Source organism: Salmo trutta, chromosome 12 (genome assembly GCF_901001165.1).
Source record: "Salmo trutta chromosome 12, fSalTru1.1, whole genome shotgun sequence".
Classification (NCBI taxonomy): Eukaryota; Metazoa; Chordata; class Actinopteri; order Salmoniformes; family Salmonidae; genus Salmo; species Salmo trutta.
Window position 1 is genome coordinate 11,090,830 of NC_042968.1, and position 72,089 is coordinate 11,162,918.

Consider the following 72,089-nt stretch of genomic DNA (forward strand, 5'->3'; position numbering starts at 1 on the left):
AATGGATCCGCTCACAGCTTTACATTGATTAATTCAAAGGTGTCAAAAGGAAGGTCTTCCCGAATGTACATTACGACAATTTAAGAGTCATGAAATTCTGCAGTGTGGCCTTGGAGCAGGAGAGGGAAGGCAATGCCAGAGAGAGAGAAAACTAGTGAAGGAGAGAGTGAGAGAGAGAGAGAGAGAGAGAGAGAGAGAGAGAGAGAGAGAGAGAGAGAGAGAGAGGGAGAGAGAGAGAGAGAGGGGAGAAAGAGAGAGGGACCAAATCCTTTGCTTCTACTTTGCTGCCGTTTCCTCTGCTCAAGGTCAGAGAGTGCTCTGCTAGGCTCGGTGGCCGCAGCTGGTGTCTACAGGGATGTGGATTGTAATCAATTCGAACATTTCAAGGGGGAAATGATGAGAACGAGTCGCTCAAAGGAAGATAGATGAGAGAGGGCCGCCACAAACATACAGATCAATAATATGCATAGCCCAAAGGACAAAATACAATAAATAACAATTTTAATCGATGAGCTTGAATGGGATTGGAGTGGGAAAAAAATGACAGTACACTGAGAAATGTGCAGCGGGTGGACACAAACATAAAGGCATAGACACATCTGGCTTTCATGTTGATATCAAATGTCTGTTAGAAATAAAATATCACTGATCTTGAGAAGGATTCACTACGAATTCAGATAATTAAACCAGGATAATAACATTACATTTACATAATTTTTTTTGGTCATTTAGCAGACGCTCCAGAGCCACTTATTGTCTCCTCCAAGTTACAGTAGTTGTTTATGCTGTTAGGACACTCTATTGCATAGTCACTGTTTAGGATATTAATGCACATTCAGCCTGGAGTTTGTAAATCTACTATAGGCAATGGCTTGGTTAATTGCCCTTTGAGAAATGATTGGTTCAACCTTGTGCTCAGATGTTCATTGGGATATTATAGAGTATGCTCGTAATCCAAAGTCCTACACAGGCAAGGCCACAAATGTGTAATGTAATATGCTCCCATTGTGTTTTGTAACCATGGCCCTAGAACCAATTGAATTGATACAAGACTACGCCATAAATTACAAACCAAGTCACATTGACACATTAATCTTATTACCTCATGTCATCTCACTATGACAACCATGAGAAACATAGTGTATCGGCTGTATAGAAGTGTACACTCCATGTGGACAGATCACCTCTTGGATCCACTCCCATCTGCCAGTCCTGACTGACTAACACTACATGGGGTGGCTCTATGGTTTCCGCTGCTCTCTCATAGCCCTGTCTTTCTGTGCTCAATGCGGCGAGACGCTCTAATACCACTGGATCCCTCTATGAGAGCACTAAAGCATAGGTGTCACTCCACAAACCAAGTAGTGTTTCAGACAGGGGGGGTTAATGCTGCGAGTCAACCTCTACAAAGTTGTGAAGGTTTAGGAGTCAGGGCTCAGGTCTGGATTTGGAGGGTACTAGGGAGGGTGGGGGTGAAAAGCGAGAGGGGTGTTGGGGGGGGGGGCTGTGCTGGCTTCTGATTCAGTTGATGTGATGGCAGCATAGAGGCGGGTGAGAAGCTGTCAGTTCCTTTAAGACGATAATCCGAGAAATCTTTGCCAGTGACAAATGGAGCGATGGAACCTGCCATCTTTAAATTATAGAAGAAAAAAATGGGCAACTTCACCTGACAGCAACAAATGAGGCTTGTGCCTGGGCTCCTGCACAATCACACAGATCTAAACCCATCTGATGCCCTAATCCCCCTGAAATAACCCCACTGGGAATATCAGACAATCTCCACACACCCTGTCTGAGAATGTGTGTATAAGAGAAGAATGTGTGTGTGTGTGTGTGTGTGTGTGTGTGTGTGTGTATGTGCGTACATGTGCACACACAAGTACGTGCTCAGTGAACTCTGTCAGACATTGTAGTGGGGATGGGAGAGGTGGCATTGAAATATGACAGTTCTCACTTCAATTGAAGTCTGCCCGCAGCCTGAGCGCTGGGAGACACAGAGAGATCACTCTCACACAGAAAAGGAGACGCTTACGGACAGAGCTCTGTTGAAATGTGATTAGAGTGACTGTCAGAAGTACGCAGCTCTCCAAAGCTTCACCTCACAGGGAGCTCGGAGGTGACTGCCTGAGTGAGGCTGAAGGATCGTGGAGTGTGGGGGGTTACCACCAAGTTGCCACTTAGCTGGAGTTGGTCAGATGGCAACTTGTGCTTCACTGCCTTGAAAAACACCCACGACAACTAACTCAATGAAGACTGTCGTCTTTCAGCTTAAAATCAAAACACAGAAACAATGACATACCCATTTGGATGCTGACAGAGTATATAAAGCGATACAGTACCACATTCTTTGGAATGAATCATCTCTACAGTGTATTTCAAAATAAATGAACTGAAGTACGTAATGAGGAGAAATAACCAAAGGCTGCACTGTAACGCAGTGACAGGTCTGTATGTGAGTGTTGTTGTGAGTGTTGTTGTGAGTGTTGTTGTGAGTGTTGTTGTGAGTGTTTGGGGAGGATGGAGATGACAGAGAGCGGGCTGGTGATCATGGATGAAACAGACGGGGACTGTTATGCACAGGACCATGACAAGGCATACATCCTCCCATGAACTGAACATCCTCCCATGAACTGAGTGAAGAATATAGCTGAAAAACCTCCAACTCCCAGCACCATCACTGCCCCTGAAAATCGACAAAATGGCTGCACTGATCCGCTAGGTGTTTATAATTCACCCCGCCGTGCCTGCCTCTCAGTAGGACTGTAAGCGTGCAGTGGAAATGATGGGGGAATCATGCCGTCATGATTCAGGTTGGATTGAGAGAAACGTGTTGATTATACCCAATCATCCCTCCCGCTGAGTGTGGCACAAAAGTATTAGGAGCATCGGAGAGGTAGGGGGAATAAATCTTGTCATAGTTTTATTATAAAACTTTGAGAAAAAGTATTAAATATTACACTGATCATGCTCTATATTACAAGCAGCTCCCCTCTCAACCAATAGTGTTCAGTTTCTCAGATCCAATGAAATCGGTAATAAATTACACACTTTTCCTGTTTTTACAGGTGAAAAGACAATAGAGCATACAACAACTGTACAGGACATGGAAAATAACAAGGACACATTTAGAAATATGAATTATGCAAGGCTGATGAAAAACACACGTAAAATCAAATATCCTCCTGCAGTCCAAAGTGATATTTGAACGTCTATTTTGAGAGCATTCGTTCAACACCATAAACCAGGGATAATTCACACAGACAACTCACAGGGAACAGCGACTAATTGAGTGGTTTTATAATACAGAGTACCATTCCTGGTGGAAACCAGTTCATAAACATGACCGTGCGAGTATAGCAAGAAAGGCAGAGGGAGCAGTCAACAGTCCATCTTTGACCCTTTGTGAGCAGTAGGTTGCAGGGATGCTGTTGAGGCCTGGTGAAGGCAGAGGAGGAAGCTGTGGTATTGGAAGGAATGGTAACCTCCCGTGATAATGACAGTGTTAGCTGTGAGCAGGCCAGACCAGAGACAGAGAGAGCCCTGCCCAGCACTGCCACCGTTCAGGAATGTCCTTCACAATCATATCAGTCTTGCTCTTTTTGTCCCTCTACACTCTTCATCCCAAGCCACTGATGGAGAGCAGGCTGAGGAGGAGGAAAAACAACTCCCTGGTCATGAGTGCCCCTAACCAGACAAGACCTCTCTCTCTGTATGGGGCCATCCCTCTCTGGGGAGCAGGGGGAGATGTAGAATCTTTATGATCTATAGCAAACAACATCCTATACTCTAGCCATGCTCTTCCTGTTTCTCTCCCTGCTGGCTGGAAGTAAGTTGCCTTTGCTGTCTGTACAATTGGCTATCCCATTGCCTTCCACAGGGCCACTAGTGCAAATGGGATTTACCATCATGTAGCTGCGATCTACAGTATTTCATAGCACTAACTGATGCTAAAAATGAAGGTGGGGGTCACGAGAGAGGGAGCGGGGGAGTGGAGGGATGCTGACATTTTCTCAAACAAACCAAACAGAGCTGGTCTGGATGGTGAGAGAAGGGGCAGAGTAAACAGAGTGAAGTATGCAGCAGTCCTTTTCAGAGGCATTTGTTGGTCTGCTCTGCTCCCCCCCTAAAGTCTGTCTGCTCCCACCACGCCAGGCTCTGTGACTAACTAGCATTCTGAAAAAGTATGACGAGAGAAAGTCGACAACCTCAACCCCTGGCTACCCCCCCGCCTCCCTCCCAACTATTCCGCCAACTCTCGCCGACCACTTCTCTCCACATCTCCCACCTGGCCAGGCAGAGGAAATAAAGCATCTTCTCTGACCCGGCCCCATCCACAGCTCCCTTTACTAGCCTGCAGACATTGATTTTCATTAATGAGTGCTGGAAGTCTGGGGGATCCTCTGTGGCCATACCCAGCGCTAGTTAATGATTTGGCATCATATCTACCCGGTGTGAAGGGACCTAGGTTCAGTGCTGCTGGCCCAATAGACAGAGGATGTTTACTTATCATTATGACGGATGGGGAAAGAACATACGGTTTCCCCCGGCAGCTGTCAGAATTGCACCAATATTTTCACAAGACACTTGGAGGATACATTACAATATGGGTAAGCAAATGTTATTTTCTCATATACAAATAGGCATGTATTCACAACATGACGATGTATGGAATGTACACATGTACAGTAAGTACTGTATCTCGTTACACAATAAAGCACCAATTATGAACCATGACAGATAGAGGGACCAGGCCTGATAAGTGCATATGAGAGTTGTGATCAAGTTTGAAGGTTTTACATGTATAATGTACAGTCTAATGATTGAATCTGCAGAGTTTTTGTGGTAGGCATACCCCTACATGTAAAGAGCTTGAATCATGGCGCACATGCAGCACACAAAGCCCATGGTACACCTGACAAATGCTAAATAACATGTGGGCCATAATAACTTAAAATGTTGTCTGAAACCAGATGCCTTTAAATATAAAAAACATTAGTGAGCTAAAATTCATATATTCTTAGAGCTCTTTTGATGTTGACAATGTCTGGACATACAACACATGAATTTACACAGAGAGTGTCCTGGAATAATTTGTTGCATTGTATTTCCAGTTCTGAGAAGATGCTGCTTAACATGAATGTCTTTGCCCACACTGCCATCATTAGCACAACGTGTCCACAAACATGGAGATGATTCTCTTTTATTTTGCTAATCACTGTTAGTCAAGTACTCCAGGAACAAAGACTGCGCCTCAGTTCTCTTGTGCATTATGGCCCAAAATGTATTTTTGAACCACAGTGTCCTTTAGAGTTGTAGCGCATATTATGCAATTTCCCTACAATTTGCAGCTAGAGGCTCATGGGAAAAAGGAGTCCTCCAATCTTATAGCTTTTTGCCATTGCAGGACTTGCAGCACTGCTGTCCGTAGAACTTGTGATTGCACACACTGTGCTGAGGAACCAGGTGACACCAGCTGAAGAAGTCAACACAAGACTGTTCGTCTGATGGAGAGAGGATCAGGGGGATAGTGTTAATAAACGCGCACCAACAAAAATGTCAGACAGAACTTTACAATTGTTTCTATGAGTGGTTGAATTAGTTCACCTTTGAGTGTTGGCGCAGGAGCAGGAACGTGGGCAGGTACGTGAATAGGAGGAGCAGGACAGAAGTGTGTGTTGCAGGCCCGGGATGTTACGGGTCTCTGGTGGTTCAGGCATCCAGCTGCAGGACGTCCCTGTCTCAGACACTGGATAGAACGGGACTGTACCCCTCCCCCACAGGATACAGAACACTGAGAAAGAGAGAGAGAGAGAGAGAGAGAGAGAGAGAGAGAGAGAGAGAGAGAGAGTGTTGAAGACTGCACATAGAATATATTACGAATGCATACACCATGTCCTTTACCTCCAAGCTATGTCTAGGGAGAGGAGAGAGAGCCTACATGCATACAGACATCACAGGCCCCCTGATCAAGGGAAAGTCAGATGTCAGACTGTAAGAGGTTGCCTTGGTAGATACTACATACATATACATGAATATCACCCCCTTTGGGCCTGACAACAGAGAGGGAGAGAGCAAGAGGATGCTTCACTAAATCCACATCCATTCAACATGAATCCCCATCATGTCTGGGAGAACAGGCAGGGTGGATGGAGAGTGAATATGCGTACCTGCTGCCAAGGAGAAGAGTACCAGCCCAGGACCACTGCACTGGCTGTCCTTCCTTGGGTGACAAGTCGAGGCTCTGGGCACGGCCCCCTGCTGCAGGTCTGCTGGAGATCCCCAGAGGGTTTGGGAAGGTTCCTGCACCTTCTCATAGGGAAGTCTGTGTAGTCCCCCTGTGAATCCCTCTCCCCACAACGCAGCTCTCTCCTTCTGACCCCTGGACCACAGGATGTGGGGCACTGAGGAGTGAACGGCCAGAGGAGGCACCATTAGCAAAAAGAGAACGGAGAGAATAAGACAACGTGAGAACCCTCAGAGAGAAATACAGCTGGTCCCCCAGTGGAGCGAACAAGACAAGGTCACCCCGCATCGCCATGGCAACGGTGCACAACTTATAAAGTGAATGTCTGAATGTCTGTAACGTTTATATTTGGTATTGAGGCTATTTGCTTTGTTTCCGACGAGGGGACACAGCATCAGCACTCTGGATGTGTATGTTTGTCGCAAATGCATTTCTGTCTAGACCTTCTCAATGCATGTATTGGTTTCATTGTGCGTCGGCGTGTACAAGGTTATACAAAGTATGTGTGGGTGTTTTTTTACAGCATGTGCATCTGTCTGTCTGTCTCCGTGAGTCACTACCTCGCCCCAGGGTGTTGTGAACCACTGCAGCCGGTCATTCTTGGGGCAGCGGCGCAGAACGCAGGTCTCTTGGGCCTTGGGTTTGAGGTGTGGCTTACACATACTGTCCGGCACCACCACAGCCTTTGCTCCGGGGTCAGTGCTTCTGCAGAACACGCCACGCTTCCTCATCCCACGCCCACACGACTTGGAACACTGAGAGGAGAGCAGAGGAACAGAGGGTCTGGTAAACTCAGCCTGAACTCATACTGGGAGGCGTGCTCAGAATGAGTTGCGTCTGAACCCTGTGAAGGACGCAGTCAATAAGGGGGATGTAGTCAGTAAGGGAGGTAGTCAGTGCACTGTAAAGTGCACTCTGTCTACAGTCCGAATGACCTGTGTCTAAATCACTCTGGGCTCTCTCTACAAAGAGACACACTCATCTTGAGATGGCCTGAGAACTCTGAAAAACAGTGGAACATAACAGCGTAGGTCAGGTATGTTGCAGTGAAGAGAAAACGTCCCTCCAGGTATGTGCAGTATTGCTGACAGACAGGCGTTTACAGAAACAACAGGTGGAGATCCCAGTCACCACTGACTCAGACGGAGAACACTGTCGCTGATCATGACTAGGTATCATAGCCTCTATAAATCCGGCCATGTCAGTTTTGCCTAGCCAACTCTAAACTGAGGGACTCACAATAATGGTGTGTGATTAATGATGATAATATGATTGAAATAGTTCTGTTATATAGTACTGTTCTCAGGCCAGTGAGTACGCAATTAACCATGTGTCCAGCAGAGGGCAGTGAAGTGTTTTCTCCATGCAATAGGCCACAGCAGACATTTGCTTATTAATTGCAGCGTTACCTGACATATCTCAAAGTCCTATATTATCAAATTAAGAGATTTCCCCCCCAAACATTTTTTTCATAATGTAATGGCAGTATATGGGCATGTCGTGCAGTGTGGCCTACCTGTGACCAGGCCCCAGAGCTCCACTCAGGTGGGCAAGCCTGGGTGTGGCAAGGCTGCACCTGGGCTGGGGCGATGACGGGGCACAGGGAGTGAGCCACCACCTCCTCCCGCTGGTACGTCACCTTACGCAAGCACTGGATGTGACGTGTCTGTTGGCCACCTCCACAGGACTGACTGCAGGGCCCCCAGTTCCCTGTTGTCCAGCTGAGGAGAGAAACGGAGAGAGATGTGTCAGCCCATGTAGCAAACCAACAAATGCTCCTCAAAAAAGAGTGACTGAATTATGAGAAACAGAATGGCGGTAAACCCCTTAGAGTGACTCATAAACCTGCACATAATCTCACTGTCACAAACACACACTCTGCAGAATAACTGCTGTACTCAGCAGTCAGCAGGGAACCTATCCAAACAGATGATTCGGCTGTATACTTTCCCCTCCTAACCTCTGTCATAAGCGTGTCAACCACATGACGCAGATCCCTAATCACGGCAAGGAACCACAGATTTCCTACATTTATTTTGGGTCTAAACACACCCATCACTCTCTACTCTGTGCCCACAGGAAGGACAGAGACACACGCACACACATACAGGCATATACACACGCACCCACACTCACACAAACATACTGCACATGTGCTGTAACAGCACCAGTGCCCACCTCTGCACGCAGCACACACACGAGAATCTAAACATAAACATTACATCCCTGGGGCAGACCTCCCAGCCACCCAGGTCCTCTTTACCAGGCGGTGTCAGAGGAAGGCCCTAAAAATGGTCAAAGCCTCCAGCCACCCAAGTCATAGACTGTTCTTTCTGCTACCGCAATGCAAACGGTACCGATGCAGTCTGGAACCAACAGGACCCTGAATAGCTTCTATCCCCCAAGACATAATTATCTGCATTGACAATTTCTGCACTCACTTTTTTTTGGACTCATCACATACGCTGCTGCTACTGTTTAGTATCTGTCACTTTATTCCTAGTTATATGCACATATCTACCTCAAGTTACCTAGCACCCCTGCACATCGACTCGGTACTGGTACCCCGTGTATATAGCCAAGTCATTGTTACTAATTGTGTAACTATTGTTACTTTTATTATTACATGTTTTACTTTTCTATTATTTCTCTGTTTTTCTCTCTCTCTCTCTGCATTTTTAGGACGGGCTCATAAGTAGCATTTGACTGTCAGTCATCGCCTGTTGTTTACGAAGTATGTGATTAATAAAATGTGGTTTTATACAACATACTTAAACACTGCAAGGTTTCCACCATACAATATAAGGCTAACCTTATACAGCCAACTCTCACCTTCAGTTAACCCCTTAGCCCAACTCTCCTCTCCCCTGGCCTGGTCTGGTCTGGCTGTAGGGAGGGACAGGATGCTACACTCAGTGTTTCCACTAGTTGTGGCCTTCTGGTATCTCTGGATCATTCTCAGCCTCTGATGAAAGCAGCCTGCCTCGAAAATAGACTGTGTCTTGGCATTTTGGGGCGAAGGGAGATTAGCGCAAATGACTGCTCTGACGACCACATGACCAGGGGCAAGGAGGATGGACAGCTGACTCAGTCGAGTTCTGAAGCGCCGGTGCCGACCAGCCACTCCTACTGCCCTTCTGTCAGACCTTTCATTTCCCTTCAAACCCAGCTCTGATAAATAAGAGAGAAGGCTAAACTGCAATTTTGAGGGGAGAAACACAACCCGTCTAGCGAAGCACCGGTTCAGATTTCTATTCTCTTTTTTTTCCACTGCAATATAAATAAAAATATGTGCTTCAATGTTGGCTTAGCTGTAATTTGTATTTCTGGAATCTTTCACTAACTCGCATATATCCAGCCATACAATTTAACTTGAAAAATGTAGGGAATATTGAGAAATACTGGATGGCTTTACATTCATGCAGTGGTAACATTTTACTGTCATGGTACGGGGTGCATTTCGCTGGCATACGTTGACTTTTCATCGGATGCATAATCTGACTGATAAATTACTACACCAACAATCTGTTCAAGTGTAACGTAGCAGTGAAAGATCTTGCACAGCAACCAAAAGCACCTCAGGTTAGAACTTCAAGCACCATTCTAAACAGCAGTCTCTCTGAGCACCTCCTCCTCCTCCCTGCTCTGGGCCTGCCTGCTGCTGTCTCCCTGTTTCTCCCATTGTTTACTGCACGTGCCACAACTACCCAGGAAGAGCCAGGTAAGTAAACTCTACAGCTGCAGCCTGCCTACAGGGATCTTCTCCAGAGCATTAAATAAACTATAAACTAAATAAATAATCAAGTCAAATAAATAAAAAGGGAAACAAAAGTAACATTGAGAGAGACAGACAGAAGAAAGGAGAGAGAGAGAGAGAGAGAGTAGAAACGGATGCACCAGGGGAACTGCAAAACTCTTTAAGGCATTAACATTTATCTTTCCGGTGACATCCTGGGCTGGCTGCTAGCGGGCCTCGTGGTGTTTGATCTCGCCATGCCCCATACTGCACAGAAGCCGGTGGCCCTTGCAGGCAAGCCTGCATTGTCTGGTTGAGGCTGGGGCTGGGGCCCCGAGACCAGTGCTCAGGCTGGAGTTGCTGGATTCCTGGCTGGCTAGACTGATCTGGCCCTGTGGGGATCCAGACTCTCTCTCTATAATAAAACATGGACAGACCTGTCAGCACTGCAGATAGTCGCTGGAAAGAGGCCTCTTTTACGTTCCTCCTTTTCTGTTTTGATAGCATGCCCATACAGTTTGGAAGTATTTGTAAAAGGTATCCCATAAATCCTGACACTTCATCAGCGGGAAACAGGGTCCACTGATTCAGAAGTCTGGTACTGATGAACAGGACTCTGCTCTTGGATTTATGTTGATGATATCATTCACCTGGACGGCACACTTCCTCTCCAGCTCACACGGGGGCAGGTCATTAGTGGTCTGGTCCATTTAAACTGTTCCCCTGATAACAGATATAGTCTGACCCAGATTACAGGGAAGAAACCCCCCTCTCAAATGGTGGGAGCCTCACAGAAAAACAGTGGCAGCATGTTTTAGTTGTAACTGATAGCGCCCTGGCTGGTTGTTAACCCTCTCAGGCGGGCAGCACAGACTCGGGTCTTAGCTATACAGCGACGGAGCCGCCTGTGGAAATGTGACGTGGCAAAAAATGTGACAGCAGCACATACCACAGAAGAAGAGAAGGTGATCTCTGTGGTATGTGCTGCTGTCAAATTTTGATGACGATAGTCCCCTGAGCACAGAAGAAAGTGAGTGGTTTAAGTGGTCTAGCACCAGGCCCTACAACATGTCTGAGCGATAATGATGTAGAATAGAATGATGTACCAACGCACTCCCCAAGATGCAACAGTACCGTACTCACACAACAACACACACAGCAAAGGCACTCACTGACTCCCAGCAGGCTTAGAGTTGTTTCAATTACCCACTGTTATTGAACGATTTGTCAAGATTTGGACAGGGAAAGCTGCACTGGTTACTATTGTTTCTTTAAGGAAGTCATATGGTCCTGATTTCCACCTCACCCACCATCACTCATATACGCTGTACTGTAACGTGAGTGTAGGGGTGGGACTTCAGACAACACAGGCAGACAACAACGAGGAGAGGATGACAGGCGGGTGGAGAGAGAGAAGACGTTTGTCATCTCTTTGTTAGTGTGTCGGGCTCAAAGAGTCTCTCTACTGACGGGTTCATGGCTGTTCCTTTTGATGCAGGAGCATCGTAAATCGAGCCAGTCCCATAGGAACTGAATGGATTGTCACTGGAGCAGAGCTCAAAGTGAAGTCCATTCAATATGCCAACTTTTTATTTGCAAAGTTGAGAATAATATCCAGTGACTGAAGAAAATGGTTGGTGTCTGAAATAAATTCCTCGAAGGATGAGACCAACCAAAATGTCTGAAAGGGTTGCTGGTGCCCAGTAAGTGTCTGGAAATTACTTTTACTGGTCTGTCGTGGTTGCAGAAAATTGTTGACTATCCCAATTTAGTAGACAGTCGTTAATAATTGCCAAATAAATTCATCTGTAATCTCTGTCTGGCTTTTTCTAGAATCTTCATTTTTCTCTCCTGCGGTGAAGACTGGTCATTGAGGAGAAACGAGATGCTGTGGTGGTCTTCTTCAGAGCTGCCTCTGTGCTGAACCTTATCAGTGCGAGCAGTACTCAGACGGCCAGGCAGAGTAAAACTGAGCATGAGTGGGGCTGGGGCGGCTCTCTCTGGCCTAGAAGCTGTGGCTTTGAGCGGGGGCCAGCGCTGGGAATACTAGGCCGGCCTGCCCCTGTCTGGAGGGTATGTTAATCCTGTTTGGTTTGGGAGCCGGAGCCTTGGGTAGGGAACGTACGGGGCTCTCCAGCAGGACGCGACAGGGAGAGAAGGCTGAGTAGTCCCTGCCCACAGCAAAGAGACCACACCAGCATCCCAGACCAAGCCACAGCAGCTCGCCAATGGAACTACTGCACAGAAAGTAGGCTGAGGTTGTGGTATGTGTCTGTCAGAAAGAGAGAGAGAAGGAGAAAAAGCGAGAGAGAGAGACAGCGAGAGAGCGAGAAACAGAGAGAGAGAGAGAGAGACAGAGACAGAGAGAGAGAGAGAGAGGGAGAGAAAGAGAGAGAGACAGAAAGAGAGAGAGAGAAACAGAGAGACAGAGCGAGAGAGACCGAGAAAGAGAGAGTTAATTACTAGGCAGGGCAGGGCTGCGTGTTGCACAGGTGAGAGCTGAGCACTGGTCTGGTCTGAGGGTTGCACTGTGTCGAGTTGACTTGGGTCCGCTGATCTTGCAAACAGATGGCCTTTGTCGAGATCTGACCTGAAAGAGAGAAAAAGAGAGAGAGAAAGAGAGCAAGGCAGACAGACATCATTCTTATCAGTTTTCCTTGTGTTTTACAACCACTGAAAAGGTCACACAAAGCCCACTCTCTTCTCCCGTCTGAGCAACATGGGAGGGCTTGACAACTAAAGTAAAGTATGAACGAAATAGTGACAGGGTGCAGATAGCGATCTCTGCTCTAAGCTTGTCTAGAGCTCTCTGTCTGCTCGGTCTGCTGTCACCCTCCCTACTGGGATAAAGTGAATGGAGTAAGGGAGCCACTGATCCAGGCTCACATATAACAACACACACACATTCGCTGACATACATTGATGAGTGAATAGGACAGAGTACTCAGGGAGGTCTGTAAAGGACCAAGGGGAGACTGTGCAACCTTTTCACTGTCGCTTACAAAGATGCTTTTGATAAGCCAGAATGCACTTCCTGCCACCCCAATGCACCACACACACACACACACACACACACACACACACACACACACACACACACACACACACACACACACACACACACACACACACACACACACACACACACACACACACTCATGGACTTCTCTCATCCAAGGCTCACCTCCAGCACACGGGGCAGAGCAGTCGGAGCGAACCACTCCCCATGTGTAGTTGGGTTTCCTCTCACTGCGAGGCAAGGTGTACTCCCACACCACACCCGGGTTCTTACCCTGCAGCAGGATCTGAGGGAGAGGGAGAGAGGGGGGATATGACAGTGATGTAATGGATCCGTCTTAGCACCTCGACAAGTGTGGTTAGCAGTCATTCTCCTCCCCTGCCAAAATAGACAAGTCTAAGCATACCCTGAAGTGGTTCCAAGCAATGGACCATAGAGAATGACAATGAAAAACTAAGACAAGTGAAGTGGCAGGAAACCGGTGACTTGGTGACAATGCGTTGTGGAACTGTGTGTGTGTGTGTGTGTGTGTGTGTGTGTGTGTGTGTGTGTGTGTGTGTGTGTGTGTGTGTGTGTGTGCGTGCGTGCGTGCGTGCGTGCGTGCGTGCGTGCGTGCGTGCGTGCGTGCATGTCTTTGTATGTGTGTGTCTGTGTGTGGCCCTTTAAGGGTCCGATAGACAAAGCTCTGTGACTGAAACGAAAAGTGACCGCTTGGCAGACCTAGATGTTGGGTCATGGAGCACAGGCTGGGGTTGCTTCTAATGGAGTGGAAAGCTCTCAAAATGAAGGGCTGCTTTGTTCCCCATAGACTTGGCCAAAACTTTTTGGGGACGATATTCAAACCAAACTCAGGGATTTGTTGACAATGACCAGCAGCAGTGACACTGACTTAATAGATTTAGGCATGTAAGCAAATAGCAAATTCTTTACCTATGACAAGTAATTGTTTCTCATATCAAACGCTAACATTTGTCTCAAATGTTGTTGTGTACGTGACCCAGTAAGACATACACACACACATGCTTTAAGAGTTTTACCAGCTAAATGTGCTAACAGCCTCAGCCCTCACCGTATATTATCCCTATTGTAGTCCAACTAGAGTAAAGACCGGGGGTTTACACATAAATACATCTGTACTGGGATCAGATAAAATTACTGTAAATCTGTACATCTGTCCCGTGGGCACAGTCAGCGATATGAACTTTATGTGCATCCGGATAGATGTTGAAAGGCGCTCTCCAAAGCTCAGTGAAGCAGGACATGAGAACGAGAGACTCCTCTGTACTGAGTTGTACGGGCTCCAAAGGCACTCTCCAGTGAGTCCACAACAGGTAGCAGAAACCAAGAACCTCGGCAGTAGGCATGGGGAGAACCAAATTGGATTGAAAGCGTTATCAGAGGACTCGTTGCAGAGAGGGTCTGCTCGTGACGGCGCACACCTGTCACCATCGTTACGCGCATCAGACTCACCTGGACTCCATTACTTCCCTAATTACCTTCCCTATATATGTCACTCCCTTTGGTTCCTTCCACAGGCGTTATTGTTTCTGTGTCATGTCCGTGTGCTGTTAGTGTTTCTTGTTTTTGTATTACATTGTGTTTATTTATTAAAACACTCACTCACTGAACTTGCTTCCCGACTCTCGGCGCACATCGTTACAGTTAAGCTGACCCCCAGAGATTCCAGGCTAACTATGTTGCCCTGGAGTTGTGCCATTGGACCCTTCACGCTAGCCTGTCCACGACCGGTCCAAATTTACAGCAGGCACGGCAAACACAAGTTCCAGAACGTGGCCCCAGGGGCTCCCCTGTCCATCTGGAGCACATAAAGCCACCTGACATCAGACACAACACGAGACAGCCCTCCCTGACCCTGCCTGCCTGTGAAAGTCCACAGCCCTAACTGCCCTCTCCCCACCTCCACCTACATCCAAGCCTCAACCTAATTCACAGTTTTGTTTTTATTATTATTTTTCATTTCACTTTTATTTAGCCAGGTAGGCCAGTTGGGAACAAGTTCTCATTTACAACTGCGACCAGGCCAAGATAAAGCAAAGCAGTGCAACACAGAGTTACACATGGGATAAACAAACGTACAGTCAATAACACAATAGAAAAATCTATATACAGTGTGTGCAAATGTAGTATGATTAGGGAGGTAAGGCAATAAATAGGCCATAGTGGTGAAATAATTACAATTTAGCATTAACACTGGAGTGATAGATGGGCAGAAGATGATGTGCAAGTAGAGATACTGGGGTGCAAAGGAGCAAAAAAATAAATAACAATATGGGGATGAGGTAGTTGGGTGGGCTATTTACAGATGGGCTGTGTACAGGTGCAATGCTCGGTAAGCTGCTCTGACAGCTGATGCTTAAAGCTAGTGAGGGAGATATAAGTCTCCAGCTTCAGTGATTTTTGCAATTCATTCCAGTCATTGGCAGCAGAGAACTGGAAGGAGAGGCGGCCAAAAGAGGAGTTGGCTTTGGGGATGACCAGTGAAATATACCTGCTGGAGCGCGTGCTACGGTTGGGTGTTGCTGTGGTGACCAGTGAGCTGAGATAAGGCGGGGCTTTACCTAGCAAAGACTTATAGATGACCTGGAGCCAGTGAGTTTGGCGATGAATATGAAGCGTGGGCCAGCCAACGAGAGCATACAGGTCGCAGTGGTGGGTAATATATGGGGCTTTGGTGACAAAATGGATGGCACTGTGATAGACTGCATCCAATTTGCTGAGTAGAGTGTTGGAGGCTATTTTGTAAATGACATCGCCGAAGTCAAGGATTGGTAAGATAGTTTTACGAGGGTATGTTTAGCAGCATAAGTGAAGGAGGCTTTGTTGTGGAATAGGAAGCCAATTCTAGATTTAATTTTGCTTAATGTGAGTCTGGAAGGAGAGTTTACAGTCTAACCACACACCTAGGTATTTGTAGTTGTCCAAATATTCTAAGTCAGAACCATCCAGAGTAGTGATACTAGATGGGCAGGTGGGTGTGGGCAGCGATCAGTTGAAGAGCATGCATTAAGTTTTACTTCCATTTAATAGCAGTTGGAGGCCACGGAAGGAGTGTTGTATGGCATTGAAGCTCATTTGGAGATTTGTTAACACAGTGTCCAAAGAAGGGCCAGATGTATACAGAATGGTGTTGTCTGTGTAGAGGTGGATCAGAGAATCACCAGCAGCAAGAGCAACATCATTGATATATACAGAGAAAAGAGTCGGCCCAAGAATTTAACCCTGTGGCACCCCCATAGAGACTTCCAGATGTCCGAACAACAGGCGCTCCGATTTGACACACTGAACTCTATCTGAGAAGTAGTTGGTGAACCAGGTGAGGCAGTCATTTGAGAAACCAAAGCTGTTGAGTCTGCCGATAAGAGTGTGGTGATTGACAGAGTCGAAAGCCTTGGCCAGGTCGATGAAGACGGCTGCACAGTACTGTCTTTTATCGATAGCGGTTATGATATCCTTTAAGACCTTGAGCGTGGCTGAGGTGCATCCATGACCAGCTCGGAAACCAGATTGCATAGTGGAGAAGATACGGTGGGATTCAAAATGGTCGGTGATCTGTTTGTTAACTTGGCTTTCGAAGACTTTAGAAAGGCAGGGTAGGATAGATGGAGGTCTGTAACAGTTTGGGTCTAGAGTGTCACCCCCTTTGAAGAGGGGGGTGACCGTGGCAGCTTTCCTATCTTTAGGGATCTCAGACGATACGAAAGAGAGGTTGAACAGGCTAGTAATAGGGGTTGCAACGATTGCGGCGGATAATTTTAGAAAGAGAGGGTCCAGATTGTCTAGCCCAGCTGATTTTTAGGGGGCCCAGATTTTGCAGCTCTTTCAGAACATCAGCTATCTGGATCTGGGTGAAGTAGAAGTGGGGAGGCTTGGGAAAGTTGCTGTGCAGAGCTGTTGGCCGGGGTAGGGGTAGCCAGGTGGAAAGCATGGCCAGGCGTAGAGAAATGCGGTGCTTGACTGCTCTCTGATATGCCACAGTGGTTTCAAACAGACAAAAACCAACAATCTAACAACATCTCAACTTGCTATTCTCACATAATTAGAGTAGATTAATGCCTATGAAAATAATCATTAATACTTTGTCCCAGGGTATATTATTCATTTCACTGTAGCTCTCATTAGGCTAAGGGGAAAATGATGATGAATTACAGTGTGGCAGACATGGCTACAACTCCCCAGCATCACCTGCTGCCTGCCTGCTGCCCAGGTCCACAATCCTCTGCTCTGGACTGGCGTGACCCCACCGAACACTTTGCCACAAGAATGTGAATACAGAGAATAAGGCCTATTCTATTTCAAATAACATCCCTAGAGCTCACCATATGTTATGTCTAGTTTCTCTCCGCCTTTCTCCTTCCATTCTCCTGTCTGATTAGGCTATATATATGAACACGGTCAGAGTTTACCCTCACCACTCTTCAACATTTGTTTTCATAAATTGTTTCTCGTCGAGTCAGTTTCTCAGAACATTCAATAATGTTCTAGTTTTCCACGACAGCATAAAATATCTGCCAGGCTCAGTGGAAATCAGTTTCCTTCCTCTTCTGTTGCATTTCTAATTTGGAACGTATTTAAGTCTCTCTCTCTGTGCCCTGACCCAAGCTTTTCAGATCTATACAGTTCAATTGCAGAATTATTTTAATCTTTTAATCTGAGTCCCTCTCTCTTCTTTTTGTAATTACGGAACATACTTAGAGAGATTAATGTCCTCTCGTTTGCAGATCAGCGACCTGCTACTGCTAACCCTGCTAGTGGACACATGACTCTTAGGCTACATGGGAGAAAACCATGTCAGTGCAGCAAGCAGCATGCTGTTACCCCACTGAGAATGGAGCACTAAGCACTTTAAAGTCGATCAAATCAGGTCAGTTCAACTGTGTGTGGTGATGTAAAGCTAACAAAAACACATGTCTACATTGGAACTACACGGTCAAATCCCCCCTTTCTGCAAAATGACAAAAATTACTAAAAGGCATTCCAGGGATTTCACTATGGCATTTCTCGTATATTTATAGGCGCCGTTTAAACTTCAGCTCTCAGTTCACAGGTAGCCCGAGGCCAAGGGCTTTGTCCAAACTAGCTTTTACATGACTTTCACCTTGCCTTTGGTGGATAGATAACAAACCAAACTTTCTAAACTCACCTGGTTTTCCCCCTCTGTTTCTAAGTTCAAAGGGCATGTGAAAAAAGCTTGCCACCGTTTACATAGCTATCTGGGGAATATATCCTCTACCTCTCAACACCCTAACTCTTAAATATACAAACTAAAGCATGACCAACCTTGAGAGTCACTTATTCGCCAAGGACAATCAATAACATTCAACTGTCAGGAGCTTAATTTCTATTCGTTTCGACCATCAGTTGCAGCAATGTGTGACGACAAGTAATGGCTTGCTTTTACCTCAGAGCTTAGGCCTCTGCTCTGACAGACAAAGATAATACATAAGAATGTGCTGAGCGTGTGCAAACTGTGCAGTGTCTGTGTCCAACCAGCTGCTATGTCTACATCTTTATTAACAGCACGTTTTAAAAGGAAAATACTACATCACAGGATCACATACTAGGGCCTGTGACACATAAGGTGAGGGGTCCGCTTTGACCTGGATGGTGAATATGGAAGCACGATGGCCCGTTTAGCCTAACGGACACCTTTTTCTCCCTTCTCTCTCTTCCTCTCTCTCGCTCTGTCGGTCTCTACACCCCCCCCCACCCCCCCCCCTCTCTGAGATGCCTGACACCTCTCCCCGCTACTCTATTGAAGTTAAAGCCGCCGGCCCGGTTTCAGATCAATTTTGCGGAATGTGCAGATTTTCTTTCTTCTTTTGCATGACGTGCACGATTCTGTAAGTTCAAAGCGCATGGCGAGCTGTTTGAACCCCAGACCTCTTGATTTTAGAGATGAAAGCCCCGACGACATCAGAATCAGGACACAATTAATCCTGAACAGTAGCGTTACTCCCCTGTACCACTCGTTGTTGTTGGGAGTTTTCAATTTTTTTCCCGCCCACCCTGCACTACAGCCCGGCCTTGTTTTCATCCGAGTGAGCGTCCGAGCGCTGTGCCAAGGCCCTGTCACCGCTAATTCGCTAACGGACGTCAGGGCAGACGGGGACGGAGGGGCAGCTTACTTCAAAGACCAGGGTCTCATTAGTGGGTCCAGCCGCGTACAGGCTCTCTGGGCGGTTGAAAGAGCGCTGATAGTCAAACACCGTCCCACCGAACTGGAACTTTCCGGGCCAGTCCACCGTCCAGTCCCCTGTCAGATAGTACTTCCTCTTCAGGGTGCGTACAGCCAGGTAGCTGGTAGAGATCTCCATCTCCTGAACATGGATGCTCCGAGCTCCAGGTGGGATGGTCACCATGGCGTAGTATTCTGAACAGGGAGAGAAAGAGCTCATTTACCTTCTGAGAGTCAGGAAATTGATTTATTAGAGATTCATCTTTTTTTTCAACTTGGCAACACTCATTACAGTGGATACACAGAGCACAATTTGTATAATAATCCCATACAAGCAACAGACTGTCATGGGTATTTTCAAGTATTTTATTGGGATGAATTCTCATCAAGACCAAACCAAAAAAGTAGATTACCAGTGCAAAAAACACCTTCAAACGAAAAACTTTCCCTGGTTTTAATCTTACCTTTGTGCATTGAATTACAAAGTGTTTTATATAACATGATCATATGGTGCCATGTTTTCAGTAAAGAGGTGAGACAGTAAGCTTAATTCACTGGGACAGCATAAACCATTATAACTCTCTGCAGTACACAGCTGCCCTGGTGTAACGACGCATGCAAGCTGCCACATAAATAACTTTCCACTATATTAGAAGCAACCCCAGCCTGTGCTCCATGACCCAACATCTAGGTCTGCCAAGCGGTCACTTTTCGGTTCAGTCACAAAGCTTTGTCTATTGGACCCTTAAAGGGCCACACACACAGTGATCTGGTAAGGTTGCTATTAGCCAGTTGTGAGAGTATAGTATGAGGTCTGGAAGAAGGGACTGTCTCCCCAGCAGTGGCATCTGCTAGAGAATTCACCCTGTCATGTTCAGATAACTCTGCCCCAATAACACTGTGCCAGAACTGTCCTACAACAGAGCTCCCCCTCTCACCCACCGAAACAAATGACCCTGTCAGTCTTCTTGTTTGACATACCGTTAGCTCTGTGCTGGAGGATATAATGGCCTTTGAAGAACTTGCAGGTGGAGTTGTCCCCTCTACAAACTCCACAGGCATCCAGAGTTGCCTTAGAGCCCAGGACCTGGTCACAACCCACCGGCTGCAGGATGGAAGTAAACAGAAGGAACTTAGATAACACAGAAAGCATCCTGTGTTCTATATCACATTCAGTTGACTTAGATGTAGTTTTATTTTTTGAATTTGATTTTACCTTTATTTAACTAGGCAAGTCAGTTTAAGAACAAATTCCTATTTTCAATGACGGCCTAGGAACCGTAGTTAATGTGTTGCTGTACAGTACATCACGTTCCTCAAATCTGCAGTTTACCTCACAGACGCCTTCGATGCACACGTCACCTCTGTGGTCTGAGCAGGACGTCCCATCCTTGACTTTGCTGGCCATGGCAAAGAAGAAGGCAAAGTCCTCAGCGATGCAGTACAGCTTGCAGATATCCTCAGCTACAGAGGACATAGAGAAGATTTATGTTATGTAACATTTGTGTTATAAACAAGATCATGGAGGTAATTCTGCACCTGTGCATTAACCAATTCCTCCTTCCCAAGTGTGAGTCTCCAGGACTGTATAGAGAGCACAAACCTCCTTATGGCCTCTCTCTTTGTCACTGGTACACTCCATATTACAATGTGGGGATTAGGATAGGGCTATGGTAATAAAGGAGCCGTACTCGGCAATTGATGAGGCAAGATAGGAGCCAATCGATGGAGTACTGGTGAAGAGTGTATACAGGGTACTATTGTGTTAACGGTGCATGTCCACTGCAGCGCAATGTACAGAACCTCTGGGGACTGACGGAGTAGCAGAACCTCTGGGGACTGAAGGAGTAGCAGACCCTCTGGGGACTGAAGGAGCAGCAGACATCTGGCACAATTCACATACGTCAGACCTGAAAGGCTGTTACAAATGAGCCATGAAACAGGGAATGCAGAAAGGGCAGCTTCTCCACAAACCTCACACAGAGCTCCAGACATGGGCTCCCGGGTTCTACTGTACAACACACAGTAACAGTCTAATGACAGGGGTGTTACCAGCAGCATGACAGCCTGGGGACACAAGGGCATCATTATCTGACCAGCTTCAGTTTTGAGACTGTCTCTGGCTGTTCAGATTCCTTCCATCTTTTCTTAATGCCAATCTCTTACATTACCGAGGATGTGAACCACTGAACGCATTCCAGAAGCATCTTACGGATTTCTATTTGACATTTCATGTTAGTAATTCACATCCGTAGGCCAAGGCACTTGATTTCATAAAGCGTATTGGATCTGGTGCTTAGAGCCCAGTTAGACCAGGGTAAGACTGCCTTTACCTCCTGGTACCTCGGCTTGTCCGCTGAAAAGATGCCAAGGTCAGACACCATAGGGAGTGTCTCTCCACAGGGAGAGAGCGAGAGGAGGGAGACCGGTGTGGAAGCACTCTACAATCAGCCTTTAATTAACGGAGGCGACCGTTCACCTCAGGCCCCAGGAGGCTTTTCAGGATCTGCTGCTTGCATCTTCATAAGTCAGCGTCTCGCAAAGGGAATGGGGTGACAGCCAAACTCTCTATCTCGTTCTCTCTCTATCTCTCTCACTCTCCCTCCCTTATCTCTCACTCATACAGTATGTATGTTGTAGACACAGGTAAAACCTGCCTTAAGGGCTTCCTTTATAATATATTCTTTCTCCCTGAGAGAGAGCGGGTGGCTACATGTTTCCCATGTAGATTAGACTGAAAGGTTATCCACAGCACTCCCATGCATGAGTAGACTGACACATTGATATGGTGCACATGAGGCACATTTTTGGCTTCATTATTCAAATTAGTAAACAAGGTTTGTCACAAAAGTTTTAAAAAGAGATTTGCAAAGTCATCCAACATATAGCCTAATTTGAGAGTTTTACAAGTATAAACAGGACATAAAGTTCTGATCAATCTGCAATGTTAATTAAATGCACTTTTAACAAGCACTGTATTTAACTCGACTGTGTTTTCTTACATCTCTTGATTTATAAAGTTGCTCTCATACTTTTGGATTTCCTATAAATTTCCCTCTTGGGGGTACGGCGAATCTATAAAATCTGGCTGAATGAGGTGCATTCTTGGTGTACTCTGCTGGCTCATTCAACATTTACCCTGTTCCTAATTACAGGGGGAATTGAACAAATAGTTGCCATACCTTCCACCTTGGTGTAGGGCTTCCATTTGTAGTACCAGCCCCTGAAGGGTTTGCTGTTGTACTCAGCACACTGCTGGGCACGGAAGTCCACTCCGCTTGGCTGGCACGGCGTTGTGTTACACAGCTGGTTGAGACGAGCGGAGCCCTGGCAAAACTTCCCGTTGTGTTGTGGCCTAAAGAAACACACAATTAACACATGTAGACCCGACACAGATGTGACATAGGTTAGGGCAGGCGTTCTCTTCTTCTCATGTTCAACACATGGGGAGAAGGGACTCAAGCCAACATTTCTAGGGCCCTGTTTTGACAGTTTCAAAGCAGAAAGAAATAAATCACATTTAAGACTCAGCAAGATCAAGTCAAGACCAAGTATACACTGCGTGCACAATTATTAGGCAAATTGTATTCCTCGGGATTAATTTTATTGTTGAACAAACACAATGCTCTCAGTCAATCCAAAATGTTATTGAACCTCAAACCTGAATGTTTAACAAAGGAAAAGTGAGTTTTGTCTTTCTCAGGGAAATATATAAGTGTGCACAATTATTAGGCAACTATTAGTGTGCAGAATTATTAGGCAACTAAATTACAAAAATAATTTCTCTCAACTCACTTGTTTATTCTCAATTTTTAGAGTGGAGTCTGTCCATGAAGTCTGTCAGTTTCTTGATCTGTTCACGGTCAATTTTCGCTGAAGCAGCAACCACAGCCTCCCAAATGCTGTTCAAAAAGGTGTATTGTCTTCCATCACTGTAAATCTCACGTTTGAGAAGGGCCCACAAGTTCTCAATAGGATTTAAGTCAGGTGAGGAAGGGGGCCAGGTCATTATTCAGGCATCTTTGAGGCCCTTGCTGGCTAGCCAAGCAGTGGAGTACTTGGATGCATGTGATGGAGCATTGTCCTGCATAAAGATCATGGCCTTCTAGAATGCTGAGGACTTCTTCCTGTACCACTGTTTGACGAAAGAATCTTCCAGAAACTGGCAGTAGGTTTGGGAGTTGAGTTTCAGTCCATCTTCAACCTGAAAAGGTCCAACTACCTCATCCTCAATGATAGCAGCCCATACCAGTACCCCTCCTTCACCTTGCTGGCACCTGACTCAAAGTGGTGCCCAGTGCCCATTACTGATCCAGCCACGGGCCCATCCATTTGGTCCATCAAGAGTCACTTTCATTTCTTCTGTCCATAAAACCTTTGAAAAATCTGTCTTCAGGTATTTCTTTGCCCAATCTTGACGCTTCAACTTGTGAATCTTATTCAGTGATGGTCTTGTTTCAGTCTTCTTGACCTTGGCCATGTCTCTGAGCACTTGATACCTTGTACTTCTGAACACTCCAGGTAGGTTGCAGTTCTGGAATACGGTGGTACTGGAGGATAATGGGTTCCTGGTAGTTTGACGTATAATTCTTCCCAAGTCTTTTGCAGTTAATTTGCGCCTTTTCTTCCCCATGTGTTTTTTGCGCCCCAGTTGACTATTCGCAACAAAACGTTTGAATGTCCGGTGGTCACACCTCAATAGTTTAGCTATTTAAAGAGTGTCGCATCCGTCTGAAAGGCATTTTACATTTTTGGCTTTTCAGTGTCAGTTAAATTTCTTTTTTGGCCCATTTTACCTGAGGTAATGAGGCTGCATAATAATTATGCACACCTTGATATAAGGTGTTATTCACTTTCGCCACACCCTCCCTCATTACACAAATACATATCACCTGAAAATGAGTAAATCCAATAAGCATTCAAGTTTATATGGTTTGGAGTTTGAAAATGTGAATAGAAACAATGATAAGATCAGAATACTCACTTGCCTAATAATTGTGCACGCAGTGTACAATGACAGCCTCAAAACAACACTACAACTCAGCTTATTGGGTTTTCATCCAGGTTCCCAACCACTCCTGTGAAGACAGCAGCCACAAGTATCTCCACTCAGCCACATGAATAGAAAAGGCCTCTGTTCTTAGAAACAACCTAACAGTGGAGGCTGCTGAGGGGAGGACGGCTCATAATAATGGCTGGAATGGAGCGAATTGAATGGCATCATGCATTTGATACCATTCCACTCATTCCCCTCCAACCATTACCACGAGCCTGTCCTCCCCAATTAAGGTGCCACCAACCTCCTGTGGAACCTACTCACACCGTTTCCCTGTTGTGAGCCTGACAGGCTGTTTTAAAGTGGAGCAGTGCACATCTTGGGCAGGCTTCCACTGCCTAACCTCAAAACAAATGAATCTCCGTTAGGCTCTTCCTGCTGGAGCAGAGCCAGCATTAACTTCCAGCTAAGTGAATGTGTGGGTGTTGGTGTTTGTGTTTGTGTGTGTGCTTGTGTTTTTACACATGGGGAACAGTGTGTTGTTCAATGAGAATGAAAGTCTTCCATGATTCATTCAAGTAAGTGAGTGATATGTCTTTATTTCAAAAGCCCTGGGAAGACAAACAGTTGAAGTCGGAAGTTGTTTTTGAGTCATTAAAACACGTTTTTCAACCACTCCACAAATGTATTTTTATTAACAAACTATAGTTTTGGCAAGTCGGTTAGGACATCTACTTTGTGCATGACACAAGTAATTCTTCCAACAATTGTTTACAGACAGATTATTTCACTTATAAATCACTGTATCACAATTCCAGTTGGTCAGAGGTTTACATACACTAAGTTGACTGTGCCTTCAAACAGCTTGGAAAATTCCAGAAAAGTATGTCATTGATTTAGAAGCTTCTGATAGGCTTATTGACATCATTTGAGTCAATTGGAGGTGTACCTGTGGATGTACTTCAAGGCCTACCTTCAAACTCAGTGCCTCTTTGCTTGACATCATGGGAAAATCAAAAGAAATCAGCCAATACCTCAGAAAAAAAATTGTAGACCTCCAAAAGTCTGGCTCATCCTTGGGAGCAATCTCCAAACGCCTGAAGGTACCACGTTCATCTGTACAAACAACAGTACGCAAGTATAAACACCATGGGACCACGCAGCCGTCATACCGTTCAGGAAGGAGATGCGTTCTGTCTCCTAGAGATGAACGTACTTTGGTGCGAAAAGTGCAAATCAATCCCAGAACAACAGCAAAGGACCTTGTGAAGATGCTGGAGGAAACCGGTACAAAAGTATCTATATCCACAGTAAAACGAGTCCTATATTGACATAACCTGAAAGGCCGCTCAGCAAGGAAGAAGCCACTGCTCCAAAACCACCATAACAAAAGCCAGACTACAGTTTGCAACTACACATGGGGACAAAGGTCGTACTTTTTGGAGAAATGTCCGATGGTCTGATGAAACAAAAATAGAACTGTTTGGTCATAATGACCATCGTTATGTTTGGAGGAAAAGGAGGAAGCTTGCAAGCTGAAGAACAACATCCCAACCGTGAAGCACGGGGATGGCAGCATCATGTTATGGGGGTGCTTTGCTTCAGGAGGGACTGGTGCACTTCACAAAATAGATGGCATCATGAGGTAGGAGGATTATGTGGATATATTGAAGCAACATCTCAACTTCCTGACTGATGTCTTAAAGCTTGGTCGCAAATGGATCTTCCAAATGGACATTGACCCCAAGCATACTTCCAAAGTTGTGGCAAAATGGCTTAAGGACATCACGAAGCCATCACAAAGCCCCGAACTCAATCCAAAAGAAAATGTGTGGGAAGAACTGAAAAAGCACGTGTGAGCAAGGAGGCCTACAAACCTGACTCAGTTACACCAGCTCTGTCAGGAGGAATGGGCCAGAATTCACCCAACTTATTGTGGGAAGATTGTGGAAGGCTACCCGAAATGTTTGACCCAAGTTAAACAATTTAAAGGCAATGCTACCAAATACTAATTGAGTGTATGTAAACTTCTGACCCACTGGGAATGTGATGAAAGAAATAAAAGCTGAAATAAATCATTCTCTCAACTATTATGCTGACATTTCACATTCTTAAGAAAAAACTGGTGATCCTAACTGACCTAAGACAGAGAATTTTTACTAGGATTAAATGTCAGGAATTGTAAAAAACTGAGTTTAAATGTATTTGGCTAAGGTGTATGTAAACTTCCGACTTAAACTGTATGTGCATTAGTAGACAGTCTGTGTTAAAATGCCAACCAAATAGACACAACACTCGTCACAGTCACCCAGACAAACTCTGGGAAATATTGTTGGATTTCATTGCCAAGATCAAATATTTAATCGAACAAAACAACATCAGCCCAGACACTAAACAGCAAAGCAACACAGAACTTATAAAAACAAAACACAAAAAAAATAAAGAAAAAAAAGACCTCATACCACTAACTCCTATCAAACCACACTCAGCAAAAACTTTATGTGCATGATGTTCAGCATCAAAGCGGCACACATTCCATTATATATTTTACTGTCAACACTTATCTGAGCAGAGCTTACACAGAGAAAAGCGTGTGCTGTTAACAGTGGATTGTTACGTATAAAACCCGGAAGGGAAACATATTTCTGGTGCGTCCCGGAGCTGCCAGAAAGGCCCAGAATGACAGGCTCTATTAAAGGTGTCAATGCAAACCTCCTGTTTGCAGAGCACCTCTCATTTTGTGTGCAAAGATCTGGGCCTGAGCTCCCAGTCTGCTCCTATTAGGGCTTAGGAATGGAGACATATAGGCCCATATGTTAGACTGCTTATGAGGGATGCGGACAACCAGACGTTGTCGGGTTCTAACAGGGGTTCGGGTGCTACTTGTTTCATTCAGGGAGATGAGATGCAGTAAAGGATCATTAACTACATTCAGCCGCTGGCTCATTTTTTTCTTGAGCGGATAGTCAGGGGACCGGAACATAATTACAAATAATTTGTAGTCTGCAAACTGACCGCAAGAAGCCCAAACAAATATAATATTTGACTAAAACATAATAATTTCAATCCTTGCTTACATTTTTATGCGATCACATATATCTTTCTATTATGCGTGGGAATACTTTGGAACAGATTTCAAAAATTAAAATCACTTGGAGCTGATTTGCCGGTGTTTTTATAGTCTTTTATGTTAAACAATTCCATTTTTATATATATGACATTTCCAGAAAACTTGGGGAGGCCAAATAAAATCACACGCGGGCCAAATTCGTCCCACGGGCAGCCAGTTGGGGGACCCTGCAGTACAGTATCTGACCCCCTACTCGGTAGATTGAAAAAAACTTTTTGGATAGCTGACTACTCGCTCACATGCCTAAGGGGGGTACCAGCCAAGTTTCACTTCTTGTTATACCATTTTTCTTTTCTTCTCTCTCTCTCAACAGATCCTATACCTCCAGCATCCCAGAGGGACACTAAATCTCCCAGCGGCAGCAATGAGTCCAAACTTCAGTGGACTAGAGGTCATCCTGTCTGGCTAGTCATCACCTGCTCTCTCCCTTCCCCCTCCTTGTCCTCCCTTCTTTCATCCTCCTCCCTGTCCCCACACAGCGACCACCACTGCACAGGGTCATTTCTCTCAGGCTCCTGACCACCCTTAACCACCACTGGACCTCCTACTTTGCTGCCCTGCTTCCTCCCCAGTCACTCCACATCAGTACTCCCACCTGAATCAAAGGCCTGCTGGGACCTGGGCCTCCCTGCTCGATCACACTCCCCTCTGTGCGGTGCGGAGCCCCCAATGAGCCCTACTGACCTATCCCCTCAGGGCCTACTGGACCTCCCCTATGCCAGGCTGCGATTAACCCAGGACTCTGCAATCTGATAGCATCACAGGCTGCACACGCTGTCAATAACTGCTGTGTTTTAACCTTTGTAAAGCATATTTAAGAGCCTGTCAGATGCTGTCGTGAAACAGGCAATCTGATCATCTCCAATCCCATGCAAGCTTATAAAGGGTTTTTACCATCAAACACCAACTTATAAAAGGTCTTACCATCAAACACCAACTTATAAAGGATCTTACCATCAAACACCAACCTATGTTGCCATATTTATCAGGACTGTAAATGTATTTAATCTGCCAGGTGATTGCTGTGTTCAGAGAGGATTCCCTCGCTACATTTTATTTTATTTTACAACCCCTGCAAAGTATGTATGTTAGGTAGCTATCGATTTGAAACTTTTGAAACTGTCTTCAAACAAATAATGTTTACTGAATATAATTGCATAATACATTGTATAATATGTTCTGTTGTTTTTGAGGAGAGAACATATTCAACCCTAATCTGTAAACTACACGGGATGTTACAGTCTGATAGCCAAAACGAGTGGGCAGATTGAGGGTAATCCATCTTCAGAACCACAGATTATACCAAGAGGGGCTGCCAAAATAATCTGACGGGTTGCTTAAAAAACACTCTCCTGTTCTCACGGATCAGAGCTAAAATGTGATTTAAGGGGACAAACAGATCCAACAGTCCAATGGTGAAATGGAAGACACTGTGCTCAGAAGGGAGTTATATATGATTCTAATATAGCCAGTTTGCTATAGCAGGAAAAGAATCCTGCAGCAAGAGGAAATGTAAACTATTATGTGGATTATAATTAATGGACATTTGTGTAGGGGTTGATGCATTTTTCGTAAGGGAAAATCCAGTCTGTAGTTTTTAAATGGAAATTACAAATCACAATTTAAACATCAAATACAATACAAGTTTTGATTACCCTGCAACAGGGTAATCAAATTAAGATCCTGTAGGATCTGTAGGTAAACTGACTACATGACTCTTAAAGTGGATTATACTTCTATAGCTCCATGTATGCTAATCACTGACTGTATAATGTGCATCATATGAGGTTCTGTCTGCCTCTGGCTCTATCTCCCAGGCTGGTCCAGGCTGGATTAAGTGAACAATCAGGTACAACAGAGAGGACAGCACCTCACCAATTCCAGTCCTCCAACACAGCCTGTTGACTGGACAGAATGTTGGGGGAGAGGGAGAAGTAGTTTCCAATTCTCTGCTGAGGCACTACATCCAATCCAATTTAGGGTTCCCCCTTGTAGCATGTGGGATTTGTAGATTTTTTGTTGTTGCTTTGTCTGCATGCATTTATTTGAGGTAACAGTAAAAACCCACTGAGACGTTATGCCATTAACGATAAGAGACATACGTAAGTGAGGAAGGTAAGTTGGACTTCCCAAGTCACATAGTTTCCACACAGGGACAGCATAGGGACACCTGTGCCTGGGAAGGTTACTCTATCCTGCCTGTGCTGAGAGGAGATATCCTCCATCAACCTGTTGCAACTGCTGGGAGGAAACACCTGGGCTTACACCATCAGACACACACACACGCACACACTCACACAAACACACACACACACACACTAAACTGTCCTGGAAATCATATCTGCCAATACATTTCTAAATCACAGTCTTGTTAAATTACATTTCTCGATCATAGTCTAATTGGTGTGGCTAACAGATCGTCTTATTCATCAAAATTACGGAACAAAGAAATCAGTGTTCTCAACACACTGGAAAGGTTTGAGTTAAAAGTCTTCAATATCCTTGATGCAATCAAAGTGGTTGAGTGCCTGGATGTTATCCAATAGGCATGATCACATCCCATCCTGCAAGACACAAACCTGAGAACAAGCCAGATGCTAAGATATCTAAGCCACCTGTCCATCAATAATGGCCCTCCTTCTTTCAGCTCCTTGTCCTTTTCTGAAGCAGCCAAGCCCTCCGAAGCCAAACCTGTCCTCAGGGGGACTTGTAATCTCAAATTAATCCAGAAGCCAAAGGTCAGATGCAATCTGGCTCTACTTGAGGTTTCACATAAATCTGACTACTAGTGGGAGTACCATGCAACAAGCACACAAAGTCTGACATCAACCAGACGTATTATGAGAACAATCTAGCAAAGAGACATAGTGCACAAAAGATCTAACTGACAAACTAATATGAACCTGAGAATTGTATCTAGTGTTGGGGCATTTGTGTGCTACGTCTCTATATTTACATTTGTGTGTGTTCGGTGTCTGCTTCGGCTGTTAATGCTTGAAGAAGAAGAGGTTTGTGTTGCCCAGGGAAGTCAGAAGATTGGGCGAGTAGCTTGAGGCAGAGAATTGAGTAGCGCTGTGGTCTGAGCAGGTTAAACTGGCATGAGAGAGATCCCTTTAATCTGGGCTGCTGTCTTTTTGTAGACTGACAGATAATAGCGTTTAATGGGCTGACAGCCAACTGGCAGGCAGGCAGCCAGGCAGGCCACGCTCTCAGGTGCTCGGTTAGTACGTCAGGGGGAGCTGACTGGGAGGAAGGCCATGTTTACCTGTCCAAATCCAACCCTGTTCTGTTTGCACAGAGCAGACACACTGTATGTGGAGCTCTTCATGTGTTCTATGGTAGTGCTGGTAGAGACTTAGCGAAGACAAGCAACAGCTGAGGTAAAATGTGGCTAATCATGCCTCAAGCTCATCTATCCATCAGCCGTCTTGTATGGAGCATAACCCCTGCCAGACAAGGTAAAGTGCCTCAAAAGAGGGAGAAGTAACTATCACAGTAAGAATCCTCTCTGGGGTATTACCAGGGGATGTTGAGTTCACCCAGTGCAAATCTAGGCTTGTTATGGTAGGAGAGAGTGGGGTAAGTTGAGCCAAAGGGGTAAGTTGAGCCATCCTTGTACACAAAATGTATTATTCGACCAAATATTTCGACCAAACATAATTTCAAGGAGTCATGGAAAAAGTGGTAAGCAAGCTAGGTAAAAAAAAAACTGATTTTCACCAAGTGAAATTAATTTAGTGTGTTAGATGTTTCAAGTAGATATTTTTAAGACTGTTTTATTCACCAGTTTGGGTCTCTATAAGTGTGAATATGAGGTCCTAAACTTAGCATGAAAGTGCATCCTTGTAGCTGTGTGGGCTAATATAGTCAAAATGGGGTAAGTTGAGCCAATGGTTGAGCCAAGGGAAAGTTGAGCAAATTTTTCTATTTTCGTCACAGGCATAATGCAAGGCATTATCACTGGGATATGAGGTAACAACAGGGCCTAGCCTATGTTAATTAGTAAACGGCTTAACTTACCCTGTAGTTCTGCCAAGATACCACTTTTTTGGGACAAGCTAGGTTTTCAAAATTGTAATTTTTACATGAATTCTGATTATTTTCAGGGATACACAACATCGGCAGTGTAGCCTAGTGGTTAGAGTGTTGGACTAGTAACCGAAAGGTTACAAGATCAAATCCCTGAGCTGACAAGGTACAAATCTGTCGTTCTGCCCCTGAACAAGGCAGTTAACCCACTGTTCCTAGGCCGTCATTGAAAATAAGAATTTGTCCTTAACTGACTTGCCCAGGTCTCCAGGTGTTTCTCCAGGTAAAATAAATATGTAGATATATTTGTTAAAAAGAATACTATATTTCCTGTGACAGAGTGATACTAAATGTAAAAAAAGTCTCAACTCACCCCACTCTCCCCTAGTAGGCTATGCATTAAAATAGCCCAGAGTGAGATTCTAAATTAGCAGTGAACTCTTATGACCCCACCTGACCCCCTAGTATGGCTAACAGTACTGTACCTGGGGCTGGTGCAGGATCGCTCCCTGTACATAACCCCTCCCCCACAGGTCCTGGAACAGTCCGACCACTCAAACCATCCTGACCACTGACCGTTGACAGCTCTCGGACCGTGGTCACCATACTTCACACACTGGCCTCGCCGACACCACTGTTGAAAGAGGAGAGAGCGAGAGAGAAAGAGAAAGCGGGAGAGAGAGAGAGATGAGGGGGAGGATGAGGGCGGGGTGGAGAGAAAAAATGAAAATGTTGAGTTAGTATCGGTGGTAGGATCTTTGGCTTGCCCCAATGCTGAGGTTCCTGGTTTGGGTGAATGCCCAGCACCACACCTGGAGACCTAGGCCTATCTGAGCCAAACCACACACTCACACACATCACCACCTTTCTCTCTCTCCCACTATCATCTTTCACTGCGGAAAAAGAATAGGAGCATTGTGTTCTTATGGGACATTTAACAATGCACAAAACGCTCCTGCAGGTGTGTGCATATGTGGATTTGTGAGTGAACCTGTCTTTTGTGCTTGTGCTTGTACCTTGGGCATTTCTGTAAGCGTCCCTGTGTGTTTTTACGTCTGTGTGTGTTAAAACGTGTGTTACACTGAGTGATACTGTTAGATGGAAATCCCTGTCTCCTTCCATCCCGTTCACGATGGGCAACATTGCCATGGAAACAGATGGTACACTTACCATGTCAGTCCCACAGCTGGTGCCCTCAGCAGCGGGCATGAACTTGGTCTCACACCGGTGACCTGTCCTGTGGCACCACAGTGATTTACAGATGTCCTGTCGAGTGACCAGACACACCAAACAGTGAGTCCAGCATCTGCCTCCCCTCATCAGAACACTACCACTACACTAACAACACCCCACTGCCATGGTTACAAGCAATAAACCCCCCATTTCCAAAAAACCAATCATTGTATTCCCTGAAACACGCTATTCATGTATCTTTTATTCCTTCCCACAATGCAGCGGTAAGTATGGAGAGATGAGGCATTGGGAGCCAGGCAGTGGACCTGTGCCACGCTGGCCTGCCGCCCGATTGCATCTGGCAGACAGCTAGCGAGACCGGGGTTATGAGAGAGCTGGTCCCCCCGTGCTAATCTAGCTCTGCAGCAGACTGACTGGGCTAGTGTGCCACGGTCAGCCGTAAGAGCAGAGCACGCGGCTAATTAGCTCTCCTCTGCATCATGCGAAACGACCGCAGAATCCCAACAGAGGGAAGAAACACAGGGAGGCAAACATCCCAAATCCTTGTTAATTAAGATGTAGAGTCACCTACATCGAGGTTTAGGAGACGGGTTCAAACTTAGGGCTGGGGTTCAGGAGAACACAGAAGGTTGTATGGGGGATATACAATGGCTCAGGCTATACCATGAGCACTAATCCTACAGATGGACTGGTGTGGATGTTGATTTCCCACACACAACCTCCTATTCTTGACCCGTTCCTTATTCATGCTGGATTTGCATGTCAATGCATGTCTTGTTGAATGTAGTATAGTGGAAGGTTATAGAGGCCCATTCCCTTAGGGTTGTGTTCAAGTCTGTTGGACCCGTTTTGAATACTGTAATTGGAGGTTAAATACGGCTGTTTTGAACATATAATGGTTTGTCCCACAAAGATAATGCAAATGAGATAATACTGGTTTAAACCCTACCTATGTTTCCCAGTAGCACACTTGTCAAACAGTTTCGTGCAAACCACTAACGAATGTGCCTTTCAGTGTCAGGTACCTTGACAAAGTCCAGGTTGCACAGTTTAGCCTTGGAGCCAAACTGCCACTTGCACTGCGTGTCAGCATCATAAAGCTGGCCTGGGAGCTTCTCTGGGTATTTATACTGCCCAATCTGCCTGGGCTCATCCACCAGACACGATGCTTGAGCTGTTCTGTGGAGTAAAACCAAGAAACACTGAACAATCAGACAGGAACCTATCATTAAAGACTAATAAACACGAACAGGTGCATGAGAACCACACTACATCATTACATGCATGGCAGCCATATCAGAGGTCAATTTATAAGGCTTACCCAAGGAAGCGGCTGAGGTATTGGCGACTGCAGGCAGACCATGAGAAGACCCCGTTGTTTCCTGCCAGGGTTGGAGACATGATGTTTCCTTCCGCTTTCCGACAAGGATTCCCCTCTCCATCATGGATCATCCCAAAACTGCCATAGAGACAGATCATTAAGAAGGAGAGAGAGAGAGCGAGAGAGAGAGAGACAGAGCGAGAGAGAGAGAGACGGAGAGAGAGAGAGAAAAAGAGAAAGAGAAAGAGAGACTGTAAATGTCCAACCTCAGGTCAGAAATCTACTGGTCAGGTTGGAACTCTTACCCTAGTAACCTTAAAACATTTTAGTTTTATAAAACTCGTTAGGCTCCATGGAGTGTGATGGGCCACACGTTTCTGACATAGCCTCACACTTGGTTTAGAAACATATGTGTTATAAACAGGCATGTGTTGATATAGCATTAAAAACGCTACCCTCCTACACTACAGTACATAGCTGAGGTTCACTAGTCTGTAAAGGTTCACTAGTCTGTAAAGGTTCACTAGTCTGTAAAGGTTCACTAGTCTGTAAAAGACAACGTCATCTATTTAGAAATTACATCTCCTCAATTTGTCAGTGATTAATGGTATTTGGCCTGGAAGTGGTTTTCATCTCAACAATGTGCAAATTCTGGGAATGATTCCTATTAATTTGACCAAAGTGATTAAGCCATTGAAAATTACAGGAATTCTGACATACGCCAGCTCGGCGTATCGAAGGAACAGGTTCTTTCCAGTTTGTGTTGAGAGAGTGCCAAGCAGACAAAGGGCTTTACCATAATAATTCAATGTCAAATGTCAAATATAAACAGCCTCTTATCTCGATGGAAACGTGTAAACACAAACAGAGCATACCCAACGCCTGTGGCACTTTCTATGGTTTCACACATTGTCATGGAGCAAATTAAGTGCTTTGCTAGCGTAATGCTATTGTTTCGGTCTGTATTTCTTGCTTTAACTGGACCTTCTTTGATGTAGCACTGTAAATTAAAGCCATCACATTGCAACTAAGCATAGCTTTCTATAACAGCAAAGCTTGTCGCATGAATACACTGTTATATAGTAACAAGTTCATCACCTGTACTAGGTGTTCTCCTGTTCTCCTAAAATATATGGCGGTCTATTCTGCTCCTTGTGAAGGTAAAGCTAATGGCTAGTGCTAATAGCGAGGGCATTGATGGACTTACTTGTGGCCTGATTCATGAGCGATGGTGAAAGCTAAGCCCAGTCCTGTGTCTTCATTAATCGTACAGCTCCGGTATTTACTACACATTCCACTTATTGGAGCAAAACCTGCAGAGATAAGCAGAGGAAGAGGGAGAAGGAGAGGAGGAGAGGTGTAAAGTTAAAGAGTATTGTAAGGGAGATATCAGGCTCAAATATGTATTCATACAAAGCTACTATGTCTATCTACAAAAACCATCAGACAACATAACTGTTCTGGGAGAAGGAAGGCCGTAGGCAGTGTTACAAGACAAACTTATTTTCGATTCAGGCATTACTATCGCCAACCTCAAAAATGCAAATCCTGCTTTTAGAGTGAGCCAAGACTGCTGTTACATGGCAATAAATGCAGTCTTTACAGTTTAATTGGTCCACGGACAGCATGAACGCTATGTATTGTAGCATGAAAGCTATGGGTTGTGTTACAAAGAGAATATTTAAATCAAGGCCTCGCTTGCTCCTCATACTGTACGTCCCAAAGTGCATACTTGTGGTTTAGGGCCATTGAGACTAATTAATTATAGTTGGCTGATGCTTCAGTTTTAACTGATCTGACAATGCTGCCAATCGTTCACACTATTGAAGAGAAGGAGAGAACGGGATGGGTGTAAGATGTGTGTGGGTGTGTGCATGTATGTGCGTGTTAGTGCATGCGTGCATGTATGCATGGCTATACTTTTGTAAGTGTGTGTTTGTGAGTTTTGACAAGGGTGTATTTAGTGCAGGTGAAATCCCTTGCCGGAGGGAGTCCAGGCAGAGCATGTAGGATCCCGCCCACCCTGGAAGTGACCCCATGACCTCTGGTGCTGTCTAATCCCCCAGCAACACCATGACTAAGGGCTCTAATCTCCAATAGTCACCTCAGGGGCCCTGGCTGACCTACTTCACCCCCCACCATCCCCTCCCCCCTGGGGTGAGACCTTACCCAGGGTGTCACATGGCTCGTTCTTCCAAGAGCAGATGTCCAGGCCGGTGAGAAGCACAGCATGGTCGTGGCGCTTCCCGATCAGGCCCGACTGCCACTGGCAGAAACTGTTGAGAGACTGGTCAGCGTGGTGGTTGATGGACAGGCCGAGCTGGGGAGGAGACAGAGAGGAATAGATCATAAGGGGAGACTGGAGGATTCATGATGTTGGGGAGGCTGGTGATTTTATTGTCAGGCACTCAGATCGATGTGACTCACTGGATCTTGCTCTAGAAGAAGCAGGCTGACCACCACAATGTTGATATCAGTTCCGATGGTGCCATCTTTGAAAAGGCTGGAAACCTAAAACAAAACAAACCCAGATTGGAAGTTTGAGATTAACATTCTGGTTCAAATTAATCGTTGCTTAACATTTTGTGCGAAATAAATACATAAATCATGACATTCATTGTTTTTTAAGCATTAGGCCAGGGTTTTTCTTTAGGAAAACCTACTTCGGGATATGTTACATGACTGATGACTGACTGACTGACTGGTGTCCCTCCCCTGCTCACCATGTTCATAACAGTGAGGACGTAGGTGGTGACGTTCTCTCTGCCGTGTTTCTCCAGCATCTTCCTGTCTGCCACCACCAGCGTTTCCACATTCAGGCCCCCCACCTTGTTAGATGTGATGGGTGATCGCTTCGCCCTGCCTGGGAGCTCAAACTCATCAGGCATGATGAGACGATCCTCAGCAGGGGGCTTGGGAGTGTCTGCAGAGATATGGTAGAGGGATAGAGGGCAGGTAGGGAGGGATAGAGATATGAAGAGAGAGAAAGAGGAGACAGGGGGGGAAATGCTTTGGAAAGGATCTCAAATGACAGCTCCTCCTTTTTCCTGGACCTTTCCCTGATAAGAGCACGGGGCCGGCAGAGCGTTGAAAGAGCAGGAAATATTTAAAGTCATTCACTCCTCAAGCTGCTTGCGAGTATTCATTTCAATAAAGGCCAGCTACTTTATACCCTACACTATCTGAGTGCTTTTTCTTTCAAAGTACATTATACACATTACATCATAAACAATCAGTAGTGGAACATTTTGACATTTTGACCTTTATTTTATATTTGTTATTGCACTGTTATCGTTCTGTTTCTGTGAAAAAACTACAATGCATGTCTCTCCACCATCTCTACTATCACTGTCCTGTACAAACAGTCCCACGTGACTGATCAAAGGCAGTCATAATAATAAGGAAGTTCCCTTACATACATTGCCTGCGGCGTCCACAGAAGTGTTGTCTCTGCAGCTTCCCGTGCTGGTAGTCGTGGTGATGCTGGTGATGGTGCTGTAGATATGGGTTGTCAGGTTGGGAGCTGTGGATAGATCCCTGGCCACCATGGACTTTGTGTTCAGCCGAGCGTTTGTAGACCACGTGTGGGTGGTGTCCACTCGGGGAGCTGTAGTTGTGCTCTGCAGCTAGGTGCTGGGGCAAGGGGGCGATGAAGTACTCATCATCAGACATCCGGATCAGACCTGACTGGAGAGCACAGATATCCCTGGGCATTAGATTTATTCATCAACAATAAACATTCATCATGGGGGATGAAGATGAGAGTCGGATCAGTAATAAGTCATGTAGATTGTCATGTGTTAAGGAATGGTGTAAGTAAGAGGTCTGGCAGCAGTTCTTAGATAAGGCCTGAAGGGACATCAAAATAGAGAGGAGTCATCTCAAACCAGACACAGACACAGGAAACCCTGGGACAAGGTGCTGTCTCCATAGGTGTTTCCATAGGTCAGGCACCCACAGGGATGTGACTTACTGTCTGTCAGGATGATAGCACAGGGTATCAGAGGTATTCTGGGGCAGCTGCTCCTCAACACAGGATTCTTAACCCAGAAGGATAGTGGGATAGTCGGCTTCCTATTTCGCAACAAAGCCTCCTTCACTCATGCTGCCAAACATTCCCTCGTAAAACTGACCATCCTACCGATCCTCGACTTCGGTGATGTCATTTACAAAATAGCCTCCAACACTCTACTCAACAAATTGGATGCAGTCTATCACAGTGCCATCCGTTTTGTCACCAAAGCCCCATATACTACCCACCACTGCGACCTGTATGCTCTCGTTGGCTGGCCCTCGCTTCATACTCGTCGCCAAACCCACTGGCTCCAGGTCATCTACAAGTATCTGCTAGGTAAAGCCCCACCTTATCTCAGCTCACTGGTCACCATAGCAGCACCCACCTGTAGCACGCGCTCCAGCAGGTATATCTCACTGGTCACCCCCAAAGCCAATTCTTCCTTTGGCCGCCTCTCCTTCCAGTTCTCTGCTGCCAATGACTGGAATGAACTGCAAAAACCTCTGAAGCTGGAGACTCTTACCTCCCTCACTAGCTTTAAGCACCAGCTGTCAGAGCAGCTCACAGATCACTGCACCTGTACATAGCTCATCTGTAAATAGCCCATCCAATCTACCTCATCCCCATACTGTATTTATTTATTTATCTTGCTCCTTTGCACCCCAGTATCTCAACTTGAACATTCATCCTCTGAACATCCTACCATTCCAGTGTTTATTTGCTAAATTGCAATTACTTTGCCACCATGGCCTATTTATTGCCTTACCTCTCTTATCCTACCTCATTTTCACATGCTGTATACAGATTTTCCTACTGTATTATTGATTGTATGTTTGTTTATTCCATGTGTAACTCTGTGTTGTTGTATGTGTCGAACTGCTTTGCTTTATATTCGCTGGGTCGCAGATGCAAATGAGAACTTGTTCTCAACTAGCCTACCTGGTTAAATAAAGGTGAAATAAAAATAAAATGAAAATTAACAACAATTCTATGCACCCAAAAGGTTTTTGGCATTCCACAAAGATACGGTACCCTAAAGTGAAAACATGAAGCAAACCAAACGTTTTGGTCCTTTAAAAACTTGCTGTAAATAAAATATTGTGTGCTATAGCTTGGAAAATAAATACAAGTGACTCTGAATGACAACATAATGTTTGTTTCCAACCTTTGGGCTGTTTTCCAAAATAAGTTAAATCCGCTTCGTGTTTTGTTTCCTTGCCACGATACTAACTAGTATTGTGATACTTGTATTGTCCTTGCCCTAGTATTCTAGGGACAGTACCATTCTAAATACAGCAATTCTTTCCTCGTCCACAACATTTTCCCACAATGGACCATAATTTGAAGTAAGTAAAATGTTTGAGTATTTTACTGTTGACAATACCCCACAATACTGTATAAATTACAGATTTCAGATACAGGGCAGTTTACCTCTCAAACACGGCCATAAAAAAACTCCTGTGCACAACCTAAGTACTGCCAGTCACCATGGATACAGCTGTCAGATACAGTGAAAAAAATATAAAGTAGCATGATGCAAGACAGCTTTATAGATCATAGTGCAGTCAGAGTGTAACTGGCAAAAGGTTGTCAGAGAAGTTCCTAACTAGTAATGTCTAAAATGTTTGCAGGTCAACAGAAACAACAACCCAAAGTGAAAAAGTCCCTTTTGAACAGACCTCTGCCAGAAATGGTTCTTTAATTAACCAGCTCTTCAAGTAAAGGATTCCATTACACTCCAAAGAAAGGAACAAAGTGTTGAGTCAATCTCTCGAAGACTGCCTGTAAAAACACATTAAGGCGGGAGGCCATTACTCTTCAAGCATCAGCATGGTCCTGTTGACGGAGCTAGCACTGGAGGGAACTGAATCAATTTGATTAGTGAAAAGAGCCGAACACAGCGGCATTTCCTTTACATGTTAGAGGAGGGCTACAATGTATGAGATAGCCTCTCTATGGAACCCTTTCAGCAAGACAACAACTGATTGAAAAGATCCAATATTGTCTCTTTGTCTTCCTTCGAGGCAGATAGCTAGGCTTTTCTTCAACACCCATCGTTCCCTGTGGGGTGTGTGTGTGTGTGTGTGTGTGTGTGTGTGTGTGTGTGTGTGTGTGTGTGTGTGTGTGTGTGTGTGTGTGTGTGTGTGTGTGTGTGTGTGTGTGTGTGTGTGTGTGTGTGTGTGTGTGTGTGTGTGTTGTGTGTGTGCAGTTTGATGATTGCATGGAGCAATAGGTAGGGGAGACAGGGGTTTAGGTTAAACTCAAAAGTAATAATATCCTTTCATAAATTAGGCAAAGGTCAATCAAGAACAGAACATAAGGCACCAAGCTACTGTAACAGCTCTGAAAATGCATTTGACTTACTCACTAGTCAGCTTTCTGTCTATGGGTCATGTGCAACTGCTTCAGCACCAAGTCCTACATTTGGAAATCCATAGCAATATGATCAATCTTTGAAAGTTTGACATATAGATACAGAACACCTTTCCAATTAATAAAACATTTATAATGCATCAACTGTAGATTCCTTATTTATACCATTACACTATATGGTGGTGTAAAATATTATTTCAAACATCACCACAGGCTGACAGTTTTATTTATACTGAAAATAAATATAAACACAACATTCAACAATTTCAAAGATATTACTGTTCCAGATCATATTGTCACACCCTGAACTGTTTCACCTGTCTTTGTGCTTGTCTCCACCGCCCTCCAGGTGTCGCCCATCTTTCTAATTCTCCCCAGTATATTTATACCTGGATCGATGGCCGCTTCGAGAAAGTAGGAGGGAGAGGGAATCTGTGCCCTGTCGCCCTCGTTCGCCTTTGATTCCCACCTCGCCTCTGAAGAATCCTGGAGACCCCGAAGTCTACATGTCCGAGTGAACCCGACGTCACCCGAGTTCTCTCTGGAATCACCGAGGGCTGCCGAGGGCTCCTTCGGAGTCCAGGCACCTGGGCAGGGCTAGATTGACTCCGGCTGAGCGCTTATGCCGATTCCACACCCAGAGTTGTCTATATTGTGGAGCTACGGGACATTTCGTAGCTACCTGCCCATTAAAAACCCAGGCTCATCAAGAAGGGGCGAGTACTCTGGTGGACCATACGGATAACTTTTCCTCTCCCCTTACTCGCAACCCTTTCCATGCCATCCTGCTCTGGGGGAACCAGTCGAAATCTCTTCGGGTACTCATCGACTCTGGGGCCGATGAGAGTTTTTTGGACGCTAACCTGGCATAAGAGCTGGGCATCCCCACTCAGCCCCTCTCCATTCCTATGGACGTTAGAATGCTGGATGTGCGCTCTATAGGCCGGGTCACTCACAATAACACTCCCATCAACCTACGAGTGTCAGGGAACCACAGCTAGGCTATCCAATTTATGCTGATTAAGTCTACTCAGGTTCCTGTGGTATTGGGATTCTCTTGGCTCCAAAGACATAATCCCATCATAGACTGGACTGCTGGTGCCATTATGGGCGCCACGCCCATTGTCTGATGGGCGTGGCTGCAACTTTTCCTGGGATTTGCCAACTTTTATCTGGGGTTACAGCAGCCTGGCTTCCCCCCTGTCTGCACTCACCTCTCCCAAGGTTCCGTTCACATGGTCCCCAACTGAGAACTCAAGCACCGCTTCACCACTGCTTCAACATTGGTTCATCCTTACCGGTCCCGTCAGTTCGTGGTAGAGGCCGATGCTTCATATGTCGGAGTGGGGCTGTCCTGTCCCAGCATTCTGCCCTGGACCTCAAGTTCCATCCCTGCGCCTTCTTCTCCCATAACATCAATGCCACGAAGAGGAACTACGATGTGGGGAATCGTGAAGATGGCATTGGAGGGGTGGAAACGCTGGTTGGAGGGGGCGGAACATCTGTTCATCGTGTGGATGGACCAAAAGAACCAGGAATATCTCCGCAATGCCATGCGTCTCAATTCCAGGCAAGCTGGGTGGGCCCTGCATTTCACCCGGTTAAACCTACTGACCAGGATCCAAGAACATCAAGCTGGATACGCTGTCAGGCCGGTATAGCCCCATGGCTACACCCTCGGACCCCGCGACCATCCTTCCACCTCGTGTCTGGTGACGTTATTCAGCTGGGAAATAGGGAAGCAGGTCCGTGAGGCACAGCGTTCCCAGCCGAACCCCGGGGGGGCCAGATAACCAGATGTTTGTGCCTGACGCTGTCGGCTCCTCGGTTCTGTAGTGGGCCCACTCCACCAGGCTTGCCTGCCACCCGTGCTCCCGTCAGACCCTGGCCTTTGTGTGGCAACACTTTGGTGGCCTTCCATGTTCCCGGATGTCTCTGTGTTCGTTGCCGCCTGCACGGTCTGTACGCAGAACAAGACTCCTCGGCAAGCTCCGGGTGGTTTTCTTCAACCACTTTCTGTCCCTCACCGTCCGTGGTCTCACATATCCCTGGACTTCGTCACGGGTCTTCCCCCGTCTGATGGCAACACCACCATCATGACAGTAGTGGACCGGTTTTCCAAAGCCGCCAACTTTATTCCTCTCCCCAAGCTACCCTCTGCCAAAGAGATTGCCCAGCTCATGGTTCAGCACGTCTACTGGATCCATGGACTCCCGGTGGACATGATCTCCGGCGGGGGCCCTCAGTTCTCATCCTGGTTCTGGAGGGTGTTCTGCACGCTCATTGGATCATTGGGCCAGCCTGTCCTCCGGTTTCCACCTGCAGTCCAACGGCCAGTCGGAGCGGGCCAATCAAGAACTGGAGACGACTCTTCACTGCCTTGTCTCCGCCAAACCCAACCACCTGGAGCCAGCAACTTGTGTGGGTTGAATACGCCCACAACACCCTCCACTGCTCTGCCACTGGGCTTTCGCCTTTCGAGTGCTCCCTGGGGTATAAGCCCCCTCTCTTCCCAGAGCAAGAGGAAGAGGTCGGCATACCCTCGGCCCAGATGTTTGTCCGCCGCTGTCGCCATACCTGGAAGAGAGCCCGGTCAACTCTTCTCAAGACCACCTCCAGGTATCGACGACAAGCAGACCGACACCGGACCCTGGCTCCCTGGTATTGTCTCGGGCAGATGGTATGGCTGTCCACTCGTGAGCCCCGCAAACTTCCCCCCGCTTGTAGTTGTCCTTGATGTCCTTTGTTTTTTTTGCATTGTTGTTTTCTATTTTCCGTTTTCTTTTTCTTTTTTCTCTTTAGTTAATTTTCTTGGTTGATGGTGCATGGAAAGAATTTTTTATATATTATTTTTTATTACATTTATTTTCTTGGGGGGGCTGTGGGAGGGGTCTCGGATGGTTGAGGGGCAGCTATTGGGGAACTGTGGGGGGATCTTGGAGGGTTCGGGTCCCCGTTTTTGGCCTTGTGGGAGATCTGTCAACATGCCCTTGAGCAGGGCATTGACCCTGGATACTGTCGCTCTGAATAGAAGTCTGTTAGATGACTGGTGTGATGTAGCTGTTGAGCGGCTTCACTGCAAGTATATTGTATGTTTTGGATTCAATAAAAAAAAAGTAATTATAATAATAATAATAATAATTAAAAAACCTTTCCCCATCTCCAAGATCATTAGCCCCTTGGCTGTTCGTCTTCTACCCTCCATATTCATCCCACTTTCACGTGTCTATGATTAAACCTATGTCTCACAGCCCTTTGTCTCCCGTTTCCAGGCCCACCCCTCTCCCCCATCTCATCGTGGGCCAACCGGCGTACACGGTGAGGCACCTCCTGAAGGTTCGACCGCGGGGAAGGGGATTCCAGTACCTGCTGACTGGGAGGGTTATGGCCCGGAGGAGAGGTGCTTGGTCCCCACATGGGACATCCTGGACCCAGGCCTTATCGCTGAGTTCTAACGCCGGCACCCTGGTCAACCAGTTATGCACCCAGGTAGGATACCAGGTGGCGCCCCTGGGGGGGGGGGGTGTTATGGTCACACCTTGATCTGTTTCACATGTCTTTGTGGTTGTCTCGACCCCCCTCCAGGTGTTGCCTATCTCCTCATTATCCCCAGTGTATTTATTCCTGTGTTCTCTGTTTGTCTATTGCCAGTTCGTGTTGCCTTGTCAGGTCTTACCCGTGTGTTTTTCCGTCTTCCTGCTTTCTCAAGTTCTGTTTCCTAGTTTCCCCGGTTCTGACCATTCTGCCAGCCCTGACCCCGAGCCTTATCTTGGCAAAGGAGAAATGCTCACTGACAGGGATGTTAACAAATTTGCGCACAACATTTGAGAGAAATAAGGTTTTTGTGCATATATGAACATTTCTGGGAACTTTAATTTCAGGTCATGAAACATGGGACCAACACTTACATTTTGCGATTATATTTTTGTTCAGTGTAGTTTTGAATGAGTTGAAGTTGAGCAATTTGCAAGAGCACTCCAGTTTAAGGTTTGCAATATAAGACAAGAACACAGTTAACATTAATCTGGCAGCAACGACCGCATCCAAGAGTTCTGGAAGAGTTCGCTGTGCTGTGCTAGCTGAGCATGCATTTATCGCAGTCCGTGAAATGTGTCATGTTGCTGTAGAATGAAGAGGCAGTGGTTTGGTTTATTCCGCCTGGCAGAGCTACCAAACAGACAGGCTGATAAACACCCTGGCCTCTGACAGACCATCAGTTCACTGCTGTGGATGTTTATGTCAGCAGGGTAAGAGAGCGTTAGACAGCGCTGGGGAGCAGGATGTATCCACCTGGCCTTACAAACAGAGGGATAATGGTGAATGGACTGTAAGCATTGGCAGACTAGGGGGAAAAAAGTATATTTTCTTTTGGTCAGCACTACTATTATTATGTATTACCTAGTCAGTCGTTTATGTGATGATGTGATTTCATGAGACAGAGAAAGAACTGAGTGAAGAAAGGTGAATGCAGCCATTTCATTTTTGTTTGGTTTCCCCAAACCTCTGTCCTTTCTCCCATTTGATGACCAAGTTTAGCAGTTCATTCCACTCTCTGACCATGTCTGAGATCGTTGACTAGAGTGCTGAACCTCACACATTCCGTCTGGCCATGGAATACCATCTAATCTCACCTCCTAGTCTCCAAATCCAGCCCAAATAGCTGTGCATTGTCATCCACACCCCCCAAACCCCTCACACCCCATGACCCCTGTCCATTCTCTATGTGTGACACCCACCTCCCCCTTCACCCTCCTGATCCACATTTCCCCAGACTAGCAGGTGGCAAAGTAAACACAGGCGCACAAAGGGGGAGCCATGCAGAAGCTCTTGTTGTGAAAACAGTGGCGGGTCATGGCAGACTGCCACCATGCACAGGCATCCGCTCCCAGACTCCCACCTCCTGGGACAGGACAGGGGGACAACGGGGGCACTCTGGGGAGGCCAAGTCCACCATAATCCCATCCATCTCTCTTCCCCCAGGACCTGACAGAACCACCAAACCACCCCGTATCGCTCATTCCTCCCCTGATGAGGATCAAAAGGCCCTGTGTGTGACCCAGGGGCTCTTGTCAAACTTGGTTCTGTTTCTCCCATGATAGTAATGGGCAGTAATGGCTTCGGGCGTCCGTCGATGTCTGTCAGCCTCGTTCTCTGTGTTGCTCCAGTGCTTTGTTGAGGCAGAGTGATTTCTCTTTCCGACTGATGGGTTTCAATCAAAAGGGGGTTTACACTAAATGCAGTGACGTCTATTTTGGCCTAGCCACAGGGCACCTTGTGTGCCTTGCCTTCCTGTGTCACATTTTCCTCCTCGTTCTCTAACATGACTTCGGCAGAGCCCCACAGGCCTTAAAACACTGTGTCCAGACAGAGAAAGAATAACTGTACGGGAAGTCTTCAGCACAGCTGGGCAGCCAGAACAGCCAGGACCCCTCCCTATGAACCAGCCAGAGCTAGCCCCCGACACAGGCCATAATCTAGGAGTAGACAGTGTGAGGACAGAGAGCAGGGAGTCACTGACAAACATGGTGAGGATACACAATGCTATACTGGATTTAGAAACTATTCCACTAACTTAATAGCCACAAGACTTGAGTGCAACCCTCACTGTCATTTCATTACACTTTTCCACTGCACTGTAAAGATCTGGCAGCCTGGTCAGTCTGGTGCCTGCTCCAGCCCTTTGAACTGACGAGTTTAGGGATCTCACCAACTAACTCACAGCAAACTGTCAAGCAATATAGGCCTATGCATGGATATATGGATGCTATTTGTATAAATCTCTGCTATGCATTACATCAATAAAGATATATATTTTCTGCTCATTTTTGCAGTGGTGGTAGTAGTAGTAGTTCATCGGAGGTGAACCCATTTTTAACATTTGCATTTGTTTTGTAAAGCTTCCCTGAACTAAGCTTGTGGCATTAACAAATCTGTCAGCGACAGAATTACTCACACAGACTGAAACTGTAAAAGAGACAGAGATGGAGGAGACAAAGAACCTCTTCCAGGTTCTAACCTCTATCTGTGTACAGTCTGTTAGCAGATTAGCCTGGAATCTCGCTAGCCACTTCCTGTTGTAATGTGCCTCCTCCCCTTTAACCCACAACAAAAGTTAACAAACACCCTGCAGCAAATCCACTGTTAGCTAGCTAGCGCTTCCCATTGTCTGCCAACCCCACACACCACCTCCCACTCAATTATCACACATGTATTCCATTTGTCTCAGAAACATACCACACTTTACTATAAAATATCTATCAACATCTTCCAGCAGTTAGCAGTATGCTTGATAATGGGAGGAAATTGATTCCATCTGTCGAGATGTGGTGCGTCTCTCTTCTTGTTCTGCCTGAACTGTATGTATGTGAGAGTCCTGCGAAGACTAGTAGAACTGTAAGATGAAATGTAAAAGTACAACACTGAAGGGACAACATGCAAAGAAAACATAAACATACTCGTAGCCGTTAAATATCAGTCATATTAGATACTAATACCTCAATATACTGTATTTTTTCTGGCATTGCATTTAATACATGTTTTGCTATGTATAGTAACATGCTGTTAAATGGATGATATTCACGACAACATATTTCATCTGAAAAGAACTTGAGATGTATTGAATTTCACAGGAAGTAGAGAGACACCAGGTCCTCAGACTTCAGGGAAAGCTGGCACATTGATGTGGCAGACCTCTCGTGATCTCCTTAAATGTACACTTGTAAGAGTTACAAAGATTAGAGGGAGATGTCCTCTGTTAAATGCCAGTCTATTTCTCCTCAGACCTGCAGACATCAGACGACTCTCCCCCCCACCACCATTCTCAGATCACAGGATAACATGCACATGGTTACTCTGAGTCGACAGTTTTCCGAACCCAACAGTCTACATGTTGAGAGTTAGCTAATACACCAATGGTCTCAGAGGACTTCCCTATGGAAGCTATTACAACATGACTTTGCTTTTGCTTTCATGTGGTTTTCTGAGGCCTGTGACTACATACTGTAACCTTACACATTTCGACCATGCATGTTTTCAGTGTAAGTACGGGACACAATTTATAGCTCGTTCCTTAGGATCTGTCGCGGGGGAAAACGTAATTAGTTTGTCTTTGTGTAAACTGTAGCTGCTTTTAAGGCTCCCAACCATGACATTATATTTTAAAGTAGTAAGTGCTTACATGCCGTTAAAGACTGGGAGAGATGTGTGAGAAACCCAAAGCCAGTGATTATAAAGCTCTGAAACACATCTGCACTCCAGCTCAGCGTTACATGTGACCACAGTGTCGGCGAATGCAGACCAGAGCATCCACATCACTCAGCTTCTGTCAGCTATGGTAAAAGGATACAGGCCATTATCAGTCCAAAATACAGCCCACTTCTGTGTGAGCGGCCTATGTCTCCATGTCTATCATTCGACCTGGCCCATAATGATTTGAGTTTGCCTCAGCGTTAGCATAGAGCATTCCACAGAGTGTGTGGCGTCACTAATTGCCTTTAAAGAGCATAGACACCCACTGAGCAGCCCTTGTTCTCCAAATAAAGCAGAGGTGGGCCTGGAAACACCATGGGTAATGATGTTATACAGCCCTCTTATCAGCTGAATCGAATGGGCAAGGTTCAACTCATTTTCCTGTCAGACCAGTTGCGACCAAGTAACTTCCTCTGACAGTGGATGATGACTCTCTGCAGGTGGCCAAGTTGGGAAGTCCACTATTTCTGGCACTCAGTCACTCCCAAACTCACAAGAGGTCAGAAATAGAGAGAAGAAAAGGATATGAGGGGAAAAGAGAAATTGATAGAATCTTAAAGTAAATATGGGATATACTGTTTATAATTCTGTGTTCAATTTAGCTAACACCTTTACTATTTCCATTGTTTCCAGTACCCTGCCCTGAACCTCAGACACTGTCACTAGCCGGCTACCATACAGTACTCTACCCTGCACCTTTGAGACCGTTGCCCTTGTACAGCCATTGAACACTGGTCACTTTAATAATGTGTGCATACTGTTTTACCCACTTTATATATGTATATACTGTATTCTAGTCATGGCTCATCCTATATAGCTGATTGGGGACCTTATTACTGATGAATGTGCTTTTTCTTTCTGCTTGCATTTTGTATTTATATTTTGATGTGTGTATTTTCTGTAATTTCTGTAAAAGAGGCCGTGGTCTCAGTATAACTCCCTGATAAAATAAAGGTTAAATAAAATTTAAATAAATATTTACTGCTATACACACTTTTTCTATTCATATACTGTCCATACTGTCAATACACACCATTCACATACATATATATTATTTAGATTCTGGACTCACGTCCGGAAGCTAATTTCCTGCAATTCTGTCCATTTTGCTATTGGGTTTTGTACTGTCTATTTCAATTATTTATTCTCTCATTCTAATATTTCTAATACTGTACATTTCATTTTATTTACAGTTTATGCACACCGCATATTTTTTTAAATACTGGACTCTTGACATAGCTCACTCTAGTATATCTACAACTGTACTTATAATTCCTAGAATATCTTGTGTAAATTCATCCAGTGTAGATACGTAGAGATTGCATTTGGATTACTGTTACAGTGCTATTTGGGTTGTTAATTGGATTCGTTATGACATTTCTTCATTTCTTTATTTTTACTTTTTGGATGATGTGTGTATTGTCTTGTATTGCATCGTATTGCTGCACAGTTGGAGCTAGAAACACCAGCATTTAGCTGCACCTGTGATAACATCTGCAAAATCTGTGAACGCAACCAATAAACGTTGATTTGATTTGTTCTGCAACCATGTTTGTGCACGTCTTATACACAGAGAAAAATGTTCACTAAAGCAGCCATACCGGTCAAAACGCTATCCTCATCTGACGACAAGCCAGAACCACTGTTGGAAAATAACATATTGTCTAACAAAAGCTGTACTGCATCTACTGTGCTGACAGACGGGTCGAGGAATATGTATGGATTCTGCTTTCTGAAGTGACGACCACTTCAGCGCTTCTCATTCGTCTTGCGTGAGAAAACCCAAGCACAATGCCTGTGACAAGAGCAGAATGGCGAGGGCCTGGCTCCCTCTCCTACTGGCATCTAGCAGTGGGCACTACATCACTGTCACCACAGAGACCACCAGGGAATCGCCCTCTGCAGCGCTCACAACACGACCGGCTCACGTCGTATGTGGCATAACAGCCTATGAGTTATGAGAGGGACGAGGGAGCCATTGTAACTACAGAGGCCCAACAGACGTTCCAATTTGTCCAGTCCTCTTATGAAAATGGACAAGTACAAATGCCCAAAGCCCTACCTAAGAATCCCTCCTCATGTATCAGGCTCAGCCCTACTCCCTGTATGCCCTGCATCCATATGGAGCCCATTGTGGGGAGATGGAGCCCATGGGACACTGAGCAGAGAGAGTTGTGGTTTACAGTAGGTCATATGAGGTGCTGAGAAAGAACTGATCTACAGCCATCTTGTTTATTTCAGGCCTGTGCACAGCATTTAAATATGATACTCTCCAGAGAAAAGTTCACTCCAGGACAATCATTTATGGCCACCACATCACCTATAACTCATGTTTTGTAATATATGTAGGACTATAATAATCCCAATAAAAATCCCAATAAACCGGTTAAATGACCAATACCACACCACGGGAAGAGAATGAGTGTATTTTTTTCACACAGTGAAACGTCCTGCGACTTACACCTCATCGAGAAAGACAAATGTGCATGTTTGCTGATATGTTTCCTTCCCTCAGATCATTGTTAATGGACATCACAACTGTCCCTGAGTGGTATTCCACGCGTTAGGGTGTCAACGACAACAATAAGGCACTAAACTAAATAAACATTCTTGCTTTGAGGTGTCTGAGAGCAACAAGCTGGGGAATGAGAGAAAGAAACGGAAAAGGGGGAGGTTTGTTTTCACACTCATCCCCTAGTACCTGAGGGTCATTAAAAAAGAACCCTAGTACACATCCAAACAGACTCAATTACCCCCCTAATTAGAACAGGTCTACAACTCCACAGGGGTTGTGGGAAAATAATACACCTAGCCCTCTCAGGCTAATTTCTAAAGCAAAGAACAACAAAAAAACGTGTTCTCAGAATTTATGTGGTTACCTAAGAGAAAGTGACCTGCTTTAATACCACAGGAAACACTGAAAGGAGAGATGTCACACAGTGACCATATTTACATGCACCCTGTATTCCGGATGATAGCTCATATCCCGGTTTTGGTCTTACTCGGGATAAGCTGTTTACATGCACCCACTCACGAGTATCCCTGTATCTGTAAATAAACATAATATTCCTAATTTAAGATCATATGGGTTAAATGGAATATTAACTGAAATATGGACACTGACTGTAGGGCCTATAACCTCTCACATGTAGAGTAATAAAACATTAACTGTTGCAGAATTATGCATTTCTTGCTGTAAAATTATACAACAAATGTTAATTTTGTCTCGGCAACAGGAGTGGTGAAATCGGATTTCTTTCTTTCAGCATCTCTTGAGAAAACGTGAATGCGCGCGGAACGTGTTATCTTTGACGCTGTTATGCAAGCAGACTATTTCAACCACATAAAATATGCGCCCAAGACGAACGTGAAGTCTTATCAGAAGCGTGTTTCATTGTTTTCTCAGCTAACACTTCAACGTTAAAGGGTGTGGCTGTAACTGTATAGACTAGAGAGACACGCACCCTAACGTGGAAGAGGGGGCTTGGGAAAGGTCCTGGTCGAGTTTGTCATGGTCGGACACGCTTAGCCAGAGAGCCGGAATCCGCTGAAGGGGCAATCTAATGGCTCAACAGCCAAACAATATAGCTGGTCCACACACCAATGCTCCCGCCGTCCAATAATATAATAAATTACATATTAAGGAAGGTCTCAGAGAGTGCATCCAAGCCTACTGGTCGTGGGCTGGAACAGTTCTTGTTGAGTTCAGTTCAGCTCTTGGGGACTGGTCCTTGTGAGGAAGGGCTGGCTCTGTCACCCAGTGTACGGAGCGGTGGCCTGAGGAGGACAGCAGAGCTCTAATTGATCTCTCCCTGCATCACAGAGGAATGGGTGAGCAGTTTTGAACTTGCACTACAGAGGAACTGAGACCAGCACGACCCTGAAAGAGAGAGTGACTGACTTCAACCACCGTGACCTCTGGTACCTGAGAATGCAGGCAGAGAACTCCTGTGTGCAACCAGCAATAGCTGTACTAGTTAAAAACAAACTGGTGTCTTTAAGTCATTTGAGGTCAGCAGAAAAGAGAAAAAGAGAAAACACTATTGACACACAAAGGAAGTACATGTCCTTCTCATGAGGAATGTAATTAAAAACACCATGTTAAATTATTCAGGATTTACTAAGCAAATCCCCTATCCCCGGTCTTAATACAGAGTCGGCCTGTTCTTGATTTAAAAACAGAATCCCCCTCCATCTGCTAGGGGCATGATGCTGTCAAACAGTAGTTAAGAGAACCAGCGTGGGCAGACTGACCGACCGTGAGCCTGTCTGTCTGTGTGCCAGCAGTGGGGACCTACTGTACACTACCACAAAGAGGGCCTCCATAGGCCCATAGAGAGATCAACCATCCTCCCTAGGAGCGCCACTCCAAACTCGGAATGAACATTCTTCTTCTTGCACAAAAAAAATCAAGCTCTCACCCAAACAGGCTGCCAGTTATCCTCTGTTTCCAGGCAAAAGAAGCTGCTGAGGATCAACGGGGGATGAATGGGTCCTCATTTGTACTTAATCCAAAGCTCCTCGTGAAGGGGAAATGACATGTGGGGTTAAACTCCTCCAGGCTATGCACTCTTTTAGTGTAACAGACAAACCTTCTTTCCGGTGCATTTTTTCGATCTTCCCCTTTTTTCAGTTTTAATGTACTACTGTAAAAGTAGGTGTTTGAATGTAGCTCTCCCTCCTGTCCGTCTGAAATCTAAAAGTAGAAGCACATTTTAAGAAACGATGGACTAAGTGAATTTCTGATGGCCCTCAGGTCATCCTTGGGAAAAAAAAGAAAATGGGGAGGAGAAAACAGATCAAAGAGTCCTTCCAGTCTATTCAAATGCAACTGCTCCCAAATTACATTGTGTCCTTGCACAGTTTTAAAAGAATGGGTCACTGCTGTTTTATTGTGGAGAAGCTACTACTAATGAAAGGGACAATACAAAGATTAGCACTGCCAGCCAAGCGGCTGAAACTTCACCCTGGGTTTAATTGCACTGAACAAGGGAAATGGGGAAGCAGGGCAAACAAGGGACAAAATAGCAGGCAGCAGAGGAGGTAGAGGCTATTGGCAAAAATAAAGGTATGTTTTATGGAGGCCTAGTGTCCGGGGTGGGACATGTGATCTGCGTGTCCAACCTGAGGGAGGAAATAGTGAGAGAGGCACTAAGGCCAGCAATTTAAAAAACAGAACTGTCTCTTCTCCACTCCCCCCCCCCCCTCACAAACACACTCTTTTTCTCTTTCATTGCTTACATTGCATATTATAAAGGTGGTTTGACACAAGATGTAATCCATGAAAAGTCTAAATCACAAGAAAAAAAAAATGGTGTATGTTTCCTGACACAGGATAAAGTGTAATGACTCAAGGGGACACTTACCAAGCCAGAACATGTAGATATGGCTGCAGAGGAAGCTGTGAGGTTGTGTATAAATCCCTGATACAAGCAGTCCTGATGGGCTGGCTCCTGTGCCAATGTGGTGATGCCCTCTGTCCCCAGTACCTGTACTGTGAAGCCCTCTGCCACTACCATGGCAGGCTGTAAGTCCAGGTGCATGTCCCACCCGAATGCAGATAGCCTGTAGTGTACAGGGCCCCCCATGGACGGTAGGGACCTCTTATTCCGGCCTCGCCGCAGCATATCGTGGGACACATACCCACCCTGAGCATCCACCTCAATTGGCGTCACAAACACATAATCTGGAGGAGAACCACAGAGAAGGTCACTTACCAAACCCACATCCAATGGGTTCATCTTATTTGCACAAAGCATTTGCACAAATCTCAATTCCCTCTAGTCTAATTATACTGATCACAGTGTAATTGGTCAAACAGTGTCATAATATTTAACTGATTTATGAGGGGAGTATTAGACATCATCAAATCATGTTTCAGATCCAAAAGTCGTTAACGGTATTCCACTATCAAAGCCTATATCGATCGAATAAACATTTATTCAATAAGAACACGAAGACACCCATTATTTAGGAACAGTATCAGACGCCACGTAGGCCTAATAGGAACGCCCAGAAACAAATCCAGATAGTTTTTTACAGTCACATCCACTCTCACTGGTAAATCAAAGAATGTAAATCATCTAAACTAGACCCGCCCCGTACCCGGCTGCTCAAGGAGGAAACTGCCGCTTCTGCAGGGAATTCCTTCACCGGCGCGTGGCTAAAGTTTACCAGCCAAGAAGATGAGAGGCAGTATGCGCGCAAGACACCATGAGCGCAAGACACCATGAGCGCTTTACCTGGCGACTCATCGATAAACCTGACACACCAAATACAAGTAATGCGTTTTATTAGTTCTGAACAGTAGCTATGTTATTGTTTCATTCTAAAGGATTATAAAAGTTACAGACTGTTGCAGACTACAATGCTGTTAGTAAACATTTTCTTATCAGTTATGGAGAGAAGTAAACAACCGGCCCGTGCAAAATACGAACCGTGATTCAGTCCACTGGTGTCACTGGCAAAAGTGGACGAAACTGAGTAAATGGAATGTGAGCAGTAGATATGCAGCGTCTGCAAAACGACAGGTAGGAACAAGTTAATGGCACAGCATGCGCAACAGTTTACTGTAACAGGCAGCCTACTGCAATTTAAACGTGTATCTGATTATACAGTTGTCACCTGCCTTCAATGTGTTCCAGAACCAAAGAGTGGATAAAATCTTCACTGATGTGCAGCTGACAAGTGGGATAGGCAAAGTCCATATCAAAAGAAAAAGGCAATCCATGTTGGCATGCAATACCTCCTCTGTTACCTCCTCAGAAAACACAGAAGTAATAACCTGTGGCAGCGGATAATGCAACTGTAAGACATTGCTAATTTCTTTAGGTGCCTTTTACATATAATCACGTCAAGTCCGCCGGGTCCATTTGGCTGTGCCTGGAGAGGTAAAGCGCACTCGTGCGTCTTTCTGAAACAGGTAGCAAATCGCCGGAGTGCTGACTGTGCTCTATAGTGAACAGTGACAGTCAGCTCCTGCAGACTGTAAAGCAGCAGTAGCACCCGCGGGTGGAAACGAAGCGGGGCCAATCAGCAAAGAGCATCATCTTCTCTGAGATAAGTAGCCTACTGTTGTGTAGGGAAGCTCTTAACTCTCTTTGGCTCAGTGTTGAGTTGAACAAATTCGTGCTCCCTACACACCCCGCTGGGCAAAAACGGGTTAATTTCAACCCAAACAAATACATGTGATAATGTTGAATCAACGTGGAAAACAAATTTGATTTGCAAAAAGTCATCATCATAAGAGCATTTCATATTTTTGTCACCGAGTTTTGAGAGCTAAATCCAATGACATGATGATTTTTGTTGTTGATTTCACGTTGAATTGACCTTAGTTGACAACTAGCCAAATGTAAATCAAAACAAGACGTTGAACTGACGTCTTTGCCCAGTGGAAATGATATAGAGATTTGAAATGAATATTGCAGGTCGAAGCAACTTTCCACATCAAGGAAGATACAGAAAGTATTTGATTGGATGCGAATTGTGTAGCCTATAATTCAAGGTCAGATTTTCATTCCACTTCTGGAGTCTTATAAGAAATTGCCCACCTGACTGACCTGTGTATGAAATGTAATTATAATTTTTCACTTACTTTTTTCAAGTGTCAAATGTTATTTTTTGCAAACGTGATTTTTTTTTCACTTGTCCAGTGTGTGTTTACACTTGATTTGAACACTTGTTATGATCATTTTGCACTTGCTTTTTCCAAGTGTCAAATGGCATTTTTTGTTCACGTGTTCTTTACACCTGTCCAGAGTGCATTTACAGGTGACTATAACGCTTGTTATGGTCATTTTTACACACGTTTATTATACTTGTTCAGCCTATTAGGTAAGTAATGGCGTTTTTGTAGTTGTTTTTGGATAATTGCCGAAAAAAAACTTATTTGCTAGAATTTAAGCATTTATGTATTGGAAAAAAACACATAAAGGCTTCATAATTCATAAAGGTATTTTTTTCTTCATTTTAATTAGCTATCCATCATTTTTCCTTGTCTTAAGTGAGGTTTAAGTCCATGTGAAAAAACAAATGATGACATTTTCCATCCACCAGATGGGATTGTTTTGAGAAAAGTACCTACTTTTCCAAAACCCCATTTGTTTGATAAATAAATTAAAGCAATAATAGTCACTGTACTTTCCAAACCACAAAGGCTGGATTAAAATGTTTTCTAAAAAGGAATTTATAAACTGTTATGGAGGCAGCGGAAGAAAGGACCAGGGTGCAAGTTCTGGTTTCTCATGAATTCTCCCTTCCTCCTCCAATGTATTCCATATTGCCCACTTCCTCACCAGACAGTAGCAACAAACTATTTAAAAAAAGGTGCTAATTTCATTCATCTACAACATTTTAAAAATGGTAGTAGACCTTTACAGTAGACATTTCCCCGACCATAGTCTTGCTCAAAAATAATGAGACTGTTTCAGTTTGTAAAAAGTAACAGTACAAAACATACATTATTTTAGCAAACATAAAATAATAAGTGAGTTTTGACTGAATATATATTTAATAAATGTTTCAAAACAATACAAAATTACTCACATCAGGAATAAAAAACATTAGAAACAGAATAAACTAAAATAATTCTGTCTTTATTTCTGATGTAACAATTATTCATGAAGCAAACATTGTATTACTTGGTGAAGGTGTGGTAGAAAGAAGCTGTCCGTTTTTCTCCCCCTCCTTCATGCGTGGTGCTCGTTCAACACAGCATTTGGAGAGTCCTGTGAACATCAGCAGTCAAACATATCATTCTGAACAGCAACATCTTCCTAACAAGAATTTAGACTAGACAATTCAACAGAATTCAGTCTTGTTCTTGTTGATGATCAGTACAACATGAGACAGATAGCAAGTAAGCAAGGCATGGTATATCAGACCGTATACCATGGGTATGAGTCAATATTACTTGTTACTGTTGGTAACCAGTTTTTAATAGCAATAAGGCACCTTGGGGATTTGTGGTATACGGTATTTTGCCCCGTTTATCAAAAGTGTTGGAAAAACTTGTCTATAATCAACTGACTGGCTTTATTGATGTTTATAGTATTCTCTTGGGTATGCAATCTGGTTTCCTCTCAGGTTATGGATGTGTCACTGCAACCTTAAAGGTTCTCAACGATGTCACCATTGCCCTTGATTCTAATCAATATTGTGCTGCTATATTTATTGACTTGGCCAAAGCTTTTGATACGGTAGACCATTACAATCTTGTGGGCCGGTTAAGGAGTATAGGTGTCTCTTAGGGGTCTTTGGCCTGGTTTGGCCTGGGTCTTTGGCCTACCTCTCTCAAAGAGTGCAGTGTATAAAGTCATAAAATCTGCTGTCTCAGCCACTGCCTGTCACCAAGGGAGTACCTCAAGGCCCAATCCTAGGCCCCACGCTCTTCTCAATTTACATCAACAACATAGCTCAGGCAGTAGGAAGCTCTCTCATCTATTTATATACAGATGATACAGTCTTATACTCAGCTGGTCCCTCCCCAGAGTTTGTGTTAAATGCTCTAAAACAAAGCTTTCTTAGTGTCCAACAAACTTTCTCTACCCTTAACCTTGTTCTGAACACCTCCAAAACAAAGCTCATGTGGTTTGGTAAGAAGAATGCCCCTCTTCCCACAGGTGTTATTACTACCTCTGAGGGTTTAGAGCTTTAGGTAGTCACCTCATACAAGTACTTGGGAGTATGGCTAGACAGTGCACTATCCTTCTCTCAGCACACATCAAAGCTGCAGGCTAAAGTTAAATCTAGAATTAGTTTCCTCTATCGTAATCGCCCCTCTTTCACCGAAGCAGCCAAACTAACCCTGATTCAGATGACCATCCTACCCATGCTAGAGACATAATTTACGGATCGGCAGGTAAGGGTGTTCTCGAGCAGCTAGACGGTCTTTACCATTCGGTCATCACATTTGCCACCAATGCTCCTTATAGGACACATCACTGCACTCTATACTCCTCTGTAAACTGGTCATCTTTGTATACCCGTCGCAAGACCCACTGGTTGATGCTTATTTATAAAACCCTCTTAGACCTCACTCCCCCCTATCTGAGATATCTACTGCAGCCCTATCTACTGCAGCTCCTCTTTTCAGTTCCCTGCAGCTAGCGACTGGAACGAGCTGCAACAAACACTCAAACTGGACAGTTATCTCAATCTCTTCATTCAAAGACTCAATCATGGACACTTACTGACAGTTGTGGCTGCTTTGTGTGATGTATTGTTGTCGCTACCTTCTTGACCTTTGTGCTGTTGACTGTGACCAATAATGTTTGTAGCATGTTTTGTGCTCCTACCATGTTGTGTTTCTACCATGTTGTTGTTATGTTGTGTTGCTACCATGCTGTGTTATCATGTGTTGCTGCCTTGCTATGTTGTTGTCTTAGGTCTCTCTTTATGTAGTGTTGTGTTGGGTCTCTTGTTGGGATGTGTGTTTTTGTCCTATATTCATATTGTATTTATTTATTTATTTAATCCCAGGCCCCTGGCCCTGCAGGAGGCCTTTTGCCTTTTGGTAGGCCGTCATTGTAAATAAGAATTTGTTCTTAACTCACTTGCCTAGTTAAATGAAGTTTAAATAAAATAAAATAAAATATGGCCAATACACCACGGCTAAGGGCTGTATCCAGGCACTCCGCGTAGTGTCGTGCATTATAGCTAAGTTTGCCAAGTTGAGCAAATAAATCTCAGCTTGCTAACTAGCCTAGCCAACCAATTACACAACAAATATATACAAAGTAAACAATTATTTTCCAAAATAAAGATAGTCTCAACCAAAAAGAACAGCCTTTAGCTGTGGTATATTGGCCATTCGATCTCCAACTGTCACAGAGTAATGAACGTGTAGGGTTCAGGAGTCGGGACGAGAGAGGCAGGCAGCGTTTCTCAGCCAGTCAAAATCATGAATCAGCTGGCATCATTTTTATGGATGTAAACAAAGACATCTCAATTGAAAAATGGTCAAACAAAACAAAGTGCAGCTAGTTTGCAGTCTTTCCAGCTTCAGTTTGAAGATATTGTGTTAGTTGTGTTGTTGGCTAGCTCCTCTGAACAACAGTGCCCTAATGAATTTTCTTTGCCAGGTGAAATCGTACCTCATTAGCTCATTGTTATGGATGCATACAAATAAATGTCTCTAGAAAACAGCTTACACGAATGCAGTTACTTTTGTTGTTCTGTCTGCACTGTTTGACATGACTGTATGTTAGCCGTAGTTGGCTAGCTAGCAATCAAGGGATAAGAACGCTGCCAGCCAGTATGACATTGGAACATTTAGAAACAACGACCGGGTCGCGTCCATAGATACAGAACAAAAAGACTGAACGACTGGGTCACATCTCTGGCAACCGAACCAGTAGAATGAATGACCAGCCAGCTTGGGTAGCAACCCTACATTTGTTTCGGGACTATATCTTGTGGAAGGATGAAATAGTATGAATAAATTCATCAAAATAACATTTTTTATGAAAATATGTAAATCATTATTTTAATATGTTGGTAACCCGTTATATAAAAGTTATAATCCCAGAGAAGCTGGTGTTTGGAGGATATATTGGCACAGTTTGCCGTACCAATATATCCTCCAAAAACCAGATTCTTGGGCATTATCACTTAAATACACCATTTCCATTTATGGCTTCTGTGAAATTTACTTTGAACTGGACTGTTTACAGCATGAGCGGTCATGAGTAGATGTGCTTGTTTTGAGATCAAAGCGAGAGCTGCATGTAGCCACGTGCACACATTTTGTTAATATCCTTTGCTAGTTAGTGAGTTATTAGCCCAGTTATAGATCATTTGAAGTCAACAAGTGATTGCTTCCTACAAGAGCACAAAACATGTACATCTTTGAAAAACAAGTCAGGTAAAGAGCATTTTTTTGTCTTAAAGGGGCAGTGGTGTAATGGGAGACAGGCTTGAATAAGCTAAGTAGCCAATAGACAGGCATAATTTGTCTGATTCTCTGTAATAATGGTATGGGAATAATAATGTGTTTTATTTTGTAAAGTGGTTTCTTGCATCAAACACCACAACAACATTTTCAGTCACCTCCTTGTCTGAAGGACAAGTGGATAAATGTCAAGCCCAGCATGTTTTTTCAAAAGCCTACATTGAACACCACACATTGGGTGCTATTTCCATGTTAAAATGTTATGTGAGGCATTTTCTTCATAGTTTTTTTTATCAAGGCTCAGGAGAAAACCCAGATACAGACTGACAGTTTCAAAGTAAAAAACAGTTAATTACAGAAACAGGGGGGCAGGCAAACGACAGGTCAAGGGCGAGGTCAGTAGTCCAGATGTCACGTCCTGACCAGTAAAAGGGGTTATTTGTTATTGTAGTTTGGTCAGGGTGTGGCAGGGGGTGTTTGTTTTGTGTGGTTCGGTGTTTTTGGTTTATGTTCTATATTTTCTATTTCTATGTGTATATCTAGTTTTCTATTTCTATGTTGGGGTTTTGGCAATGACCTCCAATCAACATCAATACTACTACTAGCAAATAAATACAAATGACACACACCAATATTGGAGGCCATATTTAGTTGGGTTTGTTTTCACTTGTGTTTTGTGGGTGGTTGTTTTCAGTATAGTCTGTGCACCTTACTGGACTGTTTTCGTCGTCAGTTTATTTTGTTTAAGTGTTTTCATTAATAAGAAAGAAAATGAGCACTTTACCCGCTGCGTTTTGGTCCACTCCTTACGACGCCACTGACACCAGAGCAGAGTCCGAAATGTACAGAACGGCAGGCAGGCTCAGCGTCAAGGCAGACAGAGGTCAGTAATCCAGGGTGGTGTGACAAGGCACAGAATGGCAGCAAGGCTCAGGGTCAGGGCAGAATGGTCAAAAACCGGGACAGCTAAAAAACTGGAACTAGAGAAAGACAGGAGCATGGGGAAAACGCTGGTAGGCTTGACGAAACAAAACTAACTGGAAACAGACAAACAGAACACAGGTATAAGTACACTGGGGATAATGGGAAAGATGGGTGACACCTGGAGGGGGGTGGAGACAAGCACAAAGACAGGTTAAACAGATCAGGGTGTGACAGTACCCCCCCCCCCCTCGCCACCTGCCATCCTACCTGGGCGCACAGCTGGTTGACCCTGGTGCCGGCATTGAAACTCAGCGGTGAGGCCTGGGTCCGGGATGTCCCTAGCGGTGACCCAGCACCTCTCCTCCGGGCCATAACCCTCCCAGTCAACTAGGTACTGGATCCCCTGCCCCGCAGCCAAACCCTCAGGAGGCACCTCACCGTGTACGCCGGTTGGCTGTCAATAAGACGGGGAAGAGGGGTGGGCGTAAAAACAGGAGACAAAGGGCTGTGAGACATAGATTTTAATCCTAGACACATGAAAAGTGGGATGTATATGTAGGGTACGGGGCAACAGAAGACGAACAGCAGAGGGGCTAATAATCTTGGAGTCGGGGAAAGGGCCGATAAAATGGGGGGAAAGTTTGCTGGACTCCATCCGGTGGGCAGATATCGAGTGGACAGCCTACCCTCTGCCTGAGATGATACCGGGGAGCCGGAGTCCAGTGGCGGTCCGCTTGTCGTCGATACATGGAAGTGGTCTTGAGAAGAGCCGACCGGGCTCTCTTCCAGGTACAGCGACGGCAGGGGACAAACATCTGGGCCGAGGGTATGCTGACCTCTTCCTCTTGTTCCAGGAAGAGTGGGGGCTGATAACCCAGGAAACACTTGAAAGGCGAGTGCCCAGTGGCAGAGCAGGGGAGGGTGTTGCAGGCGTATTCAACCCACACGAGTTGCTGGCTCCAGGTGGTGGGGTTGGCGGAGACAAGGCAACGAAGAGTCGTCCCCAGGTCTTGCTTGGCTCACTCCGACTGGCCGTTAGACTGAGGTGTGCGGAGGACAGGCTGGCCGATGACCCAATGAGCGGGCAGAACGCCTTCCAGAACCCGGGACGAGAACTGAGGACCCCAGTCAGAGACTATGTCCACTGGGAGTCCATGGATCCGGACCATGAGCTGAGCCGTCGCTTTGGCAGAGGGTAGCTTGGGGAGAGGGATGAAGTGGGCGGCTTTGGAAAACCGGTCCACTACTATCAGAATGGCTGTGTTTTCATCAGACGGGAGGAGACACGTGACGAAGTCCAGGGATATGTGAGACCAGGGACGGTGAGGGAAAGGTAGTGGTTCAAGGAGAACAGCCGGAGCTTGCCGAGGAGTCTTGTTCTGTGCACAGATCGTGCAAGCGGCAACGAATGCGGAGACGGGACCATGGTAGGCCACCAAAAGCGTTGTCACACAAAGACCAGGGACCGACAGGAGCTTGGGTGGCAGGCAAGCCTGGAGGAGTGAGCCCACTCCAGGACCAAGGAGCAGACAGCATAAGGAACAAACATCTGGTTATCTGCCCCCCCCCCCCCCCCCCGGGGTTCGGCTGGGAACGCTGCGCCTCACAGACCTGCTTCCTTATTCCCCAGCTGAGTGCCATCAGCAGGCACGAGGTGGGAAGGATGGTCTCGGTGTCCAAGGTTGTAGCCACGGGGCTATAGCTGCTTGACAGCGCATACGGCTTGATATTCTTGATCCCGGTTGTTAGGAGAGGGAGAAGGTAAACCAGGTGAAAAGCAGGGCCCAGCTTGCCTGGAATTGAGGCGCTTGGCGTTGCAGAGATATTCCAGGTTCTTGTGATCCGTCCACACAATGAACGGATGGTCCACCCCCTCCAACCAGTGTCTCCACTCCTCCAATGCCATCTTCACCACGAAAAGCTCATGGCTCCCCACATCGTAATTCCTCTCCGTGGTGTTGAGGCGATGGGAGAAGAAGTCGCAGTGATGTAACTTGAGGTCCAGGGCAGAACGCTGGGACAGGATATGCCCCACTCCGACATCCGAAACATCGGACTCCACCACGAACTGACGGGACGGGTCAGGATGAACCAATATGGGAGCTGTGGTGAAGTGGTGCTTGACGTCCCGGGAACGTCCGGTCCACAGCTGGGGACCACGTGAACAGAACCTTGGAAGAGGTGAGTGCAGACAGGGGGGAAGCCAGGGTGCTGTAACCCCGGATAAAGCGTCGCTAAAAGTTGACAAATCCCAGGAAACGTTGCAGCTGCACTCTGGACATAGGCTGGGGCCAATCAACCACGCTCTCTCCTTCCCGGTATCCATCTGTAAATTCCCTACAGCAATGATGCAACCAAGGAAGGGGATGGTGGATCGATGGAATTCACATTTCTCCACTTTCACAAAAAGCTAGTTCTCCAGGAGGCGCTGGAGGACCTGTCGGACGTGGAGCACATGTTCTTGGGCGGAGTGGGAGAACACGAGGATGTTGCCGAGGTAGACGAAGATTCAACCTGTTCAACATGTCACAGAGAACGTCATTGACCAGGGCCTGGAACACAGCTGGAGCATTGGTAAGGCCAAATGGCATGACCAGATATTCGTAGTTACTGCTGGCCATGTATCTGCACCAGGTGGTAGGCGTTCGAGAAAACGGTGGCCTCCTGGAGTGGCTCGAAGGCCGATTCTTCACGGTGATGTCATTAAGGCCCCGGTAGTCGATCCATGGACGCAGGGTTTTGTCCTTCTTCTCCACAAAGAAGATCCCTGTGCTGGCGAGGGAGGCAGAAGGACGGATACACCCTGCAGCTAGGGAGTCCTCGATGTAGGTCTCCATAGCCTTGGTCTCCAGACCTGACAGAGATTACAGTCGTCCCCGGGACGGTGTGGTGCCTGGGAGAAGGTCGATCCCACAGTCATAAGGTCAGTGCGGAGGAAGTGAAGTGGACCGGGCAATACTAAAAAACCTCTCGGAGGTCCTGGTACTCCCCGGGAATGGCAGAGAGGTCTGGGGCAACTTCTGAGCCCACCGGAAGACGTCCTGGGGCAGGCTGCGCTGACTTCAGCCAATGGGCGTGGCAGAACGGGCTCCAGCCCATAAGGGCACCAGCAGTCCAGTCAATGAGGGGATTGTGTCGCTGGAGCCAAGAGAATCCCAATACCATGGTAACCTGAGGAGACTTGGAATTGGATAGCCTCGCTGTGGTTCCCTGTCACTCATAGGTTGATGGGTGTGGTATTGTGGGTGACCCGGCCTGTAGAGCGCCCGTCCAGCACTCTAACATCCATGGGAATGGAGAGGGACTGAGTGGAGATGCCCAGCTCGGATGCCAGGGTAGCATCCATAAACTCTCATCAGTCCCAGAGTCGATGAGCACCCAGAGATATTTTGACAGGTTCCCCCACAGCAGGATGGCATGGAAAGGGGTGCGAGTAAGGGGAGAGGAAAAGTTATCTGTATGGCCCACCAGAGTACTCGCCCCTACTGGTGAGCCTGGGTCTTTTAGTGGACAGGAGGACACGAAATGACCAGTAGTTCCGCAATACAGGCAACTCTTTGTGTAAAGCCAGTGTAGACATTTGGCTGGGGACAGCCTAGCTCTGCCTAGTTGCATCGGCTCGGGAAGAGGTGAATCGGCAGACTTCGGAGACACTAGGGGGAGGTGGAATCCTTGGGGGGGCGAATGGAATTGGACCTCCTATCCTTCCTACGTTCCCGTAGCCGCCCATCGATCCAGATGGTCAAGGCAATGAGCGAGTTGAGATCCGTCGGTAGTTCCCGGGCTGCTAGTTCATCCTTAACTTCCTCCGATAATCTGTGCTAGGAATGTGTTGAACAGTGATTCCAGGTTCCAGGCACTCTCACCTGCCATTGTGCATAAATCCACCGCATAGTTTGCCACACTGCGGGAGTCTTGCCAAAGCTGGAGTAACTTCCCGACAGCCTCTTTCCTGGACAATGGAGAATCAAAAACCTTCTTCACCTCTGCCACAAACTCCTCCAGACTGAGGCATACAGCCAACTGTTGTTCCCAGACGTTCGTAGCCCAGGCGAGAGCCCTTCCAGACATCAGTGTGATGAGTTACGTTATCTCCGAGGGGAAGGAGGAGGGCTGCAGCTCGATGATGAGAGAACACTGTGCGAGAAATGCCCGACGGGTTCCTGACTCTCCAGCGAAGCGTTCCGGGGGAGGAAAGCGGGGTTGCCGGGAAACTGGGGTGGCCGGGGTGGTCGCGCTGCTAACAGCTGGGTTACTGAGGGGCTGGAAGGTTACCGTCATGGTAGGCTGCCTGACAGACAACCCACAGAATTACTCCAGCAATGTGTGGCGGCCAAGGTCTGGAACCGTTCCATAAGACCACAAAGCAACTCCTCGTACCTTCCAATGGTGGCTCCTTGGGAAGAGACGGCATTGCGGAGATGGTTCAAGTCTACTAGGTCCGTCATTGCCAGTTCGTACTATCAAGACTCAGGAGAAGACCCAGATGCAGACAGTTTCAAAGTAACAAAAGTTTATTACAGAAACCGGGGGGCAGGCGAACGACAGGTCAAGGGCAGGCAGAGGTCAGTAGTCCACAGCAGAGTTCGAAAGGTACAGAACGGCAGGCAAGCTCAGCGTCAGGGCAGTAAATGCGCCCTGGAAGTTGCACAGAATTTTCACGTTAAAGTTTGCACTCAACAGACCTGAAATTTGCTCAGTGCCCCTCAAAACTTGAGGGAACATTGGTTAGGGTCCCCCCCCCCCTAGATTTGATTCCATATTCAATATGGCATCCTGTGTAGGCGTCCTGTGTAGTAATTCCAACAACCCTATAAGGACATACAGTACCAGTCAAAAGTTTGCATACACCTACTCATTCAAGAGTTTTAATTTATATTTACTATTTTCTACATTGTAGAATAATAGTGAAGACATCAAAACTATGAAATAACACATATGGAATCATGTAGTAACCAAAAAAGTGTTAAACAAATCAAAATATATTTTAGATTTTAGATTCTTCAAAGTCGCCACACTTTGCCTTGATGACATTTGCTCAACCAGCTTCACCTGGAATGCTTTTGCAACAGTCTTGAAGGACTTCCCACATCTGCTGAACACTTGTTGGCTGCTTTTCCTTTACTCTACTGTCCAACTCATCCCAAACCATCTCAGTTGGGTTGAGGTCGGGTGATTGTGGAGGCCAGATCATATGATGCAGCACTCCATCACTCTACTTCGTGGTCAAATAGCCCTTACACAGCCTGGAGGTGTGTTGGGTTATTGTCCTGTTGAAAAACAAATGATAGTCCCACTAAGCGCAGAAGGGATGGCGTATCGCTGCAGATTGCTGTGGTAGCCATGCTGGTTAAGTGTGTCTTGAGTTCTAAATAAATAATTGACAGTGTCACCGGCAAATCACCCCCACACCACCACACCTCCTCCTCCATGCTTCACGGTAGGAACCACACATACGAGAGATAATCCGTTCACCTACTTTGCGTCTCACAAAGACACTGCGGTTCGAATCAGAAATCTCAAATCTGGACTCATCAGACCAAAGGACAGATTTCCACCGGTCTTATGTCTGTTGCTCGTGTTTCTTGGCCCAAGCAAGTCTCTTCTTATTATTGGTGTCCTTTAGTAGTGGTTTCTTTGCAGCAATCGACCATGAAGGCCTGATTCAAGCAATTTCTTCTGAAAGGTTGATGTTGAGATGTGTCTGTTACTTGAACTCTGAAGTATTTATTTGGACTGCAACTCTAATGAACTTATCCTCTGCAGCAGAGGTAACTCTGGGTCTTCCTTTCCTGTTGCGGTCCTCATGATAGCCCGTTTCATCAAAGCGCTTGATGGTTTTTGTGACTGCACTTGAAGAAACTTTCAAAGTTCTTGAAATTTTCCGGATTGACTGACCTTCATGTCTTGATGGACTGATGATGGACTGTCGTTTCTCTTTGCTTATTTGAGCTGTTCTTGCCATAATATGGACTTGGTCTTTTGCCAAATAGGGCAGTCTTCTGTATGCCACCCCTACCTTGTCACAACACAACTGATTGGTTCAAATGCATTAAGAAGGAAAGAAATTCCATAAATTAACTTTTAACAAGGCACACCTGTTAATTGAAATATATTTCAGGTGACTACCTCATGAAGATGGTTGAGACAATACCAAGAGTGTGCAAAGCTGTCAAGGCAAAGGGTGGCTACTTTGAAGAATCTCAAGTGTAACATATATTTAGATTTGTTTAACCCTTTTTTGGTTACTACATGATTCCTTTAGTTATTTCATAGTTTTGACGTCTTCCCTACCATTCTACAATGTAGAAAATAGTTTAAAAAAAAAAAAAAACTTGAATGAGTAGGTGTGTCCAATCTTTTGACTGGTACTGTACAGTATGCCATTTATGGCAAACAAGAGGTACAACTTGCTGTATGTGGTTATTTATGGTGGCTGGGGATTGACTGTGACATAGTGGCCTTTGTGCACCATGCTTGATCCTCTGCAACCCTTTTACTGTCCATCAAAGCCCAGGGATCATCTTCAAATGTATATGTGTGTGGAGCTGTGCTATGTCTTTTTGCCTCATTCAGGCCAATTAGGCATTGGAAATATCTAAAGGCAAGTCTGTTTGTGACAGCCCTTTCACAGACTTTACTTCACAACCAGACATCCAACCTTTCCGCTACTGGAGTATCCCCAGCATCATTCCGGATTGGGTAACATCCCAGTTAGTCAATGGGTCTCTTTGGTATGCAAGCTGCATTTGCTGAATGCCTACAGCTAACTGTAGAAATAGAAACTGATCACCCCAGAGCCCCGATACCCTGACAATAATACAGGAAGTATATTACCCTTGTTGGTGCAGCTTTCCCAGAATGACCAGTTAGCTGTGCAAGCTGGTCAGGCCCCAGAACTACAACCACAACTGGATACTTTGTCTCCTCACCCTTTGAAGACACTCTCATGTCCTGGTCACCTCAAAGACTTTGAATCAACCTTGCACACTTAGTTTTAGTAAGGAATGTAGGGCTGTACATAAACACTACTGTTGGATAATGTTTTCTTCCCTGTAACTTGGTTACGTTACTATGTGGTTGTATTGTGTGGAATTGCCCATTGTTGATATGCTGAGATTAAGTGTCACGGTTATCGTAAGAACGGGACCAAGGCGCAGCGTGTGTAGAGTTCCACATCTTTATTCAAAAGTGAAACTTCAAGCAAAAACAAATAAATCAAATAAACAAACAACTAAACGTGACTACGTGGTGCACAGGCACAAACACAAAACAATATCCCACAAACACAGGTGGGAAAAATAGCTACTTAAATATGATACCCAATTACAGACAACGATTACCAGCTGCCTCTAATTGGGAATCATACAAAACACCAACATAGAAAATATAAACTAGAACACAACATAGAAATATAAACAAGACTACCCCCTAGTCACGCCCTGATCTACTACACCATAGAGAAACAAGGGCTTCGGCCATGGAGCGGGACTGGACACCGTGCCTGGACTGGGCACCGTCACAGAGGAAGGCTCCGGCCTTGGAGCTGAACCGGACGCAGTGCCTGGACTGGGCACCGGCGCAACGGAGGGCTCCGGCCATGGAGCGGGACTGGACGGCTCCTGCCCTGGAGCTGGATGCCGTGCCTGGACATCGGCGCAGAAAAAGACTCTGGCCTTGGAGCTGGACTGGACACCGTGCTTGGACTGGGCATGAGCGCAGGGGAAGGCTCTGACCATGGAGCTGGAGGTTCCGGACCGTGGACCGTTGCAGGAGGTTCCGGACCGTGAACCGTCGCCGGAAGCTCTGGACTGTGGACCGTCACCGGAAGCTCTGGACTGGGGACCGTCGCTGGATGCTCTGGACTGTGAATGCGCACTGGAGGCCGAGTGCATGGAGCCGGTACAGGTGGCACCGGACTGGTGACACGCACTTCAGGGTGAGTGCGAGGAGCAGGCACAGGACGTACCGGACTGGGGAAGCGCACTGGAGGCGGCACAGGTGTTACCGGACTGGTGACACACACTTCAGGGTGGGTGTGAGGAGCAGGCACAGGACGTACCGGACTGGAGAGGCGCACTGGAGGCCTGATGCATGGAGCCGGCACAGGTGTTGCCGGACTGGTGACACACACTTCAGGGCAAGTGCGAGGAGCAGGCACAGGACGTACCGGACTGGGAAGGCGCACTGGAGGTCTAGTGCGTGGAGCCGGTACAGGTGGTACCGGACTGGTGACACACACTTCAGGGCGAGTGCGAGGAGCAGGCACAGGACGTACCAGACTGGGGACATGCACTTCAGGGCGAGTGCGAGGAGCAGGCACAGGACGTACCGGACTGGGGAGGCGCACTGGAGGCCTGATGCGTGGGGCCGGCACAGGTTGCACCAGACTGCTAACTGGATCCTCTGGTCGGATGTTGAGCAGAACACACTTGCACAACATCTCTCTCATCTCTCTCTCTCCCTACTTCCCCATTGCCTCCCTGATGGTCTCTGGCTCTTCAGGGTGAGTGCAGGGAGCAGGCACATGATGTACCGGGCTGGGGAGGCGCACTGGAGATCTGGTGCGTGGAGCCGGCACAGATGGCACCGGAATGATGACCCGATCTTCAGCCCGCCTGCGTTGTCGCATACTCCTAGCCAACTCCATTCTCCGGTATCCCTCCTCACACTGTTCCATCGAATCCCAGGATGGCTCTGGTACTCTCCTGGGGTCGACCGATCACCTCTCTATCTCCTCCCATGTGGTTTCTGTCTCTTCCCTCTGCTCAGCCGCCAGCTCCATGTGCCCCCCCCCCAAAAAAAAATCTTGGGGTTTCTGTGGCCGTGGTCTGACGACACGCTCCTCCAGAGTTTGCCATTCGGGCTCTGGCACTCTCCTCAGCTCGACCGGCCACCCCTTGTGCCCCCCCCAAAACAATCTTGGGGTTGTCCTTGGGCTTTCTGTGGCCGGGAACCCCGGCGTCGTTGCCTTCCTCCATCATTACCTTCCATCTGCCGCCAAGGAAGGGTCTCGCATCCACCCATCACTTCTTCCCATGTCCAAAACTCCTTCACCTGGTGAACACGCTGCTTGGTCCTGGTTTGGTGGGATATTCTGTCACGGTTGTCGTAAGAACGGGACCAAGGCGCAGCGTGTGTAGAGTTCCACATTTTTATTCCAAAGTGAAACTTCAAGCAAAAACAAATAAATCAAATAAACGCACAACTAAACGTGACTACGTGGTGCACAGGCACAAACACAAAACAATATCCCACAAACACAGGTGGGAAAAATAGCTACTTAAATATGATCCCCAATTAGAGACAACGATTACCAGCTGCCTCTAATTGGGAATCATACAAAACACCAACATAGAAAATATAAACTAGAACACAACATAGAAATATAAACTAGACTACCCCCTAGTCACGCCCTGATCTACTACACCATAGAGAAACAAGGGCTCTCTATGGTCAGGGCGTGACATTAAGCATGAACACACATTGAAAAACTAGTTAGCTTCGGCTATTCAAACACAACAGAGGTATGGCAGTGCCACTTATAGTCCTAGATATACCAAGAGCCTTATGAAACCATTTTAAAGACAGAATAACACAATACAAAATGAACAAGGGCTACCTATATGCAGGAAAAGGTGTTTGAGTGTAAACATGTTGGCCATATCGGATTCAGAATTGAATTTTCACAATTCTGAAAAATGCCTCTCATTTACAAATTTCATATTTACATGTGATTTTACCTCCATCAAATGTTATTTTGGCAGCCATATTGCATTTGAGGCTAAAAATAAAGCTAATCTGTGATAGCCCCCTGACCTAATTGCAAGACTAGGGGTTAAAGATACAAAATCCCCAAAAATTGTATTTCGATGTCTGAGCCCATTTGTTTTCCTTAGAGCTGATTACAATAGCCACAACATCAACAAAAGTGTAACTGTATGCATTTTTGTAAGGCAGGACCATACTGCACTGACTGAGAGCACATTTGACCTGGAAAGTTGTCTATTGAACAGCTACCAAAAAAATCATAAATATTCCTAGTTGGTATTTCCACATATTGTATCTGTGTGTTTACAGGTCTGTATTTCCAAAATGCTTTAATATATCCTAATGTTGTTTGTTTCTGTATGCAAGGCAGACAATTGACAACTTGTATTCTAAATTTCAGCATTATTAGAGCTTGCAATATTGGGTTACATGAGCTTATATGGCCCACCCCCCTCTAGACAGGTATTATTCTGCACTGAGTTAAAGGGGTGTGTCACAATCTATCAATTGAACCCCTTTTGCAGTAAATATTTTTACACATCTATCCAGTTCATATATAGAAGACCTTAGAGATTGTCCCGACTTCCGCCGAAGTCAGTCCCTCTACTTGTTCGGGCGGCGTTCGGCAGTCGACGTCACCGGCTTTCTAGCCACCGCCGGTCCACTTTCCATTTTCCATTTGTTCTGTCTTTGTCTTACACACCTGGCTTCACTCAACCAATTACTTGTTTATTATTTAACCCTCTGTTCCCCATGTTGTGTTTGTGAGTGATTGTTTAATTCGGTCCGTCTTTGTGGGCTCGTGATGTTACTTTGTAAATTTGTCTTTTTGAGTAAAAGTACATTGATTACTCATATCTGCTGTCCTGCACCTGACTCTCTACACCAGCTACACACAGGACCCTTACAGAGATATGGAAAAACATGGTTGTGGTTTGTTATACCTCGGGTAGGGGTATCAAACATTTTTGTGGGCCTTGCCACTAGCCTATTAGGGAAAAGACAGCTGCACCTCGGCCAACCAGCTTCACTCACTAGACCATGTGAAATTATTCAGAATCAGAGTATTTGGCTATTCATGTGTTATAATATTACTGTGGGCTGTATGGGTAGGATGTTTTCCACTAATGATGTGATGCAGTCTAAGCCACCTGTAGCACACTGACACCTCAGCTGTAGCTACCCATTACCTCTCCCTCCACCAACTTTCACATCTGTGACCTGTGTCAAAGCAAGACCCCTGAGCTCCTGCCATGTCTGGGAGCTGACAGAGGACAGCTGTGACAGGACCATCTGAAGGTGTTGCTTACTTCTACGGCTCTCTGTCAATAGCTTTTCAGTGTCATAAGCTCCCAGCCTGTTATTTGGTATCATAGACCGTATTTGCCATAAGGTTGTGTACCTATGATTGGCATTATTATCTTTTATGATTCATATTAAACAAAACTGTACACTTAGCCAAAACAAAATATGCCAGTTTATGATATAATAAAATATATATATTGTTGCAGATATTAGAGTTAGGGCTAAAGTCTAAAATACATATGATTTTCTTCACCTTATCCAAGTTTCAATCAGTAAGTGACGGGAATTGTGAAGGGTCCAAAAGTGTTCTTTGGCTGTTCCCATAGGAAAACCTTTTTTGGTTCCAGTTACAACACTTTTTGGTTCCAGGTAGAACTCTTTTGGGTTCCATGTAGAACCCTCTGTGTAAAGGGTTCTACATGGCACCTTGTTTCTAAGAGTGTGGTTGTCTGTGCGGTTAGGATTTCAAAAGTACTCATTCTGAGATAATGCGGTTGACATCAGCGGTGTCAGGCCAGTCACCCACAGCCCTCCTTATGTGCCCAACCTATGGAACTGTTAAATTGCAAGGAGGACGGAGGGCAGGAAAGCACATTTTGCTTTGACTACAATGTGGTTGTTTACCAGATGGTTCTTGTTTTCCAATGTTTCTCTTTCTTCTCTCTTTTCAGTCCTGACAATGCAGGATAGAGTGG

The 72,089-nt window shown here is 45.6% G+C and overlaps 1 protein-coding gene across 1 annotated transcript; it reads right to left on the reverse strand.

The window, feature by feature from the left end:
• Positions 1–2,894: 2,894 nt before the first annotated feature.
• On the reverse strand, positions 2,895–54,448 carry adamts18 (ADAM metallopeptidase with thrombospondin type 1 motif, 18). The gene is made up of 23 exons (XM_029767083.1): positions 54,130–54,448; positions 53,939–54,017; positions 52,868–53,187; positions 37,285–37,552; positions 36,589–36,788; positions 36,293–36,376; positions 36,035–36,185; positions 35,073–35,178; positions 33,866–34,003; positions 33,570–33,723; positions 32,521–32,616; positions 31,836–31,984; positions 22,378–22,550; positions 20,529–20,659; positions 20,177–20,300; positions 19,146–19,390; positions 13,165–13,285; positions 12,444–12,570; positions 7,761–7,965; positions 6,805–6,999; positions 6,168–6,401; positions 5,605–5,791; positions 2,895–5,501 (listed from the first exon to the last, which is right to left on the reverse strand). The coding sequence occupies exons 1-23, from the start codon at positions 54,229–54,231 to the stop codon at positions 5,383–5,385; spliced, it is 3,708 nt and encodes a 1,235-aa protein (XP_029622943.1). The 5' UTR covers positions 54,232–54,448; the 3' UTR covers positions 2,895–5,382.
• Between the last annotated feature and the right edge of the window lie 17,641 nt (positions 54,449–72,089).

Coding starts and splice junctions, on each gene's coding strand:
- adamts18 (XM_029767083.1), bottom strand. CDS start 54,231: ATGGATTGCCTTTTTCTTTTGATATGGACTTTGCCTATCCCACTTGTC. Junction 32,617..33,569: donor GCAACCTGGACTTTGTCAAG/GTACCTGACACT, acceptor GTCACTCGACAG/GACATCTGTAAATCACTGTG. Junction 19,391..20,176: donor CCTCCAGCACAGAGCTAACG/GTATGTCAAACA, acceptor CTCCCTGTTCAG/AATACTACGCCATGGTGACC.